This window comes from Drosophila melanogaster, chromosome 3L (genome assembly GCF_000001215.4).
Source record: "Drosophila melanogaster chromosome 3L".
NCBI classification, from domain to species: Eukaryota; Metazoa; Arthropoda; class Insecta; order Diptera; family Drosophilidae; genus Drosophila; species Drosophila melanogaster.
The window spans coordinates 26,186,332-26,258,420 of NT_037436.4; the positions used below are offsets into that span (position 1 = coordinate 26,186,332).

The 72,089-nt window shown below is 39.8% G+C and overlaps 1 protein-coding gene across 6 annotated transcripts; it reads left to right on the forward strand.

The window, feature by feature from the left end:
• The first annotated feature begins 29,483 nt into the window (after positions 1-29,483).
• Positions 29,484-43,102, forward strand: CG40160 (uncharacterized protein). Of its 6 annotated transcripts, NM_001170384.1 has the most exons (3): positions 29,484-29,567; positions 33,637-33,821; positions 38,318-39,675. In NM_001170384.1, exon 3 carries the CDS (start codon positions 38,318-38,320, stop codon positions 39,581-39,583), a length of 1,266 nt encoding a protein of 421 aa, NP_001163855.1. In that variant the 5' UTR covers positions 29,484-29,567; positions 33,637-33,821; the 3' UTR covers positions 39,584-39,675. The 6 variants fall into 6 exon arrangements, with proteins under 6 accessions (NP_001163855.1, NP_001263165.1, NP_001015212.1 ...); NM_001276236.1 differs by lacking the exon at positions 33,637-33,821 and having other exon boundaries at positions 38,318-43,102; NM_001015212.4 differs by lacking the exons at positions 29,484-29,567; positions 33,637-33,821 and adding an exon at positions 35,614-35,746.
• The last annotated feature ends 28,987 nt before the right edge of the window (positions 43,103-72,089 follow it).

A 72,089-nucleotide genomic window follows, 5' to 3' on the forward strand; every position in this document is an offset into this window, starting at 1 on the left:
TCGCTCAACTCTCGCGTTCGTAACTTATGCATGCCAGTTACGTCGTGCGAGGGTTTTATTCTTAAACTGAGTTTAAAGAAATGTAAGGAGACACATGTCCGAATCTTTTGGAATGAATTTTTATTTTGTGACAATCTTTTTTCTTAGCCATAATTGTGTATAATTCGTTGCTGCTGCGGAACTCCTGATTGGGCAGTTTTGCCCGGATATCCCCTGCAGTACTTCACTACTCCAGTTCTTCGTTATCAGCAGATTCCGCTGGGCCATACATTGCGCTAGTTGGTCGCTCTGTCTCCGAGTTGAGTGTTCCATATCTGGATCAATGGCCGTGGTGGTCTCGGGAGGATAACTCCTCCCCCTCAAGACGAATCGATGGTCATAAGGAAGGTATGGGTACTGTGGTAGGATGGATACTCAAAAGGCCCACTGTACCATGCAGTGGGTGCACCAACGAAAACAATGGTTGGGAGCCCTTGAATGCCAAACGTCTGGCAGTAGAGGAAATGGATGGAGTTGCGTCTCTGATAAAACAGCTTGAACCACAATACGAGAGCGATCACGGTCGACGCGCAGTCCATGGTGTCAGAAAACCCCGGTGAGTTCAGTTATCACCGGTGGATGCAATAGAAGCCACCATGCAGAAACTTCAGGACGAGATAGAAAAAAATTCACGCGGGAATCGACGAATCGAACCACAGCCATGACGTCATCGAAAATGACATTGAAGTCTCTTGCAATGTCAACAAGTCCGCTAAAGCAGCATTGTTAAATTTAACAGCACCAAAATGACCATCACCGCTGATAACATCGGTGAGGTAGTGTTACCAGTGTTAGAAAAGGGACTGCTGTCAGTGATGATCAACGCCAGAATACAAACGTAAACAAACTTGTTCAATCTCCAGCAGCAGCTTTGCCAAAAGAGGTCACAATGGAGTACAAAGGCAGTGTATGTTCGCGTAATTGGGTCACACAGCTTCAGAACATTGGCAGGATTTATAATTTGGACGACGGCTGCATGCATATGCGCTTAATTGCCAAACTGAAGGGAAACGCACAACGCTGGCTGCATGCAAACACGGAGCCCAATATCATTTACAAAATTGAGCAGTAAGCCTAAGCAAGCGGACAGAGGGCAATTTTGGCCGACACTAAAAAGTGGCTGCATATGTACCAATGTACATATGACCATTACGCATTTTGTTATTCTAGTGTCTTTGGTTAAGCCATTAGATAGTGAAAGAGATAGAATAGCAAAGAGTGAATCAGTCAATTCTATTGATAGAACAACAGATAGTGAAATAGTTAGTGAAACAGTTGGTGAAACAGTTAGTGAAACAGTTAATGATGCAGTTAGTGAAACAGTTAGTGACACATTTAGTGAAACAGTTAATGGAACACCTAGTGCATCAGCTAGTGAATCGGTTAGTGAAACGCCTTGTAAAACGATTATCGGTACAGTGATTTCTTTAGGCAGTGTAGTCAAAAGTTGTATGCTGCAGTTTCGCCCAGTTATGAAGAAATCATTCGAGAAATCTTTATCATTGACTACGTAGAAAGTAGGCAAAAGATAACCAAGCCATAAACAACAGTTAAAAAAAATTATTAATGCAATTACTTATATGTAGAAATCCGGCTGAACCATTAGTCAAATGTGAAATAAAACTTTAAATACACCTCATTTATTACACCGTTAAGGCAATTCGAATTTCTCAGAATGCTCATCGACTTAAAAACTGAGGCGGCGGTGTTTCAAAGGTTTGTAAACAGCATTTTCGAAGATCTGATAAGGGATAACAAAGTCATTGTTTACATTGACGACATCATGATCGCCAACAAGGACACTGAGGAACATTAAAAAACATTTAAGGAAGTGTTTCTCAGATTAGTTCAAAACAAATTGGAATTAAGAATGGATAAATGGGAGTTCTTTCAGACAAATATTAAGTATTTAAGTCAAGATAAAATCCATTCTAAGATTCCTAGACTCCAGAACTACAACTATGAGGTCATAAATCGTCAAGGTAAAAGGATGCACAATGTTGATGCTCTTAGCAGATGCTAGGAAGCTAGGAATCAAAAAATTCAAGAAAATTAAAAATTATTGAAGAAGAACGAACATAAATGAGGAAATGAGGAACGAAATAATTTTCAGAAAATGTAATATAAGGATCACAATGAGGTTGGACACATAGATATAGACATAATGTTTGATGTCATTTGTAAATCTTATTGGTTTCCCAATGCCAAAGACAAATTTTTAAGCCATATAGTTTATTTCTTAAATTGTGCTGTGTTCTCCCCTAAGACGGGCAGGGAAGGATTTAATACACATCGATCATTACGGCCCAGTTGATTTAGGTGATCTTTACATACTATATCTATTTGTTTGTTTTTATTATCAGTGTTTAATTGTGTGTTCGTGTTTTTTTCTTGTTGCCTATCCAATGTTTAATATTTTGAACTCTTCGGACACCTTGGTACGGGTTACAGGATACCTACAAACCTTCCAACAAGAATCTGTCGTTTCTTAATATTTTTGAAAGCACGTATGGACCTTTGCAATTCGGAATCAATTTTATAGAGATGCCTGATGTGCTGTCGAAATTCCTTACCATTACATAGTCTCCGTTTTTGTATTCAGTTGGCTTTCTGGTTGCATAGTTTGGGGTAGTTATAAGAATTATATGGTCATCACGGTCCTACATATAATCTAGCATTAAACAATAAGAAAAGAAAGCGCCAGACGCGGTACTCGGTAGTGAGCATTTCAACATAGAGGCCGTAATAAAATAAGGTTAAGCACAGCATCACGACTGTAGCACCGGTTACAGTCCTTTAATATTCCTTCATATATTCGACTTGAGGTAGGAAAATTAAAATCTTCTAAAGATGCCACGATCAAAGACACGAATAACAAGATGCGTAACGGCATACGAGGTGGCTCCAGGCTCTCTAGAATTTTGTTAGAGAGCGAAAGAGCGGAGAGCGCTACAGCGAACAGCTCTTTTCTACGCATACAGTGATAGCAGACAACTTTATGTGATGATCACAGCGGTACTGCTGCGATGCACTTTAACTCTTAATCGGTTCGGTACGGGCACTGTCGCCGTTCATTTTATTTGCCCTGTGTGGCAAAAGATATTGAAATAAAACAAAAATTTTAATTGAAACATTAACGTTACCGTGTTTTTAAATTGCCACACCATTTCTCAAAATCAATGAAAAAGCTTATTGCCTCAACAAATGTAATTTAACAGAGCTCATCTGCACTGAATTCTGTATACCTAATGACATCTCTAAACCTCTGAAAAATAGACTATAATAAGAATATACCCGTATCCAGGCAGCAGCGACTTTAGGAGTGGTTACCCTTCCCACGCAGTGCATATGCTGACCAAAACTTTATGCGCGTCTATATCACTCCTCGTCCCTTAAACACTAAGCAACTACTCATTTAAGTTAACACGCGCAGGGCCACAATCGCTAACTCCACGATAAGACCGGACGCGGCCGCAGTTACGTCAGCCCGACTGCAACTAAGTCGCTAGCTATATATGACTCCTGCATTCCAGCACCAGCCAAATGGTCACTGCCCGGAGCGTGTGAAGCGCAATGTCAACATTCTACTGTCAATGTCAGCATGCTGCCGTGAGCGCTGCTTCAGGAAACGGGCTACTTCATATTAAGCTTAAGTTTTCTGTCTCTAGTTTAAAAACTCATAGGAATGCGCATAGTCGCATAATAAATAACAATACTCGAAATTGTTGTCTGTTAATTGGCGCCTACGGCACTCTTATAGAACTCACAATGTTCGTTAACCACCCAAAGCTGTGACAAAGAAACGAAAGTGCAAAGTGAAGCATTTTTTCCGACCAACAACACAACAAACAAAGCGAAAATATAAAAAAATAAAAATAAAAATAAAAATAATAATAAAAAAGCTAAACAAACGGTTGAAACAACATACAAATTAAAAAGAAAAAAAACAACAAATCAACAAGTGCACGCATCGGTAGTTTAAGCAGTTACCTATAAATGAAATACATGTAAGTGATTTGTTCATTGTGCCATTACAAATGCAGAAAAGATTTAGCGACAAAAACCGCACAATGACGCAAGAGTCAGTACAGATTGACCTTCACATACGAAATTGTCTGGCAGAGCAAGCACAAATATTTGACCAAAAAATAGCAGAACAACTGAACGCTTTAAAGGCTACTGCGAAAGAGGTGACAGCTTATAAGACAATAGATATCATACCAGAAGTTAGATGTGAAGAGCCCCTAGACATTGTTAAATCTATTCCTGAGTTCGACGGCAAACAAGAACATTATATCTCTTGGCGCCAAGCGGCCAACGCCGCATATAAAGTCTTCGAAGCTTATGACGGAAGTTCTAGGCATTATCAGGCTGTTGCCATAATACGCAACAAGGTTAGGGGATCTGCAGATGCGATCTTAGCATCATTTAATACCGTTTGAAATTTTCACGCGATAATTGCTAGACTGGATTTCACATATTCAGACAAAACACTGGTTCACGTAATTCAACAAGATTTAAGTACTTTAATTCAGGGAGACCAGCCCCTTTTGAAATATTACGATGAGATAGAAAGAAAGCTGACGCTTTAAACTAACAAAACTCTCATGACCCACGACGCAGCTTCGGCAGCTGTGTTAAATGGCAAATATGGAAACGATGCACTTCACATATTTATCTCAGGCCTGAAGAAATCTCTTAAGTGGGCAGTTTTTCCAGCCCAACCTCGGGACTTACAGACTGCCTTGGCATTAGCACAAGAGGCAGAATCAATTAACGAGAGAATCATTTTTGTCGCAAACTTTGCTCGGCACATAGAGGAAAAAGCGCAAAAATCTGGGAATCAGAGGTCCCAAGGTTTGCGTCAAAACCCCCATTAAGAGAGCGACGCTCCCACTGTCCTTAAGAAAAATCCCCATTACCAGAAAGGTAACGGTCAAAAGCCGAACACTTCAGGTCCCAAGGTTCGCGTCAAAACCCCCAGCAAGAAAACGTCGCTCCCACTGTCTTTAAGAAAAACAACACTTCAGGTAGCGCTAGACAGAGATTTAACCAGAAGCCACAAGAATCAACTTCGGAACCCATGGAAATAGATACAATGCAATACAATAGAATAGACAGCCCACTCAAGCAACAAATTTTAAAGGTGGTCATTCAGCGAAAAGACGCCAATCATTGAACAACATGCCCCAAGACCAAGAAACCGAATACGAAGAACAGGCAGAATCCGAGGCAAATGCGGCTGAAGACGATTTGTCCGAGGTCGAAAGCTGTAATTTTTTAGGGATCTCTTCCTGCTTCCGTACATCACACGTACAGTAGCAGGGCAGACCATAAAACTTCTTATCGATACAGGGACTTCGAAAACTTACATTAAGCCACTTCTAGGGCTGCCACACTTCGTGCCAGTCGACAAGCCATTCCAGATAAAATCACTACATGAAAATTCAACTTTTTAAAACTAAAACATATTCTTTTATTTTAGAAAATCTAAGTGATTTTCACGGCATTATTGGCCTGGACTTACTAAAAAAGATTCACGCCAATGTTGATTTCCAAAAAAATTGTATCACGTATGATCGCGGTTTAAAACCAATCACGTTTACAAAAATCCAGAACGTAAACTTCATTAAAATAGACGATGGCGCTGTTCCTGAAGTCATTAAGAATGACTTTAACAAAATGATTAATAAAAGAACATGGTCATTTGCAGATGTTAATGAGTCCTTGCCCTACAATATTAATACATTTGCCACAATACGAACTGACGAGTATATTCTAAACTGTACCCTTACCCAATGGGCGTATCCGAGTTTGTCAACGCAGAGGTAAAACATCTTCTAGCGAATGGCATAATAAAACCGTCCAAATCACCTTACAACAACCCGGTCTGGGTTGTCGATAAAAAGGGGGTAAACCAATCGGGCCACAAGCTAAAGCGTATGGTCATCGATTTTCGTAAACTTAACCAAAAAACGACTGATGATAATTACCCCATCCCAAGTATTTCAACCATATTATCAAATATGGGCGAGGCACAGTACTTTACTACTCTTGACCTCAAATCGGGATTTCATCAAATCGAATTAGCGGAAAGGGACCGGGAAAAAACCGCTTTCTCCGTAAACAACGGAAAATATGAATTCTGTAGACTCCCCTTTGGTTTGAAAAATGCGCCAAGCATATTGATGATGTCTTAAGAGAGCAGATAGGGAAAACCTGATATGTTTACGTCGACGACGTAATTATCTTCTCTAACAACAAAGAAGACCACGTTAAACACATCGATTGGGTATTAAACAGTCTTTAGACGGCTGGCATGAGGGTGTCTCAAGAAAAATTCAAGTTCTTCAAAAAGAGCGTGGAATATCTGGGATTCATGGTATCCCGCGGCGGGATTCAAACTTCGCCAAGGTTTAGGCCATAAAAGACTTCAAAAACCTTGTTTAGTCTCAGATCATTTTTGGGGCTAGCAAGCTATTATAAAAGGCTTTGCCAACATCGCACAACCCCTAACGGACGTCTTAAAAGGCGAAAATGGTAAAAAAAAGTGACAACAATTCAAGGAAAGTAAACCTTGAATTAACACAAGATCAACTAAGGGCTTTTAACTGACGTATTAGCCTCTGAGGACGTTATTTTAACATACCCAAACTTTAAAAAACCATTCGATTTAATTACGGATGCCTCAGGGCACGGTCTTGGAATTGTGTTGTCTCAGGACGGACGTCCAATTACCCTGATTTCTCGAACATTACGAGACAATGAAGTAAACTTTGCAACAAATGAGAGGGAACTCTTGGCCATTGTTTGGGCCCTAAAAAATCTTCGAAATTATTTATATGGTGTAAAGCATTTAAATATCTTCACGGACCATCAACCGTTGACTTTTGCCGTGTCGGATAGGAACCCAAATGCGGAGATAAAACGCTGAAAAGCTTTTATTGACGAGCACAACGCAAATATTTTTTACAAGCCTGACAAAGAGAATTTCGTGGCAGACGCCCCATCTCGCCAGAATGTAAATGTACTGAAAGATTGCCAAAACTCTGATATTGCCACAATACATAACGAAGAATCTCTTACCTATACTATCGAAACGACCGAAAAGCCTGTAAATTGCTTTAGGAACCAGATCGTAATTGAAGAAGCTAACGCCCCATCAGTTAGATCTACTATTTTGTTCAGGGAAAAAACCAGGCACGTTATAAGATTTGTCGACCGTAACACACTTTTGCAAACAGTGCAAAGTAGTTAACGCAATACATTGCGACCTACCCATTCTGGCATTCATACAACACAGTCTTGTAGAAGCGTTTCCGTCAACCACATTCCGACGTTTCAAAAATATCGTAATAGACATTGTCGATAAAACCGGACAGAGAGAAATAATTATTGCAGAGCATAACCGAGCGCACCGAGCAGCGCAGGAAAATGTGAAGCTAATTCTCCGGGACTATTATTTCCCAAAGATGAATTCGCTGGCAACAGAGATTGTCGTAAACTGTAAGGTTTGTTCAATGGGTAAACATAATCGACATCCGGTCAAGCAAGCGATAGGTGGGACCCCAATCCCATCATATGTTGGGGAAATATTACATGTTGACATTATTAGTACCGACAAAACATTTTTTTAACATGCGTCGATAAACTCTCAAAATTTGCGGTCCAATATATTACGTTAAGGAACCGATTTTATAGCTGGTAAACCTGTTTCCCAAAATAAGGATAATTTATTGCGACAACGAAAAATCTTTAAATTCCGAAACAATAAAAAATATACTAAACAATTTTGATATTCAGATTTGTAATGCCCCACCACTCCACAGCACCTCTAATGGTCAAGTGGAAAGATTCCACAGTACCCTTACAGAAATAGCCCGTTGTCTAAAAATAGATAAACACCTTAACGAAACCAGGGACATAATCCTTTTGGCGACCATTGAGTATAATAGGTCAATTCACTCAGTAACAAACAGAAAACCGACAGAATTAGTTTACTCCGCCCCTTCGGATTTATTAACAGAAACTAGGGATAAAATTGTACTTGCGCAAGAATAACAACTTGGGTACATGAACCGAGATAGAATCCATAAAAAGTATAAAGTAGGCGAAAAAGTATGGCTAAAATCAAACAAACGATTGCGTAATAAACTGTCACCACTGTGCACGGAAGAAGCCATTGATGCTGACTTAGGTAAGACGGTTCTAATAAAACGGAGGGTGGTCCATAAGGACAACCTTAAGTAAACCCAATAAAAAAAAATTAAAAACAAATATAAATAAATAAAAAATTTCATCGCTTATAGTACTTTTAATTTTAATATTTTTATTACAGGTTAGGATATTTGTGTGTGCTGGCTTCCGCAATCACCTTGACAATAACGACTATGAAACTTAATGACTATTCACACGCAGACTACATACCTATAATAGACGGTGACTTAACGATATGGGACAGATACGGATATCTCGGACACACTTCTAACATAACTTCATATGAAACATATGTTGAAGATACCTGACGGCAACTGAACTACTTTGGAAAAGACCATATGCGAAATTTAATAACTACTGACTTGGAACACATAGAATCACTAATAGCTACGATTAAGGTACACCATAGACATGCTCGCAGTATAAATCTACTAGGTACAGCACTCAAGGTAATAGCCGGAACCCCAGACTTCGACGACTGGGAACAGAATAAATTTAAACAAGGGCAATTAATAAATTCGGCAAATAGGCAAATCGAAATAAATACGAAACTTCAATCTCGACTAAACGAAATTAAAGCCTTTCAGAACAACGATTTATTGTATTTCTTAATCAAATATCCTAAACCATATCCTTTGTAAAAAAGTTACGTTTTCCCAGTTCAACATAATAAGATAATATTAGACTTTTAGAATAATAATGTAGTAGCTGAATGCGGTGCACGAATCTACGCCGTCAAGGAATGTAAGGCAGCCATGAGAACCACCTTCTGCAAGAGATTGCAGAGCCTGACTTGCGCTCAACAGTTGGTGTCTGGAACCGTCGCACAGTGCACCTCTCTCCTTGGCCATCTGGATCCGGTGATACTTGTTAAAGAAGGTGTCCTGATTATAAACGACGCAACCTTCAGGGTCGAAGATAGCCTAGGCAGCAGTAAGCTGATCTCGGGAACCCACTTAGCCACATATGACGATCGAATATCTCTAAACGACACCCACTAGGAAAACCACCAGGGCGTCCTAAAGAAGAAACCCGCTGCGGCAGTGGCTTCCCAGATCAATGTGACTACCCATCGAGATCAACTAAGCTTGCCGTTCTTGCACAAGCTGTCGCTGCAGGACCTCCAACAACGCGGGGAGGAGTTAACACGCTCAGGTCCACAATCGCTAACTCTACGATAAGACCGTACGCGGCCGAACGTCAGCGCGACTCCAACTAAGTCGCTAGCGAAATGGTCACTGCCCGGAGCGTGTGAAGCACAACGTCAACATTCTACTGCCCGGAGCGTGTGAAGCCAAAAAATATGTCAGATTTCCTTGTTATAATATGAATCCGCTAAGTGCTAAGCGACTTTTAAAATTAACGTGAGCACAGGGCCAATTAGCCAGGTCATTTGCGAGGCTCGAGTCCGGGGAAATAGGAAAACTGTTGAGGAGTCCTGATTTTTCGAGACTGGCGGGAAGGGATTAAATTCCTTATTATTTAATTTTCAGCTTATGACTAAAAATCAAATGTAAGTTGGGTTAAGGAGAAGCCCCAGTGCTTTGAGAGTATTGTATTTCGGGAAAGCATTGTTTTTGGGGGCTTTAGTTTGGGAGAAGCATCAAAGAGAACAGGCTAAACTGCTTCGGTCAGGCTTTACGATTTGTTTACTAGAACGGCTAAGTGCCGTTGCCAAAGAATTGTTAAGCCACGCCTCCAACAGGGGTCCTGCAGCCGCCAGCAGTTCCTAAATTTGTTATTTATAAGCATGTCAACTATGGAGACACAATTACACTTTACGGCACCTTAGCTTTGTTATTTATGAAGAGAAGCTGTGAGTATATTTGCTTGCCCCCTTGCTCTGTCTCTAGTAATCACGCGCCTACACATTTGGCTTACCGTTGTGCTGTTCTCTCTGCCATTAAGTCGCTCAACTCTCGCGTTCGTAACTTATGCATGCCAGTTACGTCGTGCGAGGGTTTTATTCTTAAACTGAGTTTAAAGAAATGTAAGGAGACACATGTCCGAATCTTTTGGAATGAATTTTTATTTTGTGACAATCTTTTTGCTTAGCCATAATTGTGTATAATTCGTTGCTGCTGCGGAACTCCTGATTGGGCAGTTTTGCCCGGATATCCCCTGCAGTACTTCACTACTCCAGTTCTTCGTTATCAGCAGATTCCGCTGGGCGATACATTGCGCTAGTTGGTCGCTCTGTCTCCGAGTTGAGTGTTCCATATCTGGATCAATGGCCGTGGTGGTCTCGGGAGGATAACTCCTCCCCCTCAAGACGAATCGATGGTCATAAGGAAGGTATGGGTACTGTGGTAGGATGGATACTCAAAAGGCCCACTGTACCATGCAGTAGCATAGTTTACGGTAGATATAGGAATTATAATGTCATCTCGGTCTTACTTATAAGCTACCATTAAGCAATAAGAATGTATATCTAGCTCAAACGCACATGTACACACAGATCATAAGAAAATGACAACGCGCCAGACGCGGGATTTGGTGGCGAGCATTTCAACAGAAAGGGCGAATAAAGGAAGTTTAAGTAAAGCATCACGACTGTAGCACCGTTTACAACATCAGAAGTGGTTTAACTCACTATGCGCTGAATTGAATTAATTCTCGGTGCACCAACGAAAACAATGGTTGGGAGCCCTTGAATGCCAAACGTCTGGCAGTAGAGGAAATGGATGGAGTTGCGTCTCTGATAAAACAGCTTGAACCACAATACGAGAGCGATCACGGTCGACGCGCAGTCCATGGTGTCAGAAAACCCCGGTGAGTTCAGTTATCACCGGTGGATGCAATAGAAGCCACCATGCAGAAACTTCAGGACGAGATAGAAAAAAATTCACGCGGGAATCGACGAATCGAACCACAGCCATGACGTCATCGAAAATGACATTGAAGTCTCTTGCAATGTCAACAAGTCCGCTAAAGCAGCATTGTTAAATTTAACAGCACCAAAATGACCATCACCGCTGATAACATCGGTGAGGTAGTGTTACCAGTGTTAGAAAAGGGACTGCTGTCAGTGATGATCAACGCCAGAATACAAACGTAAACAAACTTGTTCAATCTCCAGCAGCAGCTTTGCCAAAAGAGGTCACAATGGAGTACAAAGGCAGTGTATGTTCGCGTAATTGGGTCACACAGCTTCAGAACATTGGCAGGATTTATAATTTGGACGACGGCTGCATGCATATGCGCTTAATTGCCAAACTGAAGGGAAACGCACAACGCTGGCTGCATGCAAACACGGAGCCCAATATCATTTACAAAATTGAGCAGTAAGCCTAAGCAAGCGGACAGAGGGCAATTTTGGCCGACACTAAAAAGTGGCTGCATATGTACCAATGTACATATGACCATTACGCATTTTGTTATTCTAGTGTCTTTGGTTAAGCCATTAGATAGTGAAAGAGATAGAATAGCAAAGAGTGAATCAGTCAATTCTATTGATAGAACAACAGATAGTGAAATAGTTAGTGAAACAGTTGGTGAAACAGTTAGTGAAACAGTTAATGATGCAGTTAGTGAAACAGTTAGTGATACATTTAGTGAAACAGTTAATGGAACACCTAGTGCATCAGCTAGTGAATCGGTTAGTGAAACGCCTTGTAAAACGATTATCGGTACAGTGATTTCTTTAGGCAGTGTAGTCAAAAGTTGTATGCTGCAGTTTCGCCCAGTTATGAAGAAATCATTCGAGAAATCTTTATCATTGACTACGTAGAAAGTAGGCAAAAGATAACCAAGCCATAAACAACAGTTAAAAAAAATTATTAATGCAATTACTTATATGTAGAAATCCGGCTGAACCATTAGTCAAATGTGAAATAAAACTTTAAATACACCTCATTTATTACACCGTTAAGGCAATTCGAATTTCTCAGAATGCTCATCGACTTAAAAACTGAGGCGGCGGTGTTTCAAAGGTTTGTAAACAGCATTTTCGAAGATCTGATAAGGGATAACAAAGTCATTGTTTACATTGACGACATCATGATCGCCAACAAGGACACTGAGGAACATTAAAAAACATTTAAGGAAGTGTTTCTCAGATTAGTTCAAAACAAATTGGAATTAAGAATGGATAAATGGGAGTTCTTTCAGACAAATATTAAGTATTTAAGTCAAGATAAAATCCATTCTAAGATTCCTAGACTCCAGAACTACAACTATGAGGTCATAAATCGTCAAGGTAAAAGGATGCACAATGTTGATGCTCTTAGCAGATGCTAGGAAGCTAGGAATCAAAAAATTCAAGAAAATTAAAAATTATTGAAGAAGAACGAACATAAATGAGGAAATGAGGAACGAAATAATTTTCAGAAAATGTAATATAAGGATCACAATGAGGTTGGACACATAGATATAGACATAATGTTTGATGTCATTTGTAAATCTTATTGGTTTCCCAATGCCAAAGACAAATTTTTAAGCCATATAGTTTATTTCTTAAATTGTGCTGTGTTCTCCCCTAAGACGGGCAGGGAAGGATTTAATACACATCGATCATTACGGCCCAGTTGATTAAGGTGATCTTTACATACTATATCTATTTGTTTGTTTTTATTATCAGTGTTTAATTGTGTGTTCGTGTTTTTTTCTTGTTGCCTATCCAATGTTTAATATTTTGAACTCTTCGGACACCTTGGTACGGGTTACAGGATACCTACAAACCTTCCAACAAGAATCTGTCGTTTCTTAATATTTTTGAAAGCACGTATGGACCTTTGCAATTCGGAATCAATTTTATAGAGATGCCTGATGTGCTGTCGAAATTCCTTACCATTACATAGTCTCCGTTTTTGTATTCAGTTGGCTTTCTGGTTGCATAGTTTGCGGTAGTTATAAGAATTATATGGTCATCACGGTCCTACATATAATCTAGCATTAAACAATAAGAAAAGAAAGCGCCAGACGCGGTACTCGGTAGTGAGCATTTCAACATAGAGGCCGTAATAAAATAAGGTTAAGCACAGCATCACGACTGTAGCACCGGTTACAGTCCTTTAATATTCCTTCATATATTCGACTTGAGGTAGGAAAATTAAAATCTTCTAAAGATGCCACGATCAAAGACACGAATAACAAGATGCGTAACGGCATACGAGGTGGCTCCAGGCTCTCTAGAATTTTTGTTAGAGAGCGAAAGAGCGGAGAGCGCTACAGCGAACAGCTCTTTTCTACGCATACAGTGATAGCAGACAACTTTATGTGATGATCACAGCGGTACTGCTGCGATGCACTTTAACTCTTAATCGGTTCGGTACGGGCACTGTCGCCGTTCATTTTATTTGCCCTGTGTGGCAAAAGATATTGAAATAAAACAAAAATTTTAATTGAAACATTAACGTTACCGTGTTTTTAAATTGCCACACCATTTCTCAAAATCAATGAAAAAGCTTATTGCCTCAACAAATGTAATTTAACAGAGCTCATCTGCACTGAATTCTGTATACCTAATGACATCTCTAAACCTCTGAAAAATAGACTACAATAAGAATATACCCGTATCCAGGCAGCAGCGACTTTAGGAGTGGTTACCCTTCCCACGCAGTGCATATGCTGACCAAAACTTTATGCGCGTCTATATCACTCCTCGTCCCTTAAACACTAAGCAACTACTCATTTAAGTTAACACGCGCAGGGCCACAATCGCTAACTCCACGATAAGACCGGACGCGGCCGCAGTTACGTCAGCCCGACTGCAACTAAGTCGCTAGCTATATATGACTCCTGCATTCCAGCACCAGCCAAATGGTCACTGCTCGGAGCGTGTGAAGCGCAATGTCAACATTCTACTGTCAATGTCAGCATGCTGCCGTGAGCGCTGCTTCAGGAAACGGGCTACTTCATATTAAGCTTAAGTTTTCTGTCTCTAGTTTAAAAACTCATAGGAATGCGCATAGTCGCATAATAAATAACAATACTCGAAATTGTTGTCTGTTAATTGGCGCCTACGGCACTCTTATAGAACTCACAATGTTCGTTAACCACCCAAAGCTGTGACAAAGAAACGAAAGTGCAAAGTGAAGCATTTTTTCCGACCAACAACACAACAAACAAAGCGAAAATATAAAAAATAAAAAATAAAAATAAAAATAATAATAAAAAAGCTAAACAAACGGTTGAAACAACATACAAATTAAAAAGAAAAAAAACAACAAATCAACAAGTGCACGCATCGGTAGTTTAAGCAGTTACCTATAAATGAAATACATGTAAGTGATTTGTTCATTGTGCCATTACAAATGCAGAAAAGATTTAGCGACAAAAACCGCACAATGACGCAAGAGTCAGTACAGATTGACCTTCACATACGAAATTGTCTGGCAGAGCAAGCACAAATATTTGACCAAAAAATAGCAGAACAACTGAACGCTTTAAAGGCTACTGCGAAAGAGGTGACAGCTTATAAGACAATAGATATCATACCAGAAGTTAGATGTGAAGAGCCCCTAGACATTGTTAAATCTATTCCTGAGTTCGACGGCAAACAAGAACATTATATCTCTTGGCGCCAAGCGGCCAACGCCGCATATAAAGTCTTCGAAGCTTATGACGGAAGTTCTAGGCATTATCAGGCTGTTGCCATAATACGCAACAAGGTTAGGGGATCTGCAGATGCGATCTTAGCATCATTTAATACCGTTTGAAATTTTCACGCGATAATTGCTAGACTGGATTTCACATATTCAGACAAAACACTGGTTCACGTAATTCAACAAGATTTAAGTACTTTAATTCAGGGAGACCAGCCCCTTTTGAAATATTACGATGAGATAGAAAGAAAGCTGACGCTTTAAACTAACAAAACTCTCATGACCCACGACGCAGCTTCGGCAGCTGTGTTAAATGGCAAATATGGAAACGATGCACTTCACATATTTATCTCAGGCCTGAAGAAATCTCTTAAGTGGGCAGTTTTTCCAGCCCAACCTCGGGACTTACAGACTGCCTTGGCATTAGCACAAGAGGCAGAATCAATTAACGAGAGAATCATTTTTGTCGCAAACTTTGCTCGGCACATAGAGGAAAAAGCGCAAAAATCTGGGAATCAGAGGTCCCAAGGTTTGCGTCAAAACCCCCATTAAGAGAGCGACGCTCCCACTGTCCTTAAGAAAAATCCCCATTACCAGAAAGGTAACGGTCAAAAGCCGAACACTTCAGGTCCCAAGGTTCGCGTCAAAACCCCCAGCAAGAAAACGTCGCTCCCACTGTCTTTAAGAAAAACAACACTTCAGGTAGCGCTAGACAGAGATTTAACCAGAAGCCACAAGAATCAACTTCGGAACCCATGGAAATAGATACAATGCAATACAATAGAATAGACAGCCCACTCAAGCAACAAATTTTAAAGGTGGTCATTCAGCGAAAAGACGCCAATCATTGAACAACATGCCCCAAGACCAAGAAACCGAATACGAAGAACAGGCAGAATCCGAGGCAAATGCGGCTGAAGACGATTTGTCCGAGGTCGAAAGCTGTAATTTTTTAGGGATCTCTTCCTGCTTCCGTACATCACACGTACAGTAGCAGGGCAGACCATAAAACTTCTTATCGATACAGGGACTTCGAAAACTTACATTAAGCCACTTCTAGGGCTGCCACACTTCGTGCCAGTCGACAAGCCATTCCAGATAAAATCACTACATGAAAATTCAACTTTTTAAAACTAAAACATATTCTTTTATTTTAGAAAATCTAAGTGATTTTCACGGCATTATTGGCCTGGACTTACTAAAAAAGATTCACGCCAATGTTGATTTCCAAAAAAATTGTATCACGTATGATCGCGGTTTAAAACCAATCACGTTTACAAAAATCCAGAACGTAAACTTCATTAAAATAGACGATGGCGCTGTTCCTGAAGTCATTAAGAATGACTTTAACAAAATGATTAATAAAAGAACATGGTCATTTGCAGATGTTAATGAGTCCTTGCCCTACAATATTAATACATTTGCCACAATACGAACTGACGAGTATATTCTAAACTGTACCCTTACCCAATGGGCGTATCCGAGTTTGTCAACGCAGAGGTAAAACATCTTCTAGCGAATGGCATAATAAAACCGTCCAAATCACCTTACAACAACCCGGTCTGGGTTGTCGATAAAAAGGGGGTAAACCAATCGGGCCACAAGCTAAAGCGTATGGTCATCGATTTTCGTAAACTTAACCAAAAAACGACTGATGATAATTACCCCATCCCAAGTATTTCAACCATATTATCAAATATGGGCGAGGCACAGTACTTTACTACTCTTGACCTCAAATCGGGATTTCATCAAATCGAATTAGCGGAAAGGGACCGGGAAAAAACCGCTTTCTCCGTAAACAACGGAAAATATGAATTCTGTAGACTCCCCTTTGGTTTGAAAAATGCGCCAAGCATATTGATGATGTCTTAAGAGAGCAGATAGGGAAAACCTGATATGTTTACGTCGACGACGTAATTATCTTCTCTAACAACAAAGAAGACCACGTTAAACACATCGATTGGGTATTAAACAGTCTTTAGACGGCTGGCATGAGGGTGTCTCAAGAAAAATTCAAGTTCTTCAAAAAGAGCGTGGAATATCTGGGATTCATGGTATCCCGCGGCGGGATTCAAACTTCGCCAAGGTTTAGGCCATAAAAGACTTCAAAAACCTTGTTTAGTCTCAGATCATTTTTGGGGCTAGCAAGCTATTATAAAAGGCTTTGCCAACATCGCACAACCCCTAACGGACGTCTTAAAAGGCGAAAATGGTAAAAAAAAAAGTGACAACAATTCAAGGAAAGTAAACCTTGAATTAACACAAGATCAACTAAGGGCTTTTAACTGACGTATTAGCCTCTGAGGACGTTATTTTAACATACCCAAACTTTAAAAAACCATTCGATTTAATTACGGATGCCTCAGGGCACGGTCTTGGAATTGTGTTGTCTCAGGACGGACGTCCAATTACCCTGATTTCTCGAACATTACGAGACAATGAAGTAAACTTTGCAACAAATGAGAGGGAACTCTTGGCCATTGTTTGGGCCCTAAAAAATCTTCGAAATTATTTATATGGTATAAAGCATTTAAATATCTTCACGGACCATCAACCGTTGACTTTTGCCGTGTCGGATAGGAACCCAAGTGCGAAGATAAAACGCTGAAAAGCTTTTATTGACGAGCACAACGCAAATATTTTTTACAAGCCTTACAAAGAGAATTTCGTGGCAGACGCCCCATCTCGCCAGAATGTAAATGTACTGAAAGATTGCCAAAACTCTGATATTGCCACAATACATAGCGAAGAATCTCTTACCTATACTATCGAAACGACCGAAAAGCCTGTAAATTGCTTTAGGAACCAGATCGTAATTGAAGAAGCTAACGCCCCATCAGTTAGATCTACTATTTTGTTCAGGGAAAAAACCAGGCACGTTATAAGATTTGTCGACCGTAACACACTTTTGCAAACAGTGCAAAGTAGTTAACGCAATACATTGCGACCTACCCATTCTGGCATTCATACAACACAGTCTTGTAGAAGCGTTTCCGTCAACCACATTCCGACGTTTCAAAAATATCGTAATAGACATTGTCGATAAAACCGGACAGAGAGAAATAATTATTGCAGAGCATAACCGAGCGCACCGAGCAGCGCAGGAAAATGTGAAGCTAATTCTCCGGGACTATTATTTCCCAAAGATGAATTCGCTGGCAACAGAGATTGTCGTAAACTGTAAGGTTTGTTCAATGGGTAAACATAATCGACATCCGGTCAAGCAAGCGATAGGTGGGACCCCAATCCCATCATATGTTGGGGAAATATTACATGTTGACATTATTAGTACCGACAAAACATTTTTTTAACATGCGTCGATAAACTCTCAAAATTTGCGGTCCAATATATTACGTTAAGGAACCGATTTTATAGCTGGTAAACCTGTTTCCCAAAATAAGGATAATTTATTGCGACAACGAAAAATCTTTAAATTCCGAAACAATAAAAAATATACTAAACAATTTTGATATTCAGATTTGTAATGCCCCACCACTCCACAGCACCTCTAATGGTCAAGTGGAAAGATTCCACAGTACCCTTACAGAAATAGCCCGTTGTCTAAAAATAGATAAACACCTTAACGAAACCAGGGACATAATCCTTTTGGCGACCATTGAGTATAATAGGTCAATTCACTCAGTAACAAACAGAAAACCGACAGAATTAGTTTACTCCGCCCCTTCGGATTTATTAACAGAAACTAGGGATAAAATTGTACTTGCGCAAGAATAACAACTTGGGTACATGAACCGAGATAGAATCCATAAAAAGTATAAAGTAGGCGAAAAAGTATGGCTAAAATCAAACAAACGATTGCGTAATAAACTGTCACCACTGTGCACGGAAGAAGCCATTGATGCTGACTTAGGTAAGACGGTTCTAATAAAACGGAGGGTGGTCCATAAGGACAACCTTAAGTAAACCCAATAAAAAAAAATTAAAAACAAATATAAATAAATAAAAAATTTCATCGCTTATAGTACTTTTAATTTTAATATTTTTATTACAGGTTAGGATATTTGTGTGTGCTGGCTTCCGCAATCACCTTGACAATAACGACTATGAAACTTAATGACTATTCACACGCAGACTACATACCTATAATAGACGGTGACTTAACGATATGGGACAGATACGGATATCTCGGACACACTTCTAACATAACTTCATATGAAACATATGTTGAAGATACCTGACGGCAACTGAACTACTTTGGAAAAGACCATATGCGAAATTTAATAACTACTGACTTGGAACACATAGAATCACTAATAGCTACGATTAAGGTACACCATAGACATGCTCGCAGTATAAATCTACTAGGTACAGCACTCAAGGTAATAGCCGGAACCCCAGACTTCGACGACTGGGAACAGAATAAATTTAAACAAGGGCAATTAATAAATTCGGCAAATAGGCAAATCGAAATAAATACGAAACTTCAATCTCGACTAAACGAAATTAAAGCCTTTCAGAACAACGATTTATTGTATTTCTTAATCAAATATCCTAAACCATATCCTTTGTAAAAAAGTTACGTTTTCCCAGTTCAACATAATAAGATAATATTAGACTTTTAGAATAATAATGTAGTAGCTGAATGCGGTGCACGAATCTACGCCGTCAAGGAATGTAAGGCAGCCATGAGTACCACCTTCTGCAAGAGATTGCAGAGCCTGACTTGCGCTCAACAGTTGGTGTCTGGAACCGTCGCACAGTGCACCTCTCTCCTTGGCCATCTGGATCCGGTGATACTTGTTGAAGAAGGTGTCCTGATTATAAACGACGCAACCTTCAGGGTCGAAGATAGCCTAGGCAGCAGTAAGCTGATCTCGGGAACCCACTTAGCCACATATGACGATCGAATATCTCTAAACGACACCCACTAGGAAAACCACCAGGGCGTCCTAAAGAAGAAACCCGCTGCGGCAGTGGCTTCCCAGATCAATGTGACTACCCATCGAGATCAACTAAGCTTGCCGTTCTTGCACAAGCTGTCGCTGCAGGACCTCCAACAACGCGGGGAGGAGTTAACACGCTCAGGTCCACAATCGCTAACTCTACGATAAGACCGTACGCGGCCGAACGTCAGCGCGACTCCAACTAAGTCGCTAGCGAAATGGTCACTGCCCGGAGCGTGTGAAGCACAACGTCAACATTCTACTGCCCGGAGCGTGTGAAGCCAAAAAATATGTCAGATTTCCTTGTTATAATATGAATCCGCTAAGTGCTAAGCGACTTTTAAAATTAACGTGAGCACAGGGCCAATTAGCCAGGTCATTTGCGAGGCTCGAGTCCGGGGAAATAGGAAAACTGTTGAGGAGTCCTGATTTTTCGAGACTGGCGGGAAGGGATTAAATTCCTTATTATTTAATTTTCAGCTTATGACTAAAAATCAAATGTAAGTTGGGTTAAGGAGAAGCCCCAGTGCTTTGAGAGTATTGTATTTCGGGAAAGCATTGTTTTTGGGGGCTTTAGTTTGGGAGAAGCATCAAAGAGAACAGGCTAAACTGCTTCGGTCAGGCTTTACGATTTGTTTACAAGAACGGCTAAGTGCTGTTGCCAAAGAATTGTTAAGCCACGCCTCCAACAGGGGTCCTGCAGCCGCCAGCAGTTCCTAAATTTGTTATTTATAAACATGCCAACTATGGAGACACAATTACACTTTACGGCACCTTAGCTTTGTTATTTATGAAGAGAAGCTGTGAGTATATTTGCTCGCCCCCTTGCTCTGTCTCTAGTAATCACGCGCCTACACATTTGGCTTACCGTTGTGCTGTTCTCTCTGCCATTAAGTCGCTCAACTCTCGCGTTCGTAACTTATGCATGCCAGTTACGTCGTGCGAGGGTTTTATTCTTAAACTGAGTTTAAAGAAATGTAAGGAGACACATGTCCGAATCTTTTGGAATGAATTTTTATTTTGTGACAATCTTTTTTCTTAGCCATAATTGTGTATAATTCGTTGCTGCTGCGGAACTCCTGATTGGGCAGTTTTGCCCGGATATCCCCTGCAGTACTTCACTACTCCAGTTCTTCGTTATCAGCAGATTCCGCTGGGCCATACATTGCGCTAGTTGGTCGCTCTGTCTCCGAGTTGAGTGTTCCATATCTGGATCAATGGCCGTGGTGGTCTCGGGAGTTATCCAACTCCTCCCCCTCAAGACGAATCGATGGTCATAAGGAAGGTATGGGTACTGTGGTAGGATGGATACTCAAAAGGCCCACTGTACCATGCAGTGGGTGCACCAACGAAAACAATGGTTGGGAGCCCTTGAATGCCAAACGTCTGGCAGTAGAGGAAATGGATGGAGTTGCGTCTCTGATAAAACAGCTTGAACCACAATACGAGAGCGATCACGGTCGACGCGCAGTCCATGGTGTCAGAAAACCCCGGTGAGTTCAGTTATCACCGGTGGATGCAATAGAAGCCACCATGCAGAAACTTCAGGACGAGATAGAAAAAAATTCACGCGGGAATCGACGAATCGAACCACAGCCATGACGTCATCGAAAATGACATTGAAGACTCTTGCAATGTCAACAAGTCCGCTAAAGCAGCATTGTTAAATTTAACAGCACCAAAATGACCATCACCGCTGATAACATCGGTGAGGTAGTGTTACCAGTGTTAGAAAAGGGACTGCTGTCAGTGATGATCAACGCCAGAATACAAACGTAAACAAACTTGTTCAATCTCCAGCAGCATCTCTTGCTTTGCCAAAAGAGGTCACAATGGAGTACGAAGGCAGTGTATGTTCGCGTAATTGGGTCACACAGCTTCAGAACATTGGCAGGATTTATAATTTGGACGACGGCTGCATGCATATGCGCTTAATTGCCAAACTGAAGGGAAACGCACAACGCTGGCTGCATGCAAAGACGGAGCCCAATATCATTTACAAAATTGAGCAGTAAGCCTAAGCAAGCGGACAGAGGGCAATTTTGGCCGACACTAAAAAGTGGCTGCATATGTACTAATGTACATATGACCATTACGCATTTTGTTATTCTAGTGTCTTTGGTTAAGCCATTAGATAGTGAAAGAGATAGAATAGCAAAGAGTGAATCAGTCAATTCTATTGATAGAACAACAGATAGTGAAATAGTTAGTGAAACAGTTGGTGAAACAGTTAGTGAAACAGTTAATGATGCAGTTAGTGAAACAGTTAGTGACACATTTAGTGAAACAGTTAATGGAACACCTAGTGCATCAGCTAGTGAATCGGTTAGTGAAACGCCTTGTAAAACGATTATCGGTACAGTGATTTCTTTAGGCAGTGTAGTCAAAAGTTGTATGCTGCAGTTTCGCCCAGTTATGAAGAAATCATTCGAGAAATCTTTATCATTGACTACGTAGAAAGTAGGCAAAAGATAACCAAGCCATAAACAACAGTTAAAAAAAATTATTAATGCAATTACTTATATGTAGAAATCCGGCTGAACCATTAGTCAAATGTGAAATAAAACTTTAAATACACCTCATTTATTACACCGTTAAGGCAATTCGAATTTCTCAGAATGCTCATCGACTTAAAAACTGAGGCGGCGGTGTTTCAAAGGTTTGTAAACAGCATTTTCGAAGATCTGATAAGGGATAACAAAGTCATTGTTTACATTGACGACATCATGATCGCCAACAAGGACACTGAGGAACATTAAAAAACATTTAAGGAAGTGTTTCTCAGATTAGTTCAAAACAAATTGGAATTAAGAATGGATAAATGGGAGTTCTTTCAGACAAATATTAAGTATTTAAGTCAAGATACAATCCATTCTAAGATTCCTAGACTCCAGAACTACAACTATGAGGTCATAATTCGTCAAGGTAAAAGGATGCACAATGTTGATGCTCTTAGCAGATGCTAGGAAGCTAGGAATCAAAAAATTCAAGAAAATTAAAAATTATTGAAGAAGAACGAACATAAATGAGGAAATGAGGAACGAAATAATTTTCAGAAAATGTAATATAAGGATCACAATGAGGTTGGACACATAGATATAGACATAATGTTTGATGTCATTTGTAAATCTTATTGGTTTCCCAATGCCAAAGACAAATTTTTAAGCCATATAGTTTATTTCTTAAATTGTGCTGTGTTCTCCCCTAAGACGGGCAGGGAAGGATTTAATACACATCGATCATTACGGCCCAGTTGATTAAGGTGATCTTTACATACTATATCTATTTGTTTGTTTTTATTATCAGTGTTTAATTGTGTGTTCGTGTTTTTTTCTTGTTGCCTATCCAATGTTTAATATTTTGAACTCTTCGGACACCTTGGTACGGGTTACAGGATACCTACAAACCTTCCAACAAGAATCTGTCGTTTCTTAATATTTTTGAAAGCACGTATGGACCTTTGCAATTCGGAATCAATTTTATAGAGATGCCTGATGTGCTGTCGAAATTCCTTACCATTACATAGTCTCCGTTTTTGTATTCAGTTGGCTTTCTGGTTGCATAGTTTGCGGTAGTTATAAGAATTATATGGTCATCACGGTCCTACATATAATCTAGCATTAAACAATAAGAAAAGAAAGCGCCAGACGCGGTACTCGGTAGTGAGCATTTCAACATAGAGGCCGTAATAAAATAAGGTTAAGCACAGCATCACGACTGTAGCACCGGTTACAGTCCTTTAATATTCCTTCATATATTCGACTTGAGGTAGGAAAATTAAAATCTTCTAAAGATGCCACGATCAAAGACACGAATAACAAGATGCGTAACGGCATACGAGGTGGCTCCAGGCTCTCTAGAATTTTTGTTAGAGAGCGAGAGAGCGAAGAGCGCTACAGCGAACAGCTCTTTTCAACGCACAAAGTGATAGCAGACAACTGTATGTGTGCACACGTATGCTCATGCATTGTAAATTTGACAAAATATGCCCTTCACCTCAGAAGTTCTTAGACTTTAAATCTGTATTATTTTTGATCAATTGGCACCATGCGAAAAATTCTTGTTTGCATTGCCTTAACGTTATTATTATTTGAAAATAGATTAGAAATGGTCAAATCTATGTACATATTATCACAAAATAAATTTCAAAAATGACTTTATATTAGAATATTTGTCATTAGAGTATTCATCTTGCGGTGTGTAAAAAATTAATAAAGCAAAATCAATGATATTTTGAGTGCTTGTGTCTTCGTGCCTCAAAATATGACCAAAGCAAAGACACTAGAATAATTCTAATGCCTTTGATATGACTTTTGCAATAAACAGTTATCATATTTTTATGAAATTTATGAAATTACAGTAGCTATAATAATTTCTATTGTACTTCCTTTAATTATTTAGTATATTTATTAAGTCATTTGACTTTATATGATTTATGTATGTAAATGGTCCATTTTTATTATTTAAAATGCACATTAGATTCAGTTGTTTTTCAGTTTGTTTTTTTTTTTTTGTTATATTCCAATTCGATATTTTTAAAATGCGCGCCAATTTTTCTGTTTTTCCTTTTAATTTCTCTTAGCCCGTTTGCTTAAAGTTTGGCTATACGCAGAGCTCCTCGATTTTTTGATATTTTCGCTATATAATCGAATTTTTATTCGACGACTAAAGTCGTTTTGTTGCAAAAGTAAAGTACGGAAATATAAGCGCTAATAGTAATTGCGATAAATAGTGAATAGTGAATAGTGTTTACGTGTTTTCGTAATTTGACGCGCTAATATAACGTGCTGCTGCTTTTCGACAAAGGTTTGAGTTGAAATTTAAGCTCAGCATTCTATCTCATAAATATAAAAAATGAGCGATATTTAAATAACTGACGACTGAAAAATCGAGCAATATATAATAAAAAACAATAGTTAGAAAAATAACTTAATTGGGGAATATGGAAATGTTTTAATGTTAAACATTAAAATATTTCAAGTCGACTCGAAGGTCTTATACGTGTCAGGTTGATCTTCATGTTTATTCTTTTCTTTTATTAATGTGTTACAATAGTTATAAGTCTTCAGTATACATCTGCCTTCATCGTTCACGCAGCGAGCACATGTCCGCACTCCCTGGCATCTCGCAAGCAACTCCCCCTCTCTCATGCTCTTCCTCTTGACATCCGGCCTCTCCTGACATTCCTGCGTCGTCTTTATATTCATATATCGGCTCATCTATATCCAGGTTTGGAATTAAGGCACACATTGGCCTCATATGGTCGCTTGACATCACGTTACAATAGCGTCGCTGAGTAACATTGTGGTCTGGCAGATCTTCCACCATATACCGATCGTTGTTGAGGACCTTTGTTACTATATAAGGTCCTTTATAAGCAGCATCCAATTTCGGAACCTGGTAATAACCGGATGTCATATCCAGCGTCGTGAAGTATACATTTCCGGATAGCTTTGCCAATTGCTCCTCTACAATCGGCATCGGATATCGCTTCCTTATAGTGACTGCGTTTATAGCCCGATAGTCCACGCAAAGCCTCCGTTCTCCATTTGCCTTTGGCACCAATATTGCTGATGCTGCATGCGTTGACTTGCTCCTTTCAATTATCCCGTACTTCAGTAAGTCACCTATTATCGTAGTCATCATCTCCCTTTGGGCAAACGGCACTTGATATCGCCGCCCCAAGATGGCTTTCGTAGTGGATACCTCTATATCCATCTTCGTGGTTTTGCACCTGCCAATATTTGACAAATCTTCGGCAAAACACTCTTTATAGCTCTTTAATAGATCGCTCACCTGTTCCTGGTGGTCGGGGTCAATGTCCGTGTTAACATTAAACCCGACCTGCTCCGCTGCTGTCAACGTTGATCCTGAATCTTCGGCAACCAGCATTTCCTGATCGTGGCATATGATATCTCTGCCCACGAGGACATCATATGGTAGGACTTCGTTTGGTACCACCTGAATTTGCGTGAGGAGTCTCAGTTTGCCATATGCAAACTCTGAAAGAATGCACTCCTTCGATTCGACCACAGATCCTCCAAAGCCTTTCAGACGTTTGATTCTCGGCTGCCGTATTGCTCCATCTGGCACTGCTGCTTCTTTCATTAGGGTGTTATCACTGCCCGTGTCGATGAATGCTTCAAACTGTTGGCCTCCAATGAGAACTGTTTTCATTATTGGCGGATACTCCTTGTGATGCGACTCATTCACTTGAGCCACCGTTGACGATGTTTTCACCTTGCAATCCTTTTCATTATGCCCAATCTTAGAGCATTTGGAACATCTTTCCTTTCGCTGTGGCACTGTGCATTTTGCTGCAAAGTGCCCGAAATTATTGCAATTATAACATTTAACTGCTTTCATCTTGCCATCAGCATCGTTGTATTGCTTTTCATTGATCGTTGACGCGTTGTATTGTTGTTGATGTATCTCTTGTGAAAATCTCAAATTTTCCAACGACTTTAGCAGCTCTGAACAAGTGCGTATGTTCATCGCTAATAATGATTTCGTGAGTTCTTTTGTATTAAGCCCGTTGATGATATACGAATTTATTGATGGTTCGTCGACACTAGCACGCCGTCCAATAGCTACCATCGCATAAAAGTATTCAATTAATGACTCGCTATGGCGTCGCTTGCGACGCATCAATTCTCTGTGCACATCGGCCGTACTCACTAAACATGGAAAATCAAGAGCGAATGCCGATTTGAATTGATCCCATGATCGATATACCTGCTGTGCATCCAGCCATGTTTTTGCTACTCCACGCATCTTATGCTGCACTGCAAACAGCACAGCGTCACTTGTCCACATGTATACGCTTTGTAGTTGCTCTACCTTTGCGATGAATTGCTCCGATGTGATAGATCCCTTGATTGGATCAAAATCCGGCAGAATTCCTATCATTTCTTTGATGCTTGTAAAACCTTGACCTTGAGCTTCTAGCTGTGGCGATGAGAGCACATTTTCCGGTTGCATCCCGTTTGGCGCATGTGTGTGTCTCGATTCATCCAGCGTCTGACGTAAGCGTGTCGTTTCTTGTTCCACAGTCCCTTGTGCTTGACTTTGGGCGGTTTCCACCAGATTCCTGTACTCAATTTAAACTCAATCGAACGAACGGCATTTGTCAGTCAAGAGTGAATTTTTAACTATGCCTATCGGCTTGAAGGATGCACCCACTGTGTTCCAACGTGCGATAATGAAAGCATTGATATCGTTTTCATGGATGATATTTTGATTACTGCTCAAACAAAAGAAGAATCTTTCGTGAGACTGAGAACAGTATTGCAAATCTTATCACAGGCTGGCAGATAGAAGTATTTCCGACTATATAAAGTATATATATTCTTGATCAGGATCAAGATCAGGTGGGGTCAAGTTTCCAACTCTAACGCCCTAAAATCGCCCAAACCTGCCACGCCCAAATTTTTGAACAATTCATTTTTCACAATTTTAGTAGTCCTGTAAATTTCTATCGATTTGCCAAAATACACTAAGACCGCCCAAAACTTCCACGCCCACTAAGACCGCCCAAAACTTCCCCGCCCGCATTTTAAAAAATATTTATTTTTTCATAATTTTATAAGTCTTCAAGTCTTAAGTCTTTTTTAGACTTCTTCACATTGATATTTTACTACCGCTATGAGCATTGTAACGAGTAGACAATGGATATTACAAAAATGTTCTGCTTTTAGTCATGTAAAAGTATTGTGTTATAAGAAAAAAAGAAATAAAATTTAAGATTTTAAAAACTCCAATATTAATGTTAATTGATTTACTTAATGTTTACTTACAGTTAAAGCTTAAAAGATGATTTCATGCTTTAATAGTAATTATATTATAACCATTCTGGTCCTGTGTACTACATCCCATATACACGCTTGTTCTTCGTTAAATGACCCATAACGCTATATTGGGAATAAACAAAAAGGCAACTACATAAGAAATACGAGAAGCTTACAAGGAATTAGCTAAGAAATGGTAAGTCTGCATAACAATTGTGTCATAAAAGTTTAGAATGTTTAAAATCAAATGTTCTTCTATCGTTATATACTGTAAAAAATGTTGTATACCCAAGAAAATAAGTTGCTTTCCAGTAAAAATGATAATTATTATTATTTATACCCTTTACTCGTAGAGTAAGAAGGGTATATTAGATTCGTTTAAAAGTATGAAACCAAAGGAGGTAGTTATTTTCAAAATGTTTCAAATGTTGTTGGTAGCTGCATACCTTATCTCAACATTCTGGGTTATATATTTTTATAATTTTCTTAATCTTGTAACATTCTGTCGATTTGTCAAAAAACTTCTTCAATACTAACCGCTGATGCAAAAAGCGTGACATTTTTGAAGCGCAAGGCGGCGGCCGCAAGTGGAACGATTAGCGGACTTCTGCATTCATTTCGTTTAATGAGTTTGCTCTTCGAGTGAGGTTGGAGCTGATCGATGAGCTCCAACAAACAATTAGAAAAGCTACCTTCACAGGGTGTGGATCAACAAGTGGACCAGGGGCTTATGACGAGAGCTGCGTCTGCTGCCCCTTAGGAATTCTGTTGAAAGCCACGCTTCCAACGGGGCGAGTATGTAGGGTCACGCAGCTATCAGCAATTCCTAAATTCCTAAACATGCCAACATTGGAGACACAATTTAGATCTACGGCACCTTAGCTGTGCGGCATTATCTTTCGTTATCTAAGCTCTCCCTCTCGCGAGCTCTCTGTTGTACTCTCTCTGCAATAACGTTGTTCATTATCATTCGCTTTTCGTTATCCATACATATCGCATTGATGCAAAATCTCGGTTTCTAAACTCAATAAAAATAGATCGTTCGAAATCGAAACATAACCTCGTCTTTTTAATTGCTCAATCATAGCTAATAAAAAAGCTTATGAGCTCAATAATGCTATTGGCATTTTCATAATTCTGTATATTTTGCTTTTCGTCATTTTGTAAGTAGCTTGAACGGTGACACTAGAATAACAAGATGCATAACGGCATTTACGTAGTCACTTTTTTGGTGACGGCCAAAATTGTCCTGAGATTACGCTGAGAGCGTAAGAAATCTGAAAATAGAATTTGCTTTGCTTGAGACGTGAACGTGTAATATGTGTGCGTGTTGTGCTGGACGACGATTTTCGGGCCGAAATCAATTCAGATCCAAGAAACAAATTTACATAAATATTTGGAGTTTTGCCCAATTTCGTATCAATATGATGAAATAAAATAATAATAAAAAATAAAATATTATAATTATAAAGTTTTTTAAATTCGTTTGTTAAAATCGCCGCTCGAATTAGCTATCGTTTACATATTAATAATTAATAATATATGCAATAATCTGTACCCAGGGAACATAATTTGAATTTTAAATAAAAGAAATGGATCATTTACATGCATTATTATTAAGTCAAATGACCTAATAAGTAACTAAATAATTAAAGCAATTACAAATGAAATTATTATAACTACTGTAATCTTAAACATCTTACCATGCCTATGCGCTCGGCAACGGAAATCGTCGGCTTACCACCAGTCAGATAGAAATAAAAATTGTATGAATTCGTTTGCATGTATGGGCACAATAACATCGCTTTTAATTGTTAGGAGAGAGATAGAGAGTCGGTAAGAGCGTCGGATGTGCAGCAGAAGCAGTTGGCTCTGCTGGTTTGGGCGATGGTTTTGTGATGTTTTTCAGTAGCGATGAATCGCGGAATTTCAGGGATTCTTTCAGAAAACTTACATATAAATATATACATATATAAGTATGTACATATTTCATTCGGGCGAGTCTCTCTACACCAGTAGTCACGACGTGTTTCACGCGATCAGAGCAACAAAGTAAATCGATCTACATCTATAAAGTAATAGACAAATTTTTACCGTAAATAACTATGGTACATACCATAGGTATACATACCTAATTATAAAAATGTGTGAAATGACTTTAAAAAAAGGAGTCTTTTCATTGTTACTTTATGTTTCGCAGAAACGCTTTGAATATTATTAAATAAAAATCTAGTAATATTGATTTTTTAGCCCAGTGTTAATGATACTTTCGATGTAATTTTAAACATTTACACTAGTATGGACTAGAAAGCAAGTAACTTCAAAAGACAAAATACATACCCGTGATATTAAAAATATTTTCATATATATATATATATATATATATATATATATATATATATATTCATGTACAAATGTACACAGCTTAGATTGTTTACCTGACGTCATTATGATATTGTTGCCCACTATATTTAGATTAATTTATTAATACTGATATCAGAACAATTTTCGATACATCAAAGTAAAACAAAACAACTGAAATATAATTTTTGATTTTCATTATTTTCCCTCTTTATTATTAGTGTATTTCTGTTAAACCTATAAAGGTATTAGTTTCATTTTACTAATTTAATCATTTTGACAACATACTCCTATTAAGCATTACATAATTGAATGTCAGAAATCACAGTGTGAAAAGAAGAATCAAGAACAATTTAAAATTAAAATGAACATATGTAAATACATACAGAATTTCATAATAAAAAGGAGTATGAAAAACAACGAATCGTGAATTGTTATACCCGCTCTCGACCCATAACATGTATATGGGTGTACATAAATTTACTTATACATATGTATACACATAGCTGACATTAATTTATATTGATCCCAAAATACTAACCCATTCGCCATGTATGTACATCTGTCAGTTCAGATTAACGTAAATAGATACATAGCTCGAAAGCTGTTGGGTTGAGATTAAGCTCAAGAAACACGCCCATTGCCTCGTGTACCCCCTTAAGCTGGTACTTAAATCCGGCAGAATTCCTATCATTTCTTTGATGCTTGTAAAACCTTGACCTTGAGAGCACATTTTCCGGTTGCATCCCGTTTGGCGCATGTGTGTGTCTCGATCCATCCAGCGTCTGACGTAAGCGTGTCGTTTCTTGTTCCACAGTCCCTTGTGCTTGACTTTGTTGCTGCAAGCATGCCGTTTGGACCATCGTTGCCAAGTTTGCCACCATCTCCTTAAGTTCGTTGATTTGGGCTTGCATACTTGTACTTGCGTTTTGTTCCATTAAATCGTAGTCGTCTGTCTCAATTTCATCACTTTCCAGTTTAGTCATCAACTCATTGATCTTTGCCGTTTTGTTTCCTTTGACTTGGAGATCATGAGCCCTCAAGATCACGTCCAAATCCCCAATCTTTAAATCCCTTAACTTTACACGCATTTTCGAGAGCCTTTACTTCTGCACGTCTGCACTCGTTGCCGTTCTGATTCGCTCTCTCGCCAAGTTTGTCGCTCAGTCCGTCTACGTTGCTCTCTCTATTTTCCTTCTATACCTGTACCCTTTGTGGCTTTGTATGTATACCCTTTTTTTTTCCGTTACCGTTGTTTTTTGCTTTTTCCTTTCGATCAACCGTTTGCGATTCTTTGCCTTTTGCTATTCCTCGCCATTTGTCGATCTTCCTTGGTTTCTCTCTTTGATCTTGTACAACCGTTTTGCTATTCCGTGCCGTTTTGTTGTACGTCTCTAATCCAATCGTTTACGTTGTTTCTTGCTTTTTCCTTTCGATCAACCGTTTGCGATTCTTTGCCTTTTGCTATTCCTCGCCGTTTGTCGATCTTCCTTGGTTTCTCTCTTTGGTCTTGTACAACTGTTTTGCTATTCCTTGCCGTTTTGTTGTACGTCTCTAATCCAATCGTTTACTATTTAACTCGTTTTCTTTAATTCACATTTTCCACTTAGAAATGAATTTGTATCCCACTTCTGAATTGTCAGGTTGATCTTCATGTTTATTCTTTTCTTTTATTAATGTGTTACAATAGTTATAAGTCTTCAGTATACATCTGCCTTCATCGTTCACGCAGCGAGCACACGTCCGCACTCCCTGGCATCTCGCAAGCAACTCCCCCTCTCTCATGCTCTTCCTCTTGACATACGTAAATATAGGACCTCATTAAAATTGTAATTGCAACCCCATGGTGTTCCCTGGGTACCGATTATTACGCATATTACACATAATTAATTAGCCACGATTCATTGTCCCTACGTGCTAAAACAAAAACCTCCGTGTGCTCTTTAGTCCTTGCACGCTCACCGGGACTGCCAGTCAAGGTATGACTTTGATGAGCAGGATGTAAGGCTAAGTCGCACTCCCTTCCTTCAATGTAGTCCATGAGGGCTTCGATGGCTTTAATGAGTAGGCGACCCTTTAGTCGACAAGCTAAAAACGCTGAGGTAGTATTCTTCGCCCGCCACCACACAGGACGACGTCTGTTTGGGTTTAGCCACCCACTCTGATGGCCATCTCGTCTGATCGGACTCGCTTCATCATATTAATGATTAGGCTGTGTCCCAGCTCCCATGCCTTGCTGTTCGCCAACATTGCCGCGCACAAGCCACAAGGCTGAACGGGGTACCTAGCCGACAAGCGCCTCCCCGCATTAGGCAGAGAGCCTTGATCTCTAGATCAATTGGCGGTAAGCCTGCCAGAGCTAGTCCCGCGTCTTCGGATATAGTCCTGAATCCTCTAATGAGCCTGAGGGCCATGAACCGTAGCACCGTGAGCGCTCCTTTCAGGTATGAACCCCTGGTAGTTGCATTGCTCCAGATTGGTGCAGCATATAGCAGCAAAGCCTTTGCTACCGCCACCAGCAGATTTCTGGCCGGATATCTTGGTCCACCGACGTTTGGCATTGAGTCTAGCCAATGAAGAAGCTGTGATTACTGCCTTCTTGCTGGCGTAACTCGCGTGGTCCTTAAACGATAGTGTGTGGTCTTTCATAACACCCAGGTACTTGGGGAGTCTTAGGAGGTCACCTGTGTCCCATTGACATAGACTAGCATATTCACCACCTTTTTCCGCTGCTTAGTAGAATTGCCTCGGTCTTGTGCGCCGCTATTCTCGGATTTCCCGATTCAGTGGGTGGGTCACAACTGGGGAGTAGAAATACGCTTGATCGATCCTAACAAGACTGTGCAAAGACGGCAATATCGGCTTAGTATCGAGGAAAATAGAATCGTAAGACACAAATTAAGGGAATTGTTGGCACCAAATATAATCCGCCCTAGCTGTTACCCTTTTACAAGCCCAATTAAAAAAATACAGTGTCCAAAAAATATCTCTTACCACCATTAGCGAAAGACTCTAGGTTACGTGGTGCGAGGTACTTTTCGTGTCTAGATATGGCGGGCGGTTTCCACCAGATTCCTGTACTCAATTTAAACTCAATCGAACGAACGGCATTTGTCAGTCAAGAGTGAATTTTTAACTATGCCTATCGGCTTGAAGGATGCACCCACTGTGTTCCAACGTGCGATAATGAAAGCATTGATATCGTTTTCATGGATGATATTTTGATTACTGCTCAAACAAAAGAAGAATCTTTCGTGAGACTGAGAACAGTATTGCAAATCTTATCACAGGCTGGCAGATAGAAGTATTTCCGACTATATAAAGTATATATATTCTTGATCAGGATCAAGATCAGGTGGGGTCAAGTTTCCAACTCTAACGCCCTAAAATCGCCCAAACCTGCCACGCCCAAATTTTTGAACAATTCATTTTTCACAATTTTAGTAGTCCTGTAAATTTCTATCGATTTGCCAAAATACACTAAGACCGCCCAAAACTTCCACGCCCACTAAGACCGCCCAAAACTTCCCCGCCCGCATTTTAAAAAATATTTATTTTTTCATAATTTTATAAGTCTTCAAGTCTTAAGTCTTTTTTAGACTTCTTCACATTGATATTTTACTACCGCTATGAGCATTGTAACGAGTAGACAATGGATATTACAAAAATGTTCTGCTTTTAGTCATGTAAAAGTATTGTGTTATAAGAAAAAAAGAAATAAAATTTAAGATTTTAAAAACTCCAATATTAATGTTAATTGATTTACTTAATGTTTACTTACAGTTAAAGCTTAAAAGATGATTTCATGCTTTAATAGTAATTATATTATAACCATTCTGGTCCTGTGTACTACATCCCATATACACGCTTGTTCTTCGTTAAATGACCCATAACGCTATATTGGGAATAAACAAAAAGGCAACTACATAAGAAATAAGAGAAGCTTACAAGGAATTAGCTAAGAAATGGTAAGTCTGCATAACAATTGTGTCATAAAAGTTTAGAATGTTTAAAATCAAATGTTCTTCTATCGTTATATACTGTAAAAAATGTTGTATACCCAAGAAAATAAGTTGCTTTCCAGTAAAAATGATAATTATTATTATTTATACCCTTTACTCGTAGAGTAAGAAGGGTATATTAGATTCGTTTAAAAGTATGAAACCAAAGGAGGTAGTTATTTTCAAAATGTTTCAAATGTTGTTGGTAGCTGCATACCTTATCTCAACATTCTGGGTTATATATTTTTATAATTTTCTTAATCTTGTAACATTCTGTCGATTTGTCAAAAAACTTCTTCAATACTAACCGCTGATGCAAAAAGCGTGACATTTTTGAAGCGCAAGGCGGCGGCCGCAAGTGGAACGATTAGCGGACTTCTGCATTCATTTCGTTTAATGAGTTTGCTCTTCGAGTGAGGTTGGAGCTGATCGATGAGCTCCAACAAACAATTAGAAAAGCTACCTTCACAGGGTGTGGATCAACAAGTGGACCAGGGGCTTATGACGAGAGCTGCGTCTGCTGCCCCTTAGGAATTCTGTTGAAAGCCACGCTTCCAACGGGGCGAGTATGTAGGGTCACGCAGCTATCAGCAATTCCTAAATTCCTAAACATGCCAACATTGGAGACACAATTTAGATCTACGGCACCTTAGCTGTGCGGCATTATCTTTCGTTATCTAAGCTCTCCCTCTCGCGAGCTCTCTGTTGTACTCTCTCTGCAATAACGTTGTTCATTATCATTCGCTTTTCGTTATCCATACATATCGCATTGATGCAAAATCTCGGTTTCTAAACTCAATAAAAATAGATCGTTCGAAATCGAAACATAACCTCGTCTTTTTAATTGCTCAATCATAGCTAATAAAAAAGCTTATGAGCTCAATAATGCTATTGGCATTTTCATAATTCTGTATATTTTGCTTTTCGTCATTTTGTAAGTAGCTTGAACGGTGACACTAGAATAACAAGATGCATAACGGCATTTACGTAGTCACTTTTTTGGTGACGGCCAAAATTGTCCTGAGATTACGCTGAGAGCGTAAGAAATCTGAAAATAGAATTTGCTTTGCTTGAGACGTGAACGTGTAATATGTGTGCGTGTTGTGCTGGACGACGATTTTCGGGCCGAAATCAATTCAGATCCAAGAAACAAATTTACATAAATATTTGGAGTTTTGCCCAATTTCGTATCAATATGATGAAATAAAATAATAATAAAAAATAAAATATTATAATTATAAAGTTTTTTAAATTCGTTTGTTAAAATCGCCGCTCGAATTAGCTATCGTTTACATATTAATAATTAATAATATATGCAATAATCTGTACCCAGGGAACATAATTTGAATTTTAAATAAAAGAAATGGATCATTTACATGCATTATTATTAAGTCAAATGACCTAATAAGTAACTAAATAATTAAAGCAATTACAAATGAAATTATTATAACTTCTGTAATCTTAAACATCTTACCATGCCTATGCGCTCGGCAACGGAAATCGTCGGCTTACCACCAGTCAGATAGAAATAAAAATTGTATGAATTCGTTTGCATGTATGGGCACAATAACATCGCTTTTAATTGTTAGGAGAGAGATAGAGAGTCGGTAAGAGCGTCGGATGTGCAGCAGAAGCAGTTGGCTCTGCTGGTTTGGGCGATGGTTTTGTGATGTTTTTCAGTAGCGATGAATCGCGGAATTTCAGGGATTCTTTCAGAAAACTTACATATAAATATATACATATATAAGTATGTACATATTTCATTCGGGCGAGTCTCTCTACACCAGTAGTCACGACGTGTTTCACGCGATCAGAGCAACAAAGTAAATCGATCTACATCTATAAAGTAATAGACAAATTTTTACCGTAAATAACTATGGTACATACCATAGGTATACATACCTAATTATAAAAATGTGTGAAATGACTTTAAAAAAAGGAGTCTTTTCATTGTTACTTTATGTTTCGCAGAAACGCTTTGAATATTATTAAATAAAAATCTAGTAATATTGATTTTTTAGCCCAGTGTTAATGATACTTTCGATGTAATTTTAAACATTTACACTAGTATGGACTAGAAAGCAAGTAACTTCAAAAGACAAAATACATACCCGTGATATTAAAAATATTTTCATATATATATATATATATATATATATATATATATTCATGTACAAATGTACACAGCTTAGATTGTTTACCTGACGTCATTATGATATTGTTGCCCACTATATTTAGATTAATTTATTAATACTGATATCAGAACAATTTTCGATACATCAAAGTAAAACAAAACAACTGAAATATAATTTTTGATTTTCATTATTTTCCCTCTTTATTATTAGTGTATTTCTGTTAAACCTATAAAGGTATTAGTTTCATTTTACTAATTTAATCATTTTGACAACATACTCCTATTAAGCATTACATAATTGAATGTCAGAAATCACAGTGTGAAAAGAAGAATCAAGAACAATTTAAAATTAAAATGAACATATGTAAATACATACAGAATTTCATAATAAAAAGGAGTATGAAAAACAACGAATCGTGAATTGTTATACCCGCTCTCGACCCATAACATGTATATGGGTGTACATAAATTTACTTATACATATGTATACACATAGCTGACATTAATTTATATTGATCCCAAAATACTAACCCATTCGCCATGTATGTACATCTGTCAGTTCAGATTAACGTAAATAGATACATAGCTCGAAAGCTGTTGGGTTGAGATTAAGCTCAAGAAACACGCCCATTGCCTCGTGTACCCCCTTAAACTGGCTCCAAACTGTTTACAGAAGCCTTAAAATCTGTCTGTTCGTCAGGGATATCTCAGGCATAATAAGAGGTAGCAATTTGGTATTTTTGTTAGATAAACATAGGGAAGGGAATGTATGGAATACGTATGTACTGCATTCCCTTCCGGTTGATACGGTCTACAGAGATTCAAGGAACAATTATTTTGTGTAGCATTGAACAACAATTTTTATGTTACATTACATACTTCATAAATACTTGCACTTTTCTAAAAGTTTTAGTTCTTCTATAAAATCTGACTAATTATAGATTCGTTGAAAATGATGTAACAGACCTTTCCGACGTTTCCGACCATTTAAATATAAATTTTTTGATATGGATCAATAGATCGTTTGTCCGCCTAGATCTCGGGAACTATAAAAGCTAGAAGGTTGAGATATATGTTTGTACATAGCATGCTGAATCTAGAGGGGCTGACGCAGAGTTTTTAAGATTCTATAAATTTGTTTATTTTATCATTTGACTTTCCAATTTCCAACGCCATCCAGACGCCCAAAACCTGCTCTACTGAAAAAGTTGTCGATTAATTTTTTTGTGTTTCAAATTTCTAACGCCCTCAAACCGTCCAACGCTGCCACAGCCAAACTTTTACAACTGGTATTGTATTGCATTAATTTTGAAATTATTTGCCTTGAACATTTCTGTGGATTGAATAAAACAACTTCAAACAAGATGATATTCGGCAACCCAGTAAAACGTGTTTTTTCCATCGGCTGGGGAAAAGATGCTTTTGGTTCGTTGGGCAAATAAAGCTCCCTAATATAACATGTTCCATTGCCAAGTGTAATTCTTCGAATGATGTTCATAAAAGTTTTATTAGCATTACCAATTCCTTCCAAGATAACGTCTGATAGGGTATACAAAAATTACAGAGAACAATTATTTTGTGTAGTACTGAACCAATCTTTTATGTTGATATATTTTCACATTTATATTAGCCTTGTAAATTTCTATCAATTTGCAATTTTATTAGTCTTGTAAACTTCTATCGATTTTCCAAACAACTTTCCCACGCTTCCATTTTGAAAAATTGTTGGATATTTTGTCATAATTTTATAGTCGTGTGAATTTCTATCGATTTGCCAAAAAACTTTTTGCCACGCCCACTCTAACGCTCTAAAGCCGCCAAACTGGTCACGCCCACACTTATGAACAATTTTGAAATTTTTTCTCACATTATTCCCCAATATCTATCGATATCCCAGAAAAATATAAACTCGCATTCACACTAGCTAAGTAACGCGTATCTGATAGTCGGTGAACTCGACTATAGAATTCTCTCTTATTTGTATATGTTTTATTAATAATTAAAATTTCCTTAGATTTAGATATAAGTTTTTTTCCCGCTCTGACGCCCACAAACACCAGAAAAATTAAAAATGTTTGTATATTATTAATATTTTTCCCAAATTCGACCTATTATAGCCCAGAGAATGTTGAAATTTCCTGGCACTTTCGCTGGCTGAGTAACCGGGATTTGACTATAGAATTATCTATTCTTTATTGTACGTTTTGTCGTTTTTGTTCAAACCGATTGCACTTATTAAGACCCTTAAGATGGGCAAATTCTTGTACATAAAAAGTATCATTTAACACTCTTACTTACTTTATAAAATAATTTTTTTTTTACGTTACAGATGAATGGCTATACAAATAATTGTATATCGATATGTGCAATTTTATTAATAGGCGTATCTTCACCCGCTCCTCAGCAGAACATTAACGCACAGAAAAACATTGAGGAAATATTTAATACTAATAGTAATCTTTCAGCGCAAAAAGAATCCGGAATCGGATTAGTGATTACCCCCGATCCTATGGAAACTATAAGTCAACAGTCAAATTTTACTTCAACTAGTGGCAAAACTGCAACTTGTAATTGCGTCCCATATTATAAATGTGATCCATCAACAAAGAGTTTCACTGAAGATGGCTCTTTTGACGGATTTGGTGTTATAGATATTCGATTTAACGACGATGATCCGATATGCCCGGCATCTGTAGACGTATGTTGTGATGCTAATAGGACGCTTAATAAGACGTTGAATCCGACACCCTTGGATCAAAGGCCAAACCAGCCAAGAGGCTGTGGTGTTCGCAATACAGGTGGATTGGATTTTACTCTTTCCGGAGTATCGCAAAATGAAGCGGGTTTTGGCGAGTTTCCATGGACGGTAGCATTATTGCATTCTGGAAATTTAAGCTATTTCTGTGCTGGATCTCTTATACATAAACAGGTGGTTTTGACCGCTGCGCACTGTGTTGAGTCGCTTAGAACAGGATCGTTTACTGTCCGAGCTGGAGAGTGGGATACACAAACAATGAAAGAGCGTCTACCCTATCAAGAAAGATCGGTTCAAACTGTTATATTGCACCCAGATTATAACAGAAGAAGCATAGCTTATGATTTCGCACTTGTAATTCTAAGTCAGCCGGTTACTTTGGATGATCACATTAATGTTATATGTTTACCTCAACAAGATGATATTCCGCAGCCCGGTAACACATGTTTTTCCACCGGCTGGGGAAAAGATGCTTTTGGTTCTTTGGGCAAATATAGCTCCTTAATGAAACGTGTTCCATTGCCCATTGTTGAGTTTAACAGTTGTCAGACACGACTTAGAGGCACTCGACTTGGACCAAAGTTTGCATTGGATAGGTCATTCATATGCGCGGGTGGACAGCGTGGCATTGATACCTGTCAAGGGGATGGCGGGGCTCCACTAGCTTGTCCTAGGGGAAGTACACGTGAATCCCGATATCAACAGACTGGTATAGTTGCTTGGGGAATCGGATGTAATGATGAAGTTCCAGCAGCTTATGCCAACGTAGCCTTGGTCAGAGGTTGGATTGACCAGCAAATGTTAACCAATGGCTTCGGAACGGCTGTGTACACCGCATGACTTGCTACTTACAGTTCTGAATAATAAAATTAAATTGTTCTTCATTTAAATACAATATTATATAATTAAAGATAAAATTAATTTAACTGTTGAGCTAATAAGCCTTATTATTAGCCTTTTTTTGCAAAATGGAAGACCATTTTTATGGTAGCGAATTTAAGCGATTTAATTTATTTTTCTTCGAAAAATTAGGCAGTGATGCGCTTGGATAGGTACGAAAACGAGTCTGTGTATATTACAAAATTGAGATCTCTGGAACTATAAAGGTAATACGTTGAGATAAAGCATGCAACTTACAGATGCATAGACGCGATGAAAGTTGAGATACAGAATGAGTTTATTTTCAAATTTACGCCCACACTTTGGTGAAAAGTTTCGATTTTTATACCCGTTACTCGTAGAGTAAAAGGGGGTATTAGATTCGTTTAAAAGTATATAATAGGCAGAAGGAAGATTTTTCGACCATATAAAGAATATATATTCTTGATCTGGCATTTTTGTCTGTCTTTCCGCCCGTCCGTTAAAACGTCGAGATCTCAGGAGCTATAAAATAAAGAATGTTGAGATAACGCATACAGATTCTAGGGACATATACGCAGCGCAAATTTCTTGCCCAATTTGCCACGCCCACTTTTACGCTCTTATTTTGTATGAGTTTTGTACATTTTTATCAATTTGCCAAAACATACACCCAAAACTGCCACGCCCACACTTTTGAAAATTTTGTTGATATAGAAAGCGTTTCCGACCATATGGAGTATATATATTTTTTATCAGGTCAATAAAATAGTCGTTCAGATCGATCTGTCTGTCTGTCTATCCGTCCGTCTGTCTGTCTGTTCCTCCGTATGAACATCGAGATTTCATGAACCAAGCAAAATAGAACGTTGAGATAAATCATTTAGCTTACAGAGGCGTCGAAAGTTTGTTCCAAATATCTTTTACTTTGCGCACACTTTGCGTTTTTAGTTTAAGTTTTGACATTAAAAGATCTTAATCGTAGAGTAAAAGGGTACACTAGATTCGTTGAAAAGTATATAGCAGGCAGAAGGAAATGTTTCCGACCATATAAAATATATATATTCTTGATCAGGATCGATGCGAAACCATGAATCTCTAATTCAGAGCTTGGAGAAAGGGCCAATCGTTTGAATGAGGCATGCCAAATTTTGCTCAGGATCATTTTTTCTTGCACAGAAGCTGAAGAAATATCTTAAACTTTGTAATTACCAACCAAACCAATAGGATCGTAAAGGTTTGCGATTGCGGATAAAACTGAATTCCGAGAAAAACTGCAGCATTAATCTTGCCATTCTGAATCTGGCCAGGATCATTTTTTCTTGCACAGAAGCTGAAGAAATATCTTAAACTTTATAATTACCAACCAAACCAAGAGGATCGTAAAGGTTTGCGATTGCGGATAAAACTGAATTCTGAGAAAGCCTTGATGTTGATTGAATGGTTGAAAATGAGAACAACATCTGATCAGGCACCGGATCCCACACCATGCCTAGCGTTGTTGTAAAATCATTCAAATCATTTCTCTTCAAACTTTAAGAACGACACCTTATTCGAAACTCTTTCCAAGACGGCTGGTACATTTGAACACCACCTTATTAGCTTAAAATTGCCTGCTTATGCTGATGCTTATGTGCTTATGTTTTGATTATGTCAAATCAAAAATATATCAAATCATCAAGATAATAATCATGGTGAAAAATCTCAGCACCCACTGGAAATATAGCCGCCTCATTCATAGACAACTAATGCATCGACTTCACAGCTACGTAGGAAGCAGGCTTCCTATCCAGCTTAAGCATGCATAAATCATCTGGAAGAGAATCTATCCACAAAATGCACTTGGGGTAGCTATCCTCCATCGAAACCCTGACACACCAGTAAAACTTACAGATGTCTCTTGTGATTGTAACTGAATGCGAGTGAAAACAAAGAAGAGTCTGGAATAGTTTTGGCTGAATCACTGGACCAGCAATCATCGTTTAAGAAGTATCCAGAGGAAGTCGACGCTGATCCATCGAAAACGACGCAAAGCTTAGTTGTGGTGCTTTCCTCTTTCACGATGAGGCCAAAAATGCCGAGAAGAATTAAAGGGTTAAGGTTTTAGGTTTTTAGAAAGCACACACAAACTGGCTTTACCTCCAATATCCCCTATACGCAGCTATTCACCAAAATAGGGGTTTTCACTTTTTCTTTAATTGGCTAAGGCACTAGTTGAATTACCCGTGTACAACCTGTTTTTTTTTTAATGGAAGGCAAGCGAACGTTGTTTGGAAATCTGCCTGCTAGGCTAGGCTTCGCTTTCAGGCATTTACGTGAAGGTCCAAGAACGAAAAGTAACGGGGATATGGCCTGATATTTTCGATTCCTCGCAGTTTACATAGAGGTTCGATCGACTTTTTGGTCGCAACTGAACATCTTGGGTGAGCGAGAGGGTAGGTGAGCGACGCAGAGAAACTGACCTTGATTTTTTTGGAATGTTTGCGAACATGTAGATGATTTGGGGTGGATGCTACCCTTTACGCTTTCAAATATTAATTTTACCCTAAACCCACAGCTAAGGTGAAAGTTAGCCCTCAAAGATCCGCTTATTTCGTTAAATGATGATCCCAATTCGTATGATCTTGCACTACTCTAAACTCTACTCTACTCTAAAAATTGTTTAAAAGTGAGGGCTGGACTTTTTTACCGATAAAAATTGGCAACACAAACAAAAAAACAAAGAAAAATCTAAACATTTTTTAAAAGTGTGGGCGTGGCAGTTTTGGGTGGTTTTAGGGCCTTAGAGTGGGCATGGCAAGAAGTTTTTTTGCAAATCGATAGAAATTTAGAAAACAAAGAAAATTATGAGAAAATATTCAAAAAATTTGATGTAAGAGTGTGGGTGGCAAAAAGTTGTTTGGCAAATCGATAACAAATTTAAAAGACTAATAGAAATATATAAAATATTTTTAAAAAATTTTCAAAATTGTGGGCGTAGCAGTTTTGGGCTGCTTGTGGGCGGTGTACTGGGCGTGGCAAGTTGGGTCATGCGTCAATGTCTCTAGAATCTGTAGTTTTAATCTTAAGCTTGTAGCTTGTAGCTTGAGATCAAGACGTTCATACGTACAGATGGACAGACCGAAAATCTGCAATCTGGAAAATGAAGTCCGTTTATACAAAGCTATACTAAAGCCCGTGTGGACTTATGGCAGACAGCTTTGGGGTACTGCCAGCAACTCAAACATTGAGATTCTACAACGCTACCAATCAAAAATATTAAGACAAATTGTTAATGCTCCATTTTATACTTCAAATGCAAGTATCCACAAAGACTTAGGAATCCCTGATGTTAAAGAAGAAATAGCAAAACATATTAGAAAATATATAGACAGACTAAGAACACATAATAATAACTTATCCTTAAGTTTGGTAAATAATAATAACAACATCAGAAGACTTAAAAGATGTCATGTGCTAGATCTCCCCGACAGGTTTTAAGTATTAAAACATGTTATGAGTAGGGTATGTAGTAGATTTTAATGAATAACTACTGCCTCTGTTAATTTAAGATTAATTATAAAATTTACTTATTGTCATACTTTTTTAAGACAGATTGTAAATAAAATGAAAGACAAAAAAAAAATGATGGACAGACGTACAACAGGTAGAGGACAGCACTGCTTCCAGGAAGAAAAAACTAGAGACGAGGAAAAACATATAAAGAAATTCAAAAAAGCCTTCAGTGTTCTGCCAAAATGTAATCCAATTCCATTAAACCATTAATATTTAATATTAATATTTAGCTCGAAAAACATATTGCCATAGTGCCATGCAAAGCCAGAAAAACAAAGGATCGACACATAATTCCTTTCAGTAAGGTTAATCCTTTTGCATCGGGGACCTACAGCTCGTTCTTATTCTAATACTCCACGAGTAACAGGTATTAAATTTGTACAAAACCGTTGCTATAAAGGGATATAAACAAATACAAGAAAGAGTTAAAATAAACTTGCGGAAATACAGCTGTGTTCAGAAAAATAGCAGTGCGAAGGGAACTAAGTAATACAAAGGTATTTTTCCATGCTCCTTTTCGGAATCGACCTTTTATTCCACTTATTTTGTTAAATGGAATGTGTAGATAGGGGAAAAAAGAAAATCCGGCTAGTTTTTCTTGTTATCCTTTTTTATTTTCATTCTTTCAATATTTTCTAAAAAGTGAGTTTGGTTAAGTTAATTCGTATATTTAAAAGGGCAATAAATTAAAAAAAAAAATAAAAAAATTATATTTTAGTGGCTAGAGGACAGCACTGCTCCCAGCAGAAAAGAATGTTAATTCTTAAGCTAAGAAATGAAGGAAAAACATATAGGGACATTTAAAAAACCCTTGAAAGTTCAGCCAAAATGGTATCCAATGCCATTAAATATGAATGGAAGCCCGAAAACCGTGGTACCAAACAAAAAACCGCAGATATAGAGGATCGACGCATAGTTCGTTAGAGCAAAGCCTATCCATACTCTAGGGACATAAAATCTGAGCTGAACTTGGGAATCAGTGACGTTACTATTCGGAGACGACTACTGAATAAAAATTTCAGTGCGAGGAGTCCACGAAAGGTTCCCCCACTTAGCCCAAGGCTTATTTAGGCAAGGTTAACCTTCGCTAAAACCTACCGAAACTGGCCATCTCCAAATGGTGTAATATCCTTTGGACTGATGGGTCAAAAAAAGTGCTATTTGGTGGAACTGGTTCACTACAGTATATCTGACGACCTCCAAACACGGAGTACCACCCAAAACACCCACTGAAGACTTTCAATCACGGTGGACCTAAAATCCTGGTATGGGCATATGTATGAGTCCATAACATATGATTTATGGTATTATAGACCAAAACGCATATGTAAATATACTTAGTGATGTCTAAAATAAAATAAAAGTGAAACATTTCTTGAATTGTTTGAAATTAAATACCTAATAATATTATAAAAAAATTTCCCATTAAAACTGTAAATCATAGGTCCGAAGCACTGCTATTTTTATGAACACAGCTGTATAAGAGAATATATTGTACTGGTTAATTCAGTTAACTCCGCTAAGAAATGTTAAATTAAATTAATGATAAATTTAACAAAACTTATTATTCAACTCCTATTATAATCTAACAGCACAATTACGTTCTATTAATTCATTAAAAAACACTCAGTTACATATTAAAGTCTTTCATGAGATCATAGCGGTCATATGGACACGAACACGGGCGCTCAGACGGACATGGACGGATCGACTCTGCTAAAGCAGAGGCTTTTTGCCTATTACATCCTCTTCAAAAAATCTAGCATGTCCTGTTACTAGAACTAGAAACTACTTGAGTTGTCCAAATAGTGCAAAAAGAGTGTTCGCAGTGTATTCATTCGAATTTTTTTTTGGCGGAAATCACGATCAGCTGAATGTTTCTCTATTTACGAAAACCAAATTATCCCAAAGCTTTCCGGCTGCAGCTCATAAGGGTTGCATCTCGTCTAGTATATTCCTGATGCATTATACTGCATTTAATATGACCCTAAATTAGAATCTTACAGCTGAGCGTAAGCTTCCTAAAGCTTGTCTATTAGGAGCTTTTTAATAATACAGCTTAAGGCGTCAATACAAAACGCCTCCGCTTTACTCAGACTAGGGTACTCATGAAGACTCCCTAGTCGGAGACCGACTGAAGCGCCTTACTGCTGAGTATCCTTGGCAATAATACCCAGGAGTTCTTCTAGATCGTTATACGAGTTGCCGATCTCCTAAACAACTCCAGATTTCACGAACGTAGGTCCGAACTTGGCGTTATAACCTGTTTGAAAGCAGCTTTGCTTGAAATTACGCCGATAAACTTCTTGACCTTCGACAAACGATACCATACGAGAACGGATATTATATTGTTTCTTCTTCTCGTCGTGCTTAATTCTCATCTGGTCAGCAGCTTGCTTTCGCATTATCTCGAAAGAATCGTGTCTGTCGAACAGAGAATATTCAGATGTAATCGTCTAATCAACGAGTATGTCGACTCTGCAGTGATCATGTGATCGGCGTTTATGTATAAAACCCTGTTTCCCACTTTAATCAAGAAAATTTCAGTATTTTCCTTCACCTGATCTACTAATTTTGTGTACTCATCAGACTGGAAGAATTCTGAATCTAAATCAATAATCAAGCCTTCTTGCAGAACCACAACGGCCACAATCTGTTCATTTGCACGAGACAATCTATCCGGGACAACATTTAAAGAACCCTTGCGGTGTTCAATCTCAAAAATTGAGATCGCTCTTGTTGTGAATTTATGTCATGATTGGACATTAACCACTTATGCGACGCATGATCGGTTATTATTTTGAATGGGAGTCCTTCCACGTAAGCTATAAAGTTCTTAAGTTCTTCTATGCCGGCCAAACATTCCTGTTCCGTGACTATGAAATTGCTTTGAGCTTTGTTAAGTATTTTTTTTTTTAACAAATGCGATAGGGGGCTCGTCACCCTCTTCCGATAATTGCACCAACACCGCCCCTACGCCTGACTTACTGGCGTTGCAATGTATTGCAAAGGGCTTCGCGAAATCCGGACTACGCAAGACCGGAGACACTCTTTGAGTTTGCTGAACACTTCAATTGCCTCCATTGTTAAGCCAAACATCAGCTTCGTAGTCATTAAGTCGGTCAATGGTGCAGAAAGCTTCGCGAAGTTTACGACGAATTTCCGGTACCATCCACACAATCCCATTAAACTCCGCAAACTTTTAAAACCCTTAGGTAACGGAAAATCGGTGTTCACGGCTACACTTTTACGGTCCGTCTGTAATCGCCCGTCACCGATAATGTGGCCCAAATAGCGTAAACGTCGCATACAAAACTGACTTTTAGCGATATTTAACGTTAAGCCCGCGCGCTTTATATGCAGGGCTAACTCCCTATGTACATTTAAATGGCCCTCAAAACTGAACGATACTCTTAACAGGTCAATTAGATAGATGAAAACTTCATTTCTCAAATGAGCAGGCACTACTCTGTTCACTAATCGAGACATAGTGCTCATGTAGCTAAATAACCCAAAAGGCATGAGGGTAAATTGATATAACGGTCTGTCGGTGACGGTAAAAGCCGTTTTGTCCCGAGATTGAGGATCCAAAGCGACCTGCCAATATGCATCCTTTAGATCCAGATTCTGTATCCCGTTTATATATGCATCCTTCTCTGTAGAACAATTGACCTTACGACAGTCAAGGCAAAATCTTCCTCGACCTGGCTTAGTTATCATTACGATTGGAGAAGACCAAGCACTCTCAGACTATACTATTACCCCTAATCACAACATCCTGTCAATTACAGCACACATCGCTTTTTCGACAGCGGGGGAGACAGGGAGTTGCCGTTGCTTCACAGGTTTAGCAATTCCCACATCAATCGAGTGAGAAACTAAATTCGTCTTACCTAATCCTTTCTGACTAAATGGGGGAAAACAATTGATCACATTCGCTAACTTTGTCACCGTCGGATAGCTCGTGCTGATCCACCACAGCTTGATGGTTTAGCTCAGGCGGCAATAGGTAATATAATTTCCAAAAGTTCCCAAATAGAGGTCCTGTTTAAGGGATGGTACGAAATACAATTTCAAGAGCTTCATGACATCGCCGTATTCCACGTCCACCTTTAGAAGTCCTATTATTCGTTGGGAACTACCGTCTGTGGTCGCAGCTTCTCATCTTATCGACTTGATATTTTCGCATTCTATCGCAGCTTTTACCCAATTTCCTCCAATACAACTTATTGAAGCGCCTGAATCCAACAATCCATAAACCAGGCGCGTCGAAATTTTTGTAACCTCTGCAACTTGGTTTATAGGTGTTCGCTGCACCACACCCAGAACAAAAAACTCGTCTTTCGGATAGGCATTCTTGGCAGCGGTGTCCTTTGACTCGGCAATACCAATATACTAGAGAAAAAACTTCTATGTCGTTCTGACTTCCGAATGTTCTCCTCACCTCATCTTCAACCTCTCAACAGACCTCGGATATCTCACGTTTAAACTGAGAATCTTACGTATACCCCCTACATCTTTTGACGTCAGCCAGAAATGCCTCGCGTCGCCTAAAGATCTCGCTTAGCTCCGATACCGTTCTAACATCGATATTCAGAATTTCGTGGTGAATCTCGGAATGAAAGTTATTTCTCAACACTCGGACAAGTTTGTTGGCTGTCCAGGGCTGCTCTAGCTGATCGACTAACTCTGATACCGTATACTAGAAACTATTAAAAGTTTCATTCGGTTTTTGTTTGGTGTTCCTAATCAAAGCCTATCTGTCACCATCGTGACTCTGTCGAAATTGGAGTCGTAGAGCTGTAGAAAAACTCTCCCACGGAAGTTCCCCATTGGCTTTATGATAGCGCCAAAAGAACTCATAAGCCTTGAAATTTCCATTCAAAGTCTGTTTTGTAAGTGCCTCTGTATATATAAAATTGTCCACTAACACCTCTACTCCGGAATATTTTATTTTCCACTCATTCAGTATGCGGACGACTTGATCCGGTTGCGCTTCGTGGAGGAAAAGGATTTGTCGTTGTTAAATACTGCCTCTCATAGGCACTTGGTTGATGAGCGGACATTGTCTTGCAGTATCGACTACCGCAGGACTCCGATTGGACATTACTCGCTGCATGCTTGCGGTTATAGCATTTTGTATCTTCTCTGACAACTTTGCTAGAACCCTCCGCTCCATAGCTAACAAAGCTACCGCTTAGCACTTACAGTGCTTGAACTGGTTTCATTGGTGTTAGACCCGCGTGCTGATGTCGAAGGTCCCCCGTCTGCTGTAGCGGGTGGAAGATTTTTAGATTTGCTACAAGTTTCTCGTCCTACTCCTTCGGCTGGTTCGACTGGAGGCCTACAGGCTAGTTTACACATCGGACAGTTCTCACTTACTGTAAAATCCCAAATGAGAAGACTTTACTCGTTGAGTTTTTGTAAGAAACTGATTTTATTTGGAAATATCTTCGGTTTAAATAGGTGACATGAGAATCGCATCTTAGAGTAAATGGCCTACGCAGAGGCGTAAGTAAATAGTCCCCGCCTCATCGGGGTCCCACGCTCCGGCACATCTGCCTATCTTGAGCGGCGAGGACCTTATCTGTGGTCTCCTAAGGGACTTTTTAGGAGGCGGGGAACGATCTCAAGTGACTGACTCATGTAGTGTGCACTTAGATTACATGTTTTTGAGCACTGCACCCATGTCGCCTTAGATAACAAAATCCTAAATATAAATTATCGCTCTCGTTTCATTTACATAAGATATGAACGGAGCCCAAAATTGTAAGTCTTTAAATATATTCGTGTTCATGTGTGAACATTCTGCCAAAGGGTCAGCAAAGCTGAGATGTACATTAGTATATTAGTTGCATTTATAACAGTAGTGGACTGTATTTATTTGATATATGTTCATTTATTTTGCAACTAAGATTTCAATGGCCCTAGTTTTCCTGGCTTTTAATTTTATTGGATTACAATTATGGTTTATATTATTTTTAATTCAACAATTTGTACTCAATTAACTTATTTTAAACATTTCGCTTCTTCTATGTAGAAGTACATTTTCTCTTAAACAACGATATAGTGGACTGTATATATATTTTTTGTTATATAATTTTATTTTTTATTTACTATTGATATTTATAGTACTGGCAACGGACCTGCAAAGGTTATTGCTTGCATTCTTTGTTGCACAGTACATTTCCGTATGAAATATATTATTAATACTACCATTATTATTAAAGCAATAATTAATCCAGCATGTCCGGAAATATGATGGAAATCTAAATCTTTCAATTTTTGATGGTTCTCTTTAATAAATTTAATTTCATCGTTCATTTTAATCGTTCAAATTCCTCAGTATGATTTAATATTGATAGTTTCAGCGGATCCCAAATAATCTTCGGCACTTCACTAACTTCTCCTATATAAGGTGTTGATAATAATTCTTCACTTTCGGACTGAATGTTATGGTGGGCAACTAGAATTTTATCGTCGGTTCTTGCCGTACAATATGGCGCAATGCTTAAAACTCCTTGCTGAGGCAAATCAAACAATTCAATTTGAGAGCCAGTACATTGCAGACGGACTTTTGAATTCACAGGAACCTTAAACAACCAACTACTTTTCTTTTCTAACTCTACCCAGTAACTTTTAGAGTCGACTACTGTTTTATAGATGCAGTTCGCCACTTTATTTGGCTTTAGAGGCTGAATCTCACATGCATTATCATTGGCAGAATTCCAGGGCGAACTTCCTTTGCATATTCTCTTATTTAGTTGCCATTTCTGGCATAGATTTAATGTGGCTTCCGTCATTATGTAATAGGAATATATCTCAAAATTATAAATTAAATATTCGGTCGTTGTATGCACCATTATTATCCGATCTTCATTTCGAATTGGCACCGGAATAAGCCTGAACAATTTGGATGGATGCCTGCTAAACAGAGGCACTTTTGCACTAATGATCAATTTATCGTCGATGAATAAACCCCTGACTGTTAACAGTGTATACACTTCCTTAAGCTCCGTACCTGACCGTTTTCCTGGAATTACTAGGTTCTCCGAAAGACTCTGCTGAATTTTGGCAATTTCTTTTTTAAGCTGATTTGGCCTGAGAATATTTGTATTTAGCCTACCGTGATTAATATCAATCAACAGGCTTATAATGCCTGCTTGAATTTTTTCGCCTTCTTCAATCAATGAGTGTAGCTGTTTCGTAATCATAAAGAATTTTATTGATTCCTTATAAACATAATAATTTTCTTTAAGAACTTCTGTCATGTTCTCAATTCTTATTTGCATACTTCTAAAATTTGAGTTAACATCTTCCGTTGTTCTCTTTAATAGATTAGAAGTTGAATCAACCACAGATGTTTGTTTTTGAATTAGTTTCTCAAGGTTGTTCTGGTTATCTAACAAATTCTTCATATTTTCTTCTAATTGCTCTCTATCATCTACATCCATTATACCAAATAAAATATGATACAAGGAACCCATAAATTCGAAAGGAGCACGCTTGCTTCTAGATCTAGACTGCATCATAAACAATTTATTGTTTTCTTCAAGTTCCGATAACTGACTTTGCATATTATCTAAGACTAGACTACATTGCTCTTCAAAGCTATGAAGTCTTTCGCAAACTTTCCTCATACTTTGTATAAACGCATTACCCTTTGCTAGATATATTGCTGAGGTTTTATTTATTTTGTCTATAGAATATCTTGGTGCTATATCTTTAGGTAATGCGCTAGAAATTTGACAGCATAACACAAACAACAACATTGCCATGATGATTCCGATCTTGGACATTCCCGATGTCGCTCTAGTTCACCTTTTTGGCTCCTGGTCAGCCTCATTTTTGTCAACAGACTTTATTCCTTCCAAGGGACAAATTTTAGTAACGGGTCTAGTGATATATCCTTCCTGCATCTTTACTTTAGCCACCCGGACCTTATCATCATTTACCTTATGGACCTTTTCCACCTTTCCTAAAGGCCATCTTGCAGGATGACAATTCTCATCCTTTAATAAAACTATTTGCCCTTCTTCTATATTAGGAATTTCCTTTTTCCATTTATTCCTTTGCTGGAGCTTATGCAAATATTCACTTTTCCACTTAACCCAGAAATCTTTCCTCATTTTCTGGATAAGTCTCCACCTATCCAAATTTCCGATTTTTTCATCTTCCATTGGTTCGACTATTTCTAAAGGTGGTCTTCCAATTAAAAAAAGACCTGGTGTTAAAACCTCTTGTTGGTCCATCTCACTAACTATAGTGTATAATGGCCTTGAATTTAAGCATGCTTCTATTTGACATAAAAGAGTTGACATTTCTTCGTAAGTCAAAATAGTGTCGCCGATTATACGCTTTAAATGGTATTTCATTAACTTAACCCCAGCTTCCCAAATACCTCCGAAGTGAGGTCCTGCCGGGGGAATAAAATGCCAATCAATCCTGTCCTTTTCAAGCTGCGCTGCAATCGTTATATTTTCTTGTATTGCATTAAATAACATAACATAACATAACATAATAAAATAACTCTTGATCTAATTTTCTTGCAGCTCCTACAAAATTTGTTCCGTTGTTTGAATAGATATTGGAACATTTTCCCCGTCTAGCAATAAATCTTCTGAGTGCTGCTAAAAATGCGTCAGAAGTTAGATCGCTTACCATTTCTAAGTGTATGGCTTTGGTGGCCATGCAAACAAATACGGCAACGTATCCTTTAAATGTTTTTTGGCCACGATTTTTTGAACATTTAACATAATAAGGACCTGCGTAATCTCTTCCAGTATTAAGAAACGGGAATGTCATCGTCACTCTATATTTTGACAAGTTACCCATTATTTGCTGAGCTGTATTTTGTTTATACCTTGCACACTTTACACATTCCCTTAAATACTTTTTCAACGAATTTTTCAACCCGAAAATCCAATACTTTCTTTGGATATAGTTTCGCATAAGGTTTATCCCTCCATGCAATGTTTCCTTATGAGCATTTTTTATTAATAAGCTTGTTAGGTGGCATTTTTATAAAATGATTGGATGTTTAACATTAAATTCTGCATTGGAGTTTTGCAATCTTCCTCCAACTCTTAGAACCCCATCCTTGTCCAAAAATGGATTCAATGACAATATTTTATTATTTGTCTTGATTTCCTTTTTGATTTTAAGGCACTTTATCTCTTGCCTAAACTGGTATTCTTGTTGTTTCTTAATAACAACTGTTTCCGCTATTCTTATCTCCTTTACTGAAATAATTGATGAATAGGCTTTATTTTTTGTTTTCATCTGCACGAATCTATTTATGTATGCTATTATACGTATAAGTTTTTCTATACTGGAATACCTTTCTATTAATTCGTAAATAGGATCATCTATTTTGTCATGTAATACCGTATTTATTAAGACAGGTTCTTCTACAGACTGCTGCCGAGGCCAAAGTTCTTTTGGGTCGGCTAGCCATTTCGGACCTTTCCACCAAAAATCACAGTTGATCAACTGGTTAGAATCCACTCCCCTGGATGCTAAATCTGCTGGATTATCCTCTGACTTAACATGATTCCATTCAGTATTTTGTAATTTTCGAATGTCATCCGTTCTTCTTCTTATAAATTTGATCTTACTTTGACCACTGTTAATCCATGCTAAGGTAATCGTGGAATCACTCCAAGCATAGATCTCCATTATATTATCAATTGATCCTTTTAGTCTTTGGATTAATTCACTAAGCAAGTGAGCTGCACACAGCCCGAGTTTGGGAATTGTCTTCCTATTATTTATAGGGTTGACTCTACTTTTGCTAGCTATTATATTAACATGAGGTCCTACTGCAGCATATGCTTTCTCGGAGGCGTCCGCAAATTCGTGAATCTGAATGACTGAAGAACTGTTTGAATTAATCCACCTTGGGATTCGAATATTCTCTAACAATAATAAACTTTCTTTATATTTTTCCCAATAATTTTTATCTTCTATGGATAATTCCTGCTCCCATTCACTTTTATTTTTCCAAAGTTTTCGAATAAAAAGTTTTCCTGAAACGGTGACTGGTGCCAACCATCCTAACAGATCAAATATTTTTGCTAGCGTTGATAACACAACGCGCTTATTTATATTTTTTGATTCATTACAATTTACGCTGAATTTAAATAAATCATTTTGAGGTTCCCATTTTAGTCCTAAAGTTTTAACACATTCATTTTCGATAATATTGAGAACCTTATTGTCCCCTGTGTCCTCCACAGTGGTTAATATTTTGGAATTGTTGGAAATCCATTTCCTTAAGTTGAATCCAACTTTCTGCAATTCATGGGAAATTAATGTTATTAATTTATTAGCTTCTTCTACCGAATCAGCTCCAGTCATTAGGTCATCCATATAGAAATCATTCCTAATTATTGCACTAATAACTTGGATTTTACATTTATCTGCAATATCTACCAGAACCCTGGTAGCCAAATATGGTGCAGATGCAATTCCGTAAGTGACTGTGGTTAATTTATATGTTTTAATTTTTTCTTTTGGAGAATTTCTCCATAAAATATATTGATATTTTTGATCATTATTATCTATTTTAATTTGTCGGTACATCTTTTCAATGTCTGCCGAAACCACAAATTCCCATTTTCTCCATTTAATAATAATGTCAAAAATATCTTTTTGAACTCGTGGCCCAACCCACATTATGTCGTTCAAACTTTTGTTATTCGTAGTTTTTGCTGAAGCATCAAAAACTACTCTCAATTTGGTCGTAAGGCTTGAATCTCTAATCACTGCCTGGTGCGGTAAAAAATATTTGCCTTCATCACTCACTTCAATCATGTGTCCTAAATCCATGTATTCATTCATGAATTTAGTGTAGTCAACCTTAAGTTTTTCATTTCTTTTTAGTTTTTTCTCCAGATTCATGTAACGAGCTATCGCTTGTTTCTTTGAATCTCCTAAGGTGGCATCCTCCTTGAATGGAATTGACACAATGTATCGCCCATCTGAATCTTTTTTTGTCGTTTTGATAAATTTATTTTCACAGATTTCAGACTCGATATCATCTTTTTCTTCTTCTTCCACTTCCCAGTAGCGATCTAAATCTTTTATTTCTATTGTTGTGGCTACAATGGTTTATTTTCCTTTGGATTTTTTACATCCAGAAACTATTCACCCGAAATCAGTTTTTTGCCCAAGGAGACCATCTATTTTTATAACTCCATTTTGCAGAATGTGAGTATATACGTCTGCTCCAATGATTAGATCAATACGACCCGGTTTATTAAAATCGGGGTCGGCTAATTTAAAGTTCTTCCATTTTTTCTGATCAACATTAATCGTGTTGACTGGAAGTGCCTTCATAAGCTTTGGGAGAATAAGTGCTTAAATTTCTAAATTTTTCGGAGAATTTCTTATCGAAATAACCGCTTTGTGCTTGGAGATGCACGTTCCTGTGGAAGATACTCCACTTATTTCAGTATGAGATCGAAATTTTTTCAATTTTAGAATCTGTGCAGACTCTTCTGAAATAATTGTGCTTTGAGAGCCACTATCAATCAATGCTCTTAATTGTTCAAAGCCTCCATACCTTGACTTTACTTGAATCAAGGCCGTGGCCAACAAGGCTTGACCTGTTGTTCTACATGTATTCACTTTTTCTGGATTATGACCTACAAAGTGAAGTAAAGTATGGTGAGGTTTACGACAAGTCGAACAAAGCTGCTCGCTTATACATTTTTTACCAAACGGATGCCTCAGACATCTTAGGCAAATCCCATTTTTTCTTACCCAGTCAGACCGTTCTGCTGGATTCATTATTTTAAATTTATGGCATTGAATTAAATAATGCCCTGGTATTTTGCAATATGCACAATTGTCACTTTAATTTTTATTCTTGTTATTATTAATCATTTTCTTTACAGGTTTTACTTCCTGTGAAAATGATGATATAGAATTGAGCCTTTGCTCTAAAAAGTCCATGACATCAGAAAGTGCCTGTATTTCTTTTGTCTTTTTAACATGGCTTTCATATAAATTGAGTGATTCTTTATTGAATTTCCGAAGAATTATGTGAGCGAAAATTGCATCCACATCTTCTGGTAATTGTGCCTTTAATTTAAATTGACTCGTTAATCGTGCCAATAAATGTTTTTATTTGCTTATTGGATTCCAAATTTAAATTTGGCATATCCATAAGCCTATTCATATGATCTGAGAATATGTTTCTTTTATTCTCATACCGCTTGGTCAAAAACTCCCAAGTGGCTTCATAATTTTCTCCAGAGCCGAGCAGTAAATGAGTAACCACATTTCTGGCTTCTCCTTTTAATGCTGACTTTAGATAATTAAATTTGAAAGAAGGACTGAGATCCTCTCTCACATGTATGAGCTCTGTAAAGAGTTCATGAAAAAGATCCCATTCTTTGGAATCACCAAAGAAAGTGGGTATCTGTATTTTAGGCAGGGTTGGTAACTCCTCCGCCTTAACAACCGTGGACATTTCAGCTTTATTTATTGTGCCACTGAGTCGACTATTAATGGCTGTTAGAATATTTTGTTTGTCAAATTCAAGTTCGCTAATTTCTTCTTCGAATAGCGAACTCTCAAAATGACTATTCACCTGTTCAATCAGGTTATCTATTTTATGCCATAAAAATTCAATTTTATTTTTCCTTATTTTAAGGAAATCTTGACTACTGTCTATTAGTTTAGACGTATCTTCTAGATATACTCGAAATTGGCCAACATTAATTCGGAATGCCTGCTCTACTTTTAAAGCGTTGTTTTGTGCTATACCCTCTTTTTCAGGGTGACCACACATTTCAAGGTTTAATGTAGGGGGGGGGGGGGGTTTGATTTAGGGACAGTGTTTGATTTAGGGAAAGTGTTTTCTACCGACTCGCCCTTAATTTTTTCATTTTTACTTTTAATTTTTTCTAACATCATCATTATTAAATCATACTGCTCATTTAATTTAATTTAATTTTAGAATTTCTACATCTGTTAATGTTGGTTTTACTTCCAACTTTCTAATTTCCAAAATAATTTCGGACTGCTTCTTAAGGAATTGAATAGTCTTTTCTGACATCATTTTGAAAATTTTTTTGTAATTTCTTAATATATATAGTACGTGTATATGTATTTTATATGTATTTATATATATATGTGTGTTTGGATAAACAGAAAATTCTTGTTTTGACTTAGCTGATGTCGTTGTTGTTGCTGCTGTTGTTGCTGCTGTTGCTGCTTCTGCTGCTGCTGCTTCTGCTGCTGGTAGAGGCTCCTTTGACTTTTTGACTTCCTTCTCTTCTTTAAGGCTCCGTCGATGTTTGAAGATGATTTTTTTTTGTTTGGCACGTTTTATTATTTTTGTAGTCCAGTCAGATTTTTTGTTTTTTAGCCATTTATTTTGGCATTTATGCTCTTTTGGCATATACACTGCACTCTCTTTATGAGCTGATTTAATGCTATTAGAGCATTTATAAGGCACTTTTGTTATGCACTTTTTAATTTCACAATTGCTGATGTATTTATACTCTGTTCCTTACCTTTGGTAGGGGGAAACAAGAGTCACTTATTTTTGCTACCTTTAGCTGCAAGATTAACTTAGCAATGTTAAAGGAGCTGGCCTTTCTCTGAGTCCCTTACCTTTGGTAGGGGGAAACTGCAGAGTCGATTAAAGGCTCGATTGACCAAATGTAAAATCCCAAATGAGAAGACTTTACTCGTTGAGTTTTTGTAAGAAACTGATTTTATTTGGAAATATCTTCGGTTTAAATAGGTGACATGAGAATCGCATCTTAGAGTAAATGGCCTACGCAGAGGCGTAAGTAAATAGTCCCCGCCTCATCGGGGTCCCACGCTCCGGCACATCTGCCTATCTTGAGCGGCGAGGACCTTATCTGTGGTCTCCCACTAAGGGACCTTTTAGAAGGCGGGGAACGATCTCAAGTGACTGACTCATGTAGTGTGCACTTAGATTACATGTTTATGAGCACTGCACCCATGTCGCCTTAGATAACAAAATCCTAAATATAATTTATCGCTCTCGATTCATTTACATAAGATATGAACGGAGCCTAAAATTGTAAGTCTTTAAATATATTCGTGTTCATGTGTGAACACTTACTTTAAAATTATTCCTTGTGAAATTCATGCTGGCATGTAGTTATGTACTGGTGTGATGCTCTCTGCTGCACATATTGAGACACTAGGAGACTTCCTAGTTGGTGATCTGTCTAACCCCATCGTAATTTAGAAAATGATTCCAAAATGAAGAGAAAAACAAAAAAAAATTGGAATAAAATTATTATTTAAAATAATAAAATTATTAATTAAAATAATTATTGTAAAAAAAAATCAACAATAATGTGCGAAAATAATTATTATAAAAAAAATCAACCAGATAGGATAACAAAACTAAACTCTTAGCTTGATGTTCTCCTTTCATAGGGCTGTCTATTATTTTCAGCTTAAAATTCCCAAGAAGACTTTCAAGGTGTTTTTTTAAAAGAAGATGTTCCATTTGGTTAATTTCAAAAACAAAACCAATCGGTGTTTTTTGGACCGTGTACTCTTCCTCTGCACGAGTATTCCAACCTACAGGGAGATCTAACTTTTTTTGGAAGAATAGTGAATAAGAAGAAAATCGTCAACTATTTGAGGATATCTTGAGTGATACCAATATTTTACGTCAGCTTAAACTGGGGCAGAAACCAAACTAAAGTTACGTGTTATTTTGTTTTCCTTAGAAAAATCCACCTTTCCGTTTGCTACCCTTAAGAAAATCTTTAGTTATGTCCAGTCAGCAATACTAGTATTAACTTTACGTGGACTCCACAACTAATTCTGAAACAAAAATTTTGGAAGTACGAAACTAAAACGGAAAATTTAAGGGAAAGGAATAAAGATTTTAATTCGCGAGTCTTAATAAATCGAAAGTCTCCCTAAGGACGCCACGTTTGGGAGCCACTTTATCTTATTTATTATTATGCTTAACTAAACTGTAACGTGTAACGAAATACATTGATGGAAAGCAAGGGAACCTGTACTTCCGGGTGCACGCTTTAGAGTCCGGCTCTAGCTCATGGCGTTGGGTGTGGTGGTGGTCTTGCTTGTACAGATACCTTTTCGCTACAGACATTAATAAATAAGGTCAAGAATTGAGCATGCTTGCGACAAAAGAGAATAGGAGCTACTATACAAAATCGCAGGAAGAAAATTAATATATTCGGAAGAAGAGAGTTCTAGAAGAGGAGGAAATGCTTGAGAATTTGTTGCCTGCGAAACACCGATGTAATCGTGTTCGCGGATTTCTCTACCCAACCTATTACCACTTTTCTTAAGATCATGACTCCAGTGGTCCTTTTGTCCGGAATAACATCAGCCGAGTTCAGTATTTTTTTGAAATTCATTTTTGTATTCAGGTTGGTGACTTATAATTAATAATAATTTTTTAAAAACTATTGATGAGTTCATAATAAATTAAAAAAGTACATAAAGTTTACATGAAAGTTATTTAAATAGATTCTAAGAACACTTGTTGCTCACAATATTCTAGAGAAGGGACAAATAATTTATTAAAATTTCCCCACAATTCAGTTTTTTGCAGTGTTTTTTAGAATTTTTTTTTATTTTTATATTATAAAAAAAAGATTATCACTTTGAGTTCTTAATCAATATTATTATCAAAGTTCTCACCGTAGTGCGCAAGCAGTCTGTCTTTCAATTTTTTCTTCCTTCTTTCTCAGCTGGGTCTTAACTCTGTAAATTTTTCGATTAAATCTACGACTTCCAGTGTTAAAATATCATGTCTGTTAATTTTCAACCCTATATAAGCTAACAAACCATCAAGTTCACATTCCCTTAGCAACTAAGTAGCCTCGCAAAGTAATGCTGACCGCCGTTCGGCGGTAGAAGTCCGACGCTTCCCATTTGGAGGGTCGCGCTGTGCCGCAAGGAATGCTGAGTCGGCTTGCCGCTCATGTCTTGGTGGCGCGACGCATTGTCGCGTAGGGTAGACTAAGCAAGAATATTGTCTGTACTTCAGTTCTAGAAAGGCTGCTCAATAAAACACAGCTCGACTCCGGCGCATAGCCGTAAAATCACTTTGTACTTATTTACATTTGATTGCTAAGCCACAAGGCTAGCAAGATAACTAAGGGGGCGAAGTCAAGCCCTCCAACGTAATCTTCCTAACTCCAGCAATTATACCTCTTGAGAAGGAAGACCCCTGGATACAGGAGAGAAATACATAACTCTGGACACAGGAGAGAAATACCTAACTTGCATAATTCCGGACACAGGAGAGAAATACATAAATGGGGCCCAACTTCATCAAGGACCACTAATAGTCGACAGGGTAGTTAAGCTACAGAACATGTAAGTTTGACAAGCTATTCACTCTATCCAGTGTCTCTAAAAAACAAGTAAAAGAAAAAACAGAATTCATTGCTGGCCACGTAAAGGTTGTGAATTTCGGTTTGACCAATTTTCATTGCCTACTTTCGCACAAACTCAATTTTTATTGCATACCCTTTTAATAAAATTTTTTTTTTTAATTTATTTATTAAGGCATAAATTTAATTATAAAAGAAAAAAAGGCATACGGGAAAATCTTGGAGCAACTTTGTGTCCTTCTTTTCTATTATTTCTGCTCATTTGGGCCCGCCGGCTTACTATAGTTAGCTTTTTCTAGTTTACAATAATAATACAATACATAACAAACACATATAACAAAGAGGTTTTTTGATAAGCGTCATCTTCTGCTGACCCTTGTCAAAGGAGATCGGGAAATGAGATCCCTCGGTTGCCTTCTGTTGAGCCTCCTTGGTGGGCGAGATCTGTTAAGAGCGCTGGCCAGTCGATTTCTGTGGCGCTCCAGCCTGTCATGGTACCTGCTCGAGTGCTGGTTTATCTCGTCAAATACCGTTGCGAGTTTCAGGTCTCTGTGCAGGGTGGTGTTTCGCACAAACCACTCGCAGCCGGTGATGAGTCTTGCTACCTTATTTTGAATAGCCTGGATCCTTTTTATTTGGCTGTCGCATGCCAAGCCCCAGATTTGGCACCCATACTTCCAGTTTGGTGCTAATATCTGTTCGTAAATTGTCAGCTTGTTGGATAGCGACAATTTACTGCGCGAACAAAGTAGCCAGTATTGCTTCGCCACCTTAGCACGTATTTAATAAACTAAACATTGCATACCCTTTATTTTCTAGCTTATAAAATAAATATTCCTAGAGCATCGCTGGGTGGTGTCATCCGACTTTACGCTTCGAAGTATCGTCAGCTGGCTTGAGGACGAGCAATACGAGTTTCATTGCTACCAGCTGAAGGAGGACAGACCGTATAGAGTCTGCGTAAAAGGTCTGCACCACAGCACGCTGTCCAGCCAGATCAAAGAGGAGATTGAAAAAGCTGGTCACAAGGTACTTGATGTACATACGCCCCTAAAGCGCAGCGAGCCTGGCACTCCCACATCAAAGCCAGTCAATATATTCTTTATTAATATTGCCGCTGCGGCCAATAACAAGGCGAAGAGTGGACTTGGAAGCAAAACCGAAGGAACGGGTAGCAGTTTGCCACGCAAGGCGGAGATTCCTATGCAGACGTAGCAAAGCAGCACCAGCAGCAGATCCAACAGCACCACTGCAACGACAGAAGCCGCAGCCGACAAAGGACAACGAGAGATCCACTCCAGCAGCCGACGGACACCAGCAACAACATCGAAGCCATCCTCAAGTCACTGAGTGATAGCATTAACTCCCTCCGGGCGCTCCAAGAAAAGCAGATGGAGCTCATGATGATGATGCTTAAGCAGCAGCAACAACAGACACAGCAGCAGGGGCAGATTCTTAATCTGCTCACTGCCATCCATGCGAGCAAGCCCCATAATGATGCCGCTGCGCATCCTAGTGTGGAACGCCGACGGCGTATCCACGAAGTTGCCTGAAGTGGAGTGCTTCGTGCGACGTCACGAAATCGATGTGTTACTGCTCAGCGAAACACACTGCAAGGGGACAGAGACGCCTAAGCTATTCGGCTTTGTAGCTTACACTGCTAATAATCCGAGTGGTGGCAACGCCACAGGCGGGGCAGCTATCTTGATCAAATCTAGCCTTGCCCACTTCCCGCTAACACCAATAGCCACTGACAAGGTGCAACTTGCGCCGGCGGCTATTGAAACGGCACTTGGTCCTATATGTTTTGGAGCGGTCTACTGCCCACCGAGATTTGCATGGACTACGGATGAGTTTAAGGACATTTTGGAAGAGTTCCAGACGAAATTCATCGTTGCGGGCGATTGGAACGCGTCCCACTGGCTCTGGGGTGCGGGAAGGAGCAACCAAAGAGGTATTGCACTAGCGAATCTCGTCCTAAACTCGGAGGTGGACTCGCTAGCAACAGGAGGACCAACAAGATACCCGTACGGCAGTAGAGGCTCACCAGGGTACATTGATTTTGCACTGACAAAGGGTGTGCTGGGCATCCACGCTAACATAAGTGCGGTTGTTGAGCTTAGCTCCGACCACCTGGCTCTGGTAATTACGCTGGATGCGGGGGCAATATGCTACCCTAAGATGGAGCGTATTTCAATCCCAACTGGAGTCCACACTGCCCCTCAACACTGCCTTAAACTCTGGGCAGGACGTTGATGATGCTATTGAACTGCTCACCAACAATATCAAGTCAGCAGCTAGATTGGCAACTCGCAGCATATCTCGGCAGCCCGCGGCAGATCGAATCCCAATAACCAGGGAGATCCTGCTGCTTATAGCTGAGAAGAGGCGCTTACGTACTAGGTGGATGAGATCTCGTCACCCGTTGGACTAGACGGAATGGAATCGAGCGCTGAGTAGGCTCCGATGCGCGTTGGTGCTGCACAAAGCCGCATGGTTCGAAGAAAGGCTTGCCAATACTGGAGTTGAAAGCGAAGCGACGCATTCTCTGTGGAAGGCCACGCGCGCAATCAAAAGGCATTGCACGAGGAAGGCGCCCTTAGTCGATAGCAACGGGACATGGTGTCGGACCGACTTGGGACAAGCGGAGGTATTCGCTGCGCCGAGCGATTTAAACCATTCAAGCTTGCCAGCCTGCAACAGGTTGAAGAAACTCAGGACCAAGCGCTTTAAATGGATCTACCAATCACGCCGGTTGAACCCTGCGAGGTAGCCGAAGTCATTGTGCGACAGAGTAGCAACAAAGCACCAGGACATGATGTCATCTGCAATGGCACATTGAAGGCCCTGCCCAGTCAAGCGATCCTCTACATAACGTTGGTTTTCAACGCTATTGTGAGGTTGCAATACTTTCCTTATCAGTGGAAGCTCGGGATAATCTCCATGATCCACAAACCTGGCAAGCCGGAAAGGGAGCCCGCCTCCTACCGGCCGATCAGTCTCCTCCCTTCAATTTCGAAGGTGTTTGAGAGACTGATTGCTGTCCGGATGGATTATGGAAGCCCAGGGGATTATCCCTGAGCACCAGTTCGGTTTTCGTGCTGGCCACTGTACTGTCGAGCAGCTCCATCGGGTCGTCGAGCAAATTCTGACTGCCTACGACAATAAGGAATATTGTAACAGCCTCTTCTTGGACATTCGAGAAGCGTTTGATCGAGTGTGGCACATTGGACTTATTATAGTGCATAGCCTTTATTGCCTAACTCATAAAAAATACTGCATACCTTGACGAAATAAATTTTCGTTGCATACCCAACAAACTTATTATATTGCATACCGTTTCTTGCCATATTTAATAAGCCGATCGCTTGTGCTCGTCGAAAGCTTACATTTGTGTTGTGTCAACCAACCAATGAGTTGGGCGTGTACTTACAGAGACATAAAAGTTGAATACGAGAGTGAGGACAGTTGGGAGGAGGAACTAGCAAGTCCGATAGAAGATCAGCCGTTAGCTAGTCCCCCCATAAACAGCATCATGGACCCCGTTCAGATCCAAGCACTTGTCGAGAATGCCGTCAGACAGGCATTAGCACAACAACAGTCCCAGTTTCAAACGCAGATAAAATCCCTAGCTGCTCGAGTGCAAAGTTTGCAGGTGGAAGCACCGCAAATCATCACGTACGAAAAGGTTACTGTAAATCCTGAGGTTAGGTGTGACTTACCATTAGACATCATCAAGTCGGTGCCAGAATTTAGTGGCACCCAAGATGAATATGGGGCCTGGAGGCAAGCGGCCACATACGCTTACGACCTATTCAAGCCCTATAACGGTAGCAGTGCTCATTACCAACCCGTAGCCATCCTACGAAACAAAATTCGAGGCGCAGCTGGAGCCCTACTCGTATCTCACAATACTGTGTTGAATTTCGATGCCATTTTGGCTAGGTTAGACTGCACGTACTCAGACAAGACATCCCTACGCCTACTGAAGCAGGGATAAGAGATGGTCAGGCAAGGGGACATGCCATTGATGCAGTACTACGACGAAGTCGAAAAAAAAACTGACGCTCGTCACCAACAAAATTGTGATGACACACGAGCAAGAAGGCGCTGACTTACTCAACGCTGAAGTAAGAGCTGATGCCCTGCATGCCTTCACTTCGGGCCTCAAAAAGTCCCTTAGAGCTGTGGTCTTCCCGGCTCATCCCAAGAACTTGCCATCTGCCCTGGCTCTGGCCAGAGAAGCGGAAGCAAGCAGACGTGAATGACATTGTGCCTGCCTCCGTTAAAAAGGAGTTCAAGGACACAATCTTGAGAAGGAAAAAGGCCTTCTCTACCTCACACGAAGCTCTCCCCTTCAACACTGCGGTCACCGCCACAATTCGTGTGGTAGACAACGAACCGGCTTTATAATAAGCAAGGACGGAACAAAATCCGATCCGGAAAAGGTGAAGGCCATTCAGGAATACCCTGAACCACACAGCGTCTATAAAGTTAGATCTTTCCTTTGCTTAGCCAGCTACTACAGAGTCTTTATCAAAGACTTTGCCGCCATAGCCCGGCCAATTACAGATATCCTGAAAGGATATAATGGTTCGGTGAGTAGACACATGTCCAAAAAGTTTCGTGTTGAGTTTAACGAGACTCAGCGGAACGCATTTCAAAGACTGCATGATATTCTACGCCGATTTCAAGAAGCCCTTTGACCTCACCACAGATGCGTCCGCAAGTGGCATCGGTGCAGTCCTGTCTCAAAAGGGCAGGCCAATCACCATGATTTCTCGTACCCTTAAACCGCCCAAGCAAAACTATGCAACAAACGAAAGGGAATTGCTGACGATTGTATGGGCCTTGATAACATGCAGAACTTCCTGTATGGCTCGAGGGAAATCAATATTTTTACCGACCACCAACCACTCACATTCGCTGTTGCCGATAGACATACGAATGCAAAAATTAAAAGGGTGAAATCTTATATAGACCATCAAAATGCCAAACCTGGCAAAGAATCTGAATGCCTTACGAAACGAAACCCGATCAAAATCCGCGACCATCCACAGCTGTCCCTGACCTACACGGTCGAAACCACTGACAAACCCTTGAATTGCTTCAGGAACCAAATCATTTTGGAAGCAGCACGGCTTTCGCTCAAGCGAAACTTAGTCCTGTTCCGAAGCAAAACTCGCCACTTGATCAGCTTCACTGACAAGAGTCATTTATTGCAAGCCCTAAAAGAAGTCGTTAACCCTGACGTCGTAAACGCGATTCATTGCGATTTGCCTACCCTAGCAAGTTTTCAACACGACCTCATTACGCATTTTCCATCTACCCAATTCCGTCACTGCAAAAATGTCGTGTCGGATATATCGGATAGGAACGAGCAGTTAGAAATCATTACTGCAGAACACAACCGGGCGCACCGAGCTGCGCAGGAAAATATTAAACAAGTTCTTCGTGACTATTATTTTCCTAAAATGGGCAGTTTAGAAAAGGAAGTGGTAGCAAATTGCAGGGTCTGCACCCAAGCAAAGTATGACAGGCACCCGAAGAAGCAAGAGATAGGGGAAACACCTATCCCCAGTCATACTGGTGAAATGGTGCATATTGACATTTTCTCAACCGACAGGAAGCTATTCCTGACTTGCGTTGACAAATTTTCAAAATTTGCAATAGTGCAACCAGTGGTGTCCAGAACAATAGTGGACATCACAGCACCCCTGCTGCTGTATTTTGCGACAACGAACCCGCATTCAACTCAGAAACTATCACCTCAATGCTCAAGAACAGCTTCGACATTGACATAGTGAATGCGCCCCCACTCCACAGCTCGTCCCATGGACAAGTTGAACGGTTCCACAGCACACTGGCAGAAATTGCCAGATGTCTGAAGTTGGACAAAAAGATAAATGACACAGTAGAACTAAACCTGAGGGCAACGGTAGAATATAACAAAACCGTGCACTCAGTAACTCGTGAGAGGCCAATTGAGGTTATACACTCAGGGACCCACGAGCGCTGCCTAAACATCAAGGCCAAATTGGTTAAAGCCCAGCAGGACAACATCGAAAGATGCAACCCGACCAGACAAAACCGCATAATTGAGGTAGGCGAATAATACCATTATTATTATTAAGTCTATAAAATGATTAATAAAAGAAGAGGTAGATACGGGGAATACTATAAAAGTTTTAAAATAATTATTACAACATTAATGGTAACAATTAATTAAAGAAAACAATCTGAATAATTTAATAAATAGTTTTGAAAATTGGAATTTAACGATGGCAACCTGATGCTCAGCATCTGCGGGTGGGAATCCAGTGCCACCAATCTGGGTGGCATCACCCAAATAACCCAATATGTAGGCTGGAGAGAAGCTCCTTTTGTAGTCATCGTTTATCTAATACCAGCCGTTTGATATTTTGGTTAGTTCTGGTTAACTAGTGGAGATCTGACGATTCCTGGTTGCTTGCTTAGTGCCTTTCGGATGTTGACAAATTCGGTACCATTGATGGTTGCCTTTTGCTTGAAGGTCACCAGGTACGTTCCCTCGATCAGAATCTCTGGCCCATGGGCTGTTGCTTCATTGATTATCACAACACCATCGTCAACCGGCGTTATTGCCTGCAAGTGGCTGGGCTGTGTGTGGCATTGTGCAGAGTTTCCCGCATGGAGTGAACGCGCGCATGATCCGCTCCGGGTCCGTTCGCAGAACGTGTGGTGTGTGGTCTCAATGCATCATGTGACCGCGAAGGTGTCATCTTTACATTCCGCCAGTGTGTCGTCGTCGAGGCGTAGGAGAATGTGTTGATGGGAGACTGGGTAGACAGCGACATTCTTGCACCTGGACTTAAACCTTGGGTAGGCTATTAGTATATGGATGATGTTTGCGGACTGGAGGACTCTAATTTTAGATGCTTTTAATAAGCTTACTATAGGAGTGTCTTGTTCGACAAGCGATTTCAGATCGGCATGATCAAGGATTGTGGGGTTTACTATTTTTGGCTTGGCCAGCGTAATGGTAAGAATCAAATTTTGGATTTCTGTGAAAAGCATCCTATTTCTTGCCAATAGTGCTTCGAATAGATGTGGGGTGTCAACCAAGTCGTTTTTTCGGGGATTAATTATCTTATTGATTGTGTCGGTTAGTCTATTGATTTGGTTCTGGGTCTCTGAGTTGATGATTATCTGCCTAGAGTTAGATTCCACTAGCTGAGCCTCCGTTATCTTGATCTTTAGGAAATCGGAGGCATCAGGAGTACCCTCCACTACCTTCAAGGCTGTACCTAAGAAGTCTAAGCTTCTGGCCATTAAGGACGGGCAACAACGTTCTCAGGTGATCTGTATCAACCTCTAGCAATTTACGCATATGGGACTGGGGAAAGGACTCGGACAGTTTTTGTGTTTCGTCTATCATGATAGCGTACTCGGAAAGGTTACTTGAATGTTAGGTCTGCTTTTGTTCCGTGCATAATGGGGTCAGCTTGTTTCCTAACCTCTTGTTGTTTTTTACAAAGACCTGTTCGCCTACCTCAATTATGCGGTTTTGTCTGGTCGGGTTGCATCTTTCGATGTTGTCCTGCTGGGCTTTAACCAATCTGGCCTTGATGTTTAGGCAGCGCTCGTGGGTCCCTGAGTGTATAACCTCAATTGGCCTCTCACGAGTTACTGAGTGCACGGTTTTGTTATATTCTACCGTTGCCCTCAGGTTTAGTTCTACTGTGTCATTTATCTTTTTGTCCAACTTCAGACATCTGGCAATTTCTGCCAGTGTGCTGTGGAACCGTTCAACTTGTCCATGGGACGAGCTGTGGAGTGGGGGCGCATTCACTATGTCAATGTCGAAGCTGTTCTTGAGCATTGAGGTGATAGTTTCTGAGTTGAATGCGGGTTCGTTGTCGCAAAATACAGCAGCAGGGGTGCTGTGATGTCCACTATTGTTCTGGACACCACTGGTTGCACTATTGCAAATTTTGAAAATTTGTCAACGCAAGTCAGGAATAGCTTCCTGTCGGTTGAGAAAATGTCAATATGCACCATTTCACCAGTATGACTGGGGATAGGTGTTTCCCCTATCTCTTGCTTCTTCGGGTGCCTGTCATACTTTGCTTGGGTGCAGACCCTGCAATTTGCTACCACTTCCTTTTCTAAACTGCCCATTTTAGGAAAATAATAGTCACGAAGAACTTGTTTAATATTTTCCTGCGCAGCTCGATGCGCCCGGTTGTGTTCTGCAGTAATGATTTCTAACTGCTCGTTCCTATCCGATATATCCGACACGACATTTTTGCAGTGACGGAATTGGGTAGATGGAAAATGCGTAATGAGGTCGTGTTGAAAACTTGCTAGGGTAGGCAAATCGCAATGAATCGCGTTTACGACGTCAGGGTTAACGACTTCTTTTAGGGCTTGCAATAAATGACTCTTGTCAGTGAAGCTGATCAAGTGGCGAGTTTTGCTTCGGAACAGGACTAAGTTTCGCTTGAGCGAAAGCCGTGCTGCTTCCAAAATGATTTGGTTCCTGAAGCAATTCAAGGGTTTGTCAGTGGTTTCGACCGTGTAGGTCAGGGACAGCTGTGGATGGTCGCGGATTTTGATCGGGTTTCGTTTCGTAAGGCATTCAGATTCTTTGCCAGGTTTGGCATTTTGATGGTCTATATAAGATTTCACCCTTTTAATTTTTGCATTCGTATGTCTATCGGCAACAGCGAATGTGAGTGGTTGGTGGTCGGTAAAAATATTGATTTCCCTCGAGCCATACAGGAAGTTCTGCATGTTATCAAGGCCCATACAATCGTCAGCAATTCCCTTTCGTTTGTTGCATAGTTTTGCTTGGGCGGTTTAAGGGTACGAGAAATCATGGTGATTGGCCTGCCCTTTTGAGACAGGACTGCACCGATGCCACTTGCGGACGCATCTGTGGTGAGGTCAAAGGGCTTCTTGAAATCGGGGTAGAATATCACGCAGTCCTTGAAATGCGTTCCGCTGAGTCTCGTTAAACTCAACACGAAACTTTTTGGACATGTGTCTACTCACCGAACCATTATATCCTTTCAGGATATCTGTAATTGGCCGGGCTATGGCGGCAAAGTCTTTGATAAAGACTCTGTAGTAGCTGGCTAAGCAAAGGAAAGATCTAACTTTATAGACGCTGTGTGGTTCAGGGTATTCCTGAATGGCCTTCACCTTTTCCGGATCGGATTTTGTTCCGTCCTTGCTTATTATAAAGCCGGTTCGTTGTCTACCACACGAATTGTGGCGGTGACCGCAGTGTTGAAGGGGAGAGCTTCGTGTGAGGTAGAGAAGGCCTTTTTCCTTCTCAAGATTGTGTCCTTGAACTCCTTTTTAACGGAGGCAGGCACAATGTCATTCACGTCTGCTTGCTTCCGCTTCTCTGGCCAGAGCCAGGGCAGATGGCAAGTTCTTGGGATGAGCCGGGAAGACCACAGCTCTAAGGGACTTTTTGAGGCCCGAAGTGAAGGCATGCAGGGCATCAGCTCTTACTTCAGCGTTGAGTAAGTCAGCGCCTTCTTGCTCGTGTGTCATCACAATTTTGTTGGTGACGAGCGTCAGTTTTTTTTTCGACTTCGTCGTAGTACTGCATCAATGGCATGTCCCCTTGCCTGACCATCTCTTATCCCTGCTTCAGTAGGCGTAGGGATGTCTTGTCTGAGTACGTGCAGTCTAACCTAGCCAAAATGGCATCGAAATTCAACACAGTATTGTGAGATACGAGTAGGGCTCCAGCTGCGCCTCGAATTTTGTTTCGTAGGATGGCTACGGGTTGGTAATGAGCACTGCTACCGTTATAGGGCTTGAATAGGTCGTAAGCGTATGTGGCCGCTTGCCTCCAGGCCCCATATTCATCTTGGGTGCCACTAAATTCTGGCACCGACTTGATGATGTCTAATGGTAAGTCACACCTAACCTCAGGATTTACAGTAACCTTTTCGTACGTGATGATTTGCGGTGCTTCCACCTGCAAACTTTGCACTCGAGCAGCTAGGGAGTTTATCTGCGTTTGAAACTGGGACTGTTGTTGTGCTAATGCCTGTCTGACGGCATTCTCGACAAGTGCTTGGATCTGAACGGGGTCCATGATGCTGTTTATGGGGGGACTAGCTAACGGCTGATCTTCTATCGGACTTGCTAGTTCCTCCTCCCAACTGTCCTCACTCTCGTATTCAACTTTTATGTCTCTGTAAGTACACGCCCAACTCATTGGTTGGTTGACACAACACAAATGTAAGCTTTCGACGAGCACAAGCGATCGGCTTATTAAATATGGCAAGAAACGGTATGCAATATAATAAGTTTGTTGGGTATGCAACGAAAATTTATTTCGTCAAGGTATGCAGTATTTTTTATGAGTTAGGCAATAAAGGCTATGCACTATAATAAGTCCAATGTGCCACACTCGATCAAACGCTTCTCGAATGTCCAAGAAGAGGCTGTTACAATATTCCTTATTGTCGTAGGCAGTCAGAATTTGCTCGACGACCCGATGGAGCTGCTCGACAGTACAGTGGCCAGCACGAAAACCGAACTGGTGCTCAGGGATAATCCCCTGGGCTTCCATAATCCATCCGGACAGCAATCAGTCTCTCAAACACCTTCGAAATTGAAGGGAGGAGACTGATCGGCCGGTAGGAGGCGGGCTCCCTTTCCGGCTTGCCAGGTTTGTGGATCATGGAGATTATCCCGAGCTTCCACTGATAAGGAAAGTATTGCAACCTCACAATAGCGTTGAAAACCAACGTTATGTAGAGGATCGCTTGACTGGGCAGGGCCTTCAATGTGCCATTGCAGATGACATCATGTCCTGGTGCTTTGTTGCTACTCTGTCGCACAATGACTTCGGCTACCTCGCAGGGTTCAACCGGCGTGATTGGTAGATCCATTTAAAGCGCTTGGTCCTGAGTTTCTTCAACCTGTTGCAGGCTGGCAAGCTTGAATGGTTTAAATCGCTCGGCGCAGCGAATACCTCCGCTTGTCCCAAGTCGGTCCGACACCATGTCCCGTTGCTATCGACTAAGGGCGCCTTCCTCGTGCAATGCCTTTTGATTGCGCGCGTGGCCTTCCACAGAGAATGCGTCGCTTCGCTTTCAACTCCAGTATTGGCAAGCCTTTCTTCGAACCATGCGGCTTTGTGCAGCACCAACGCGCATCGGAGCCTACTCAGCGCTCGATTCCATTCCGTCTAGTCCAACGGGTGACGAGATCTCATCCACCTAGTACGTAAGCGCCTCTTCTCAGCTATAAGCAGCAGGATCTCCCTGGTTATTGGGATTCGATCTGCCGCGGGCTGCCGAGATATGCTGCGAGTTGCCAATCTAGCTGCTGACTTGATATTGTTGGTGAGCAGTTCAATAGCATCATCAACGTCCTGCCCAGAGTTTTTAAGGCAGTGTTGAGGGGCAGTGTGGACTCCAGTTGCGATTGACATACCTCCAAGTTAGTACGCCTAGTGATCAGCCGCTCCATCTTAGGGTAGCATATTGCCCCCGCATCCAGCGTAATTACCAGAGCCAGGTGGTCGGAGCTAAGCTCAACAACCGCACTTATGTTAGCGTGGATGCCCAGCACACCCTTTGTCAGTGCAAAATCAATGTGCCCTGGTGAGCCTCTACTGCCGTACGGGTATCTTGTTGGTCCTCCTGTTGCTAGCGAGTCCACCTCCGAGTTTAGGACGAGATTCGCTAGTGCAATACCTCTTTGGTTGCTCCTTCCCGCACCCCAGAGCCAGTGGGACGCGTTCCAATCGCCCGCAACGATGAATTTCGTCTGGAACTCTTCCAAAATGTCCTTAAACTCATCCGTAGTCCATGCAAATCTCGGTGGGCAGTAGACCGCTCCAAAACATATAGGACCAAGTGCCGTTTCAATAGCCGCCGGCGCAAGTTGCACCTTGTCAGTGGCTATTGGTGTTAGCGGGAAGTGGGCAAGGCTAGATTTGATCAAGATAGCTGCCCCGCCTGTGGCGTTGCCACCACTCGGATCATTAGCAGTGTAAGCTACAAAGCCGAATAGCTTAGGCGTCTCTGTCCCCTTGCAGTGTGTTTCGCTGAGCAGTAACATATCGATTTCGTGACGTCGCACGAAGCACTCCACTTCAGGCAACTTCGTGGATACGCCGTCGGCGTTCCACACTAGGATGCGCAGCGGCATCATTATGGGGCTTGCTCGCATGGATGGCAGTGAGCAGATTAAGAATCTGCCCCTGCTGCTGTGTCTGTTGTTGCTGCTGCTTAAGCATCATCATCATGAGCTCCATCTGCTTTTCTTGGAGCGCCCGGAGGGAGTTAATGCTATCACTCAGTGACTTGAGGATGGCTTCGATGTTGTTGCTGGTGTCCGTCGGCTGCTGGAGTGGATCTCTCCTTGTCCTTTGTCTGCTGCGGCTTCTGTCGTTGCAGTGGTGCTGTTGGATCTGCTGGAGCGCCACAGAAATCGGCTGACCAGCGCTCTTAACAGATCTCGCCCACCAAGGAGGCTCAACAGAAGGCAACCGAGGGATCTCATTTCCCGATCTCCTTTGACAAGGGTCAGCAGAAGCT

Excerpts from the sequence above, each read along its gene's own strand:
- CG40160 (NM_001276236.1), top strand. The coding sequence starts at position 38,318 with ATGAATGGCTATACAAATAATTGTATATCGATATGTGCAATTTTATTA.